This window comes from Physella acuta, unplaced genomic scaffold, assembly GCF_028476545.2.
Source record: "Physella acuta isolate Inbredline_101_S28 unplaced genomic scaffold, ASM2847654v3 ptg000799l, whole genome shotgun sequence".
Lineage (NCBI taxonomy): Eukaryota > Metazoa > Mollusca > Gastropoda > Physidae > Physella > Physella acuta.
This window is the reverse complement of record NW_026732317.1, coordinates 5,001-66,333: the sequence shown is the minus strand read 5'-3', so window position 1 is coordinate 66,333 and position 61,333 is coordinate 5,001. Positions and strand designations below refer to the sequence as shown.

The 61,333-nt window shown below is 37.9% G+C and overlaps 4 protein-coding genes across 4 annotated transcripts; all 4 read left to right on the top strand.

Moving 5' to 3' along the window:
* The first annotated feature begins 1,764 nt into the window (after positions 1-1,764).
* On the top strand, positions 1,765-32,548 carry LOC131951109 (putative ferric-chelate reductase 1). The gene is made up of 16 exons (XM_059313395.1): positions 1,765-1,915; positions 19,894-20,113; positions 20,745-20,878; positions 21,540-21,631; positions 22,046-22,167; positions 22,709-22,959; positions 23,534-23,641; positions 24,065-24,206; positions 24,703-24,825; positions 26,430-26,542; positions 26,798-26,884; positions 27,216-27,293; positions 27,508-27,607; positions 27,729-27,869; positions 28,497-28,567; positions 29,446-32,548. Exons 2-16 carry the CDS (start codon positions 19,894-19,896, stop codon positions 29,554-29,556), a joined length of 1,893 nt encoding a protein of 630 aa, XP_059169378.1. The 5' UTR covers positions 1,765-1,915; the 3' UTR covers positions 29,557-32,548.
* A 2,203-nt stretch (positions 32,549-34,751) lies between these two features.
* Positions 34,752-39,844, top strand: LOC131951111 (putative defense protein 3). Its single transcript, XM_059313397.1, has 6 exons — positions 34,752-34,866; positions 36,090-36,293; positions 37,373-37,515; positions 37,700-37,791; positions 38,648-38,775; positions 39,711-39,844. The coding sequence occupies exons 1-6, from the start codon at positions 34,833-34,835 to the stop codon at positions 39,842-39,844; spliced, it is 735 nt and encodes a 244-aa protein (XP_059169380.1). The 5' UTR covers positions 34,752-34,832.
* A 1,297-nt stretch (positions 39,845-41,141) lies between these two features.
* Positions 41,142-44,852, top strand: LOC131951113 (putative defense protein). The gene is made up of 5 exons (XM_059313399.1): positions 41,142-41,411; positions 41,994-42,121; positions 43,087-43,178; positions 43,488-43,582; positions 44,480-44,852. The coding sequence occupies exons 1-5, from the start codon at positions 41,219-41,221 to the stop codon at positions 44,650-44,652; spliced, it is 681 nt and encodes a 226-aa protein (XP_059169382.1). The 5' UTR covers positions 41,142-41,218; the 3' UTR covers positions 44,653-44,852.
* A 3,790-nt stretch (positions 44,853-48,642) lies between these two features.
* LOC131951110 (putative defense protein) lies at positions 48,643-52,849 on the top strand. Its single transcript, XM_059313396.1, has 5 exons — positions 48,643-48,950; positions 49,943-50,070; positions 51,140-51,231; positions 51,444-51,562; positions 52,163-52,849. The coding sequence occupies exons 1-5, from the start codon at positions 48,758-48,760 to the stop codon at positions 52,330-52,332; spliced, it is 702 nt and encodes a 233-aa protein (XP_059169379.1). The 5' UTR covers positions 48,643-48,757; the 3' UTR covers positions 52,333-52,849.
* The last annotated feature ends 8,484 nt before the right edge of the window (positions 52,850-61,333 follow it).

The following is a 61,333-nucleotide window of genomic DNA, read 5'->3' as shown; positions in this document are numbered from 1 at the left end:
CACCCACTATGCTTTTTTTTACACTATTACCATTAGTTTAGGGCGGCGTGGTCGGACAGAAGATCGCAGGACTGCTAACCAAAAAGACTCGAGTTCGGATCTTTTAATTCTACTCCTCAAGATGTCACTGAGTACCACCCAGCTTTAACGAGAAACTAAAGACACCTGATCATACAACTGATCACCTTTAAATACCCAGGTAACTGAAACAGATGAACGTGTTCATTCGTTTGGCCCAATGCCTCCATCAAAGCTTCCCACCCGCAAGCAAATCATAAGCAAATATCCAGCTGCATTAACGCTAGGTTTGGCTATCACGGGGCTTAAACCAACAGTGGATTGATTCGATCCCGCTTTATTGATTGACCTCATAAAAGTCACATTGATAGCGTGCAAGGTGGTGGCACAGTAGGTCAGATATTGACCTAGCTCAGGTCACAGATAGGTCTGATACTGACCTTGACCAGGTCACCTTGGTAGGTCAAATACTGACCTTGCCCAGGTCACAGTAGGTCAGTTACTGACCTCCCACATGTCACAGTTTGGTAGGTCAGATACTGACCTCACACAGGTCACAGGTCGGTAGGTCAGATACTGACCTCACACAGGTCACAGGTCGGTAGGTCAGATACTGACCTCACACAGGTCACAGGTCGGTAGGTCAGATACTGACCTCACACAGGTCACAGGTCGGTAGGTCAGATACTGACCTCACACAGGTCACAGGTCGGTAGGTCAGATACTGACCTCACACAGGTCACATCGGTAGGTCAGATACTGACCTCACACAGGTCACAGGTCGGTAGGTCAGATACTGACCTCACACAGGTCACATCGGTAGGTCAGATACTGACCTCACACAGATCACAGGTCGGTAGGTCAGATACTGACCTCACACAGGTCACATCGGGTAGGTCAGATAGGCCTCGCGCAGGTCACAGGACGGTAGTCAGATGCAAATTCTTACTCCAACTGGGGCAAGGTTTGGGGGGGGGGGGGGGGTGAGGGGGGCAATTATTCCTCATGTAAGTGTCAACTGTGAAATAAGTTAGTGTTAAGAAAACCGCGTTTAACGTCAAACGCTATGGAAAGTTAACTAAAAAATTAATGTCTTACAAGCAAGTCCTCTTGTTTCTACATAACAACATAGCCTCTTCTGCAAAAGAAAAAAAAGACAATCAATCCATTCCATAACCAGTGTTTCTTCCAGACTTTTTTCTTCGGGGGGGGGGGGGGGGGGGGGGCACTTGATATTTTGGGGGGGGGGGGGCGGACAACATTTTCCGGGGGGGGGGGGCGGACACTGTTAAAAGTATATGTTTTTCTATATAAATTCCATTTCGTTTGGTGGGGGGGGGGTCTCCCCCGAAGAGATGCCCGGAAGAAACTCTGTCCATAACCATTGTCTAACTCATAACCTTTTAAAAGATTCAATACTGAACTGTGACGATACTTTATATGGCGACTATGATAGTTCTAGCTTATTCAAAGTGCCAAACCTCTCGGCTAATTAGTGACATAAATATCAACGTAAACACCACACCAACCATAACTCTCATATTTCAAAATACGTCAATGATCATCTCCCTTGCTCCATTACGCAACAGCTCGCAGACGAACGCGCGCACCGGCTATCTCTTGGTGTTAGTGCGCATGTCAAAGCTTCACATAGAAACAATCGTAGCCTTTTGTTTTGTGCAGCAAGTGGGAGAAAAAAAATGACGACAAAATTCAGAGAGGCGCGACGGCGCAAGTGGGCGCGACCGAGAACTAGCCAGCCCTGTTTGGCTGGATTTTGTGATCATATAGGACAATCCCCCCACGTCGCGAGCAAAGGACAAACACGGAGCTTTTCAAATAAGACACCGGTGGCTTTAATTTTTTTTTTCATTTCCTGAAGTGAATAACCGAAAATGTAAGTAGATTTTTATTTAGCGAAATTTTTATTGTCCGTAATAGTTTTGTGTTTCGTTTCGTAGTTTTGTTTATTTATATTTTCCCCCTATTTGTACAGTAGAAGTTTAGGAGTTTAAAAAGGTCATGAATTACCCGATTGAGCTTAATTAAAGGTGTGTTTTTTTTTTCTGTCAGGAGTCGTCCATAAATGACATTAGTTATTTTTTTTCCTTTGGGGAGGGGGGGGGGCAGTCAAACTTCTGTGGTGTTTGCTATATCATTGTTATTATATTTTTAATAAGTAACGTATGTAGACGAGTAATTAAGAGATGTGGAGCTACAGATGTTTTTTTTGTTTTAATGGGGGAAAAAATGAAAGCATGTTAATTTTCGTTTGATTTAAGTGTTTTCAGTGTAAAGGTTGGACATGTCTGAAGTCATTTGGTGGGGTGGTGAATCTGGTGTTTTTGTAACCATATGGTTGTGTGGATAAAGTATTGAGGAGATGTAAAGTAACATTCATATTTCCGACGATAAAAAATAAGGATAAAAAAAGTCCTTGCAATAAGGAGGGGGAATTAGGCAATGTTATTTTAGGGGGTTATTTGCGACGATTGGGAGAAGGAGGGGATAAAAATGGGGTAATGATGTGTGACTTTCTCCTCTAGTTTTTCATATTCGACCATGTTTTTTATTCGCCATGCTTTGAAAAGACCAACATTCTTCGTGATCGGTGCAAAAAGTGTGATTAGCGGAGGTGGTGGTGGTGGTGGGGGGGGGGGGGGAGGAGGAGTGGTGTATGAAATCAACACCTATTTATAACACCTGAGTGAAATACATTAGCGTTGTGTGCCACACCAAAGATGTTGTAAGACGGTTTGTAAGAATAAAGTTTACGTTAAGGACACCCCACTCCACCCCACTCCTTCTATATCAAGCAAGTGAAAACGTGCACTTTTGATGACCATTCATCGAACTATTGATCGGGGGTTTCTGCTATTCGATCAGTCACGAAAAAACCCCACGATCGATGAGTGAGAACTGTAAGTTGAAGTTGTTGAAGTGGATTAGTGGAGTGAAAGTGGATTATTGGAGGGGTGACTTACAAGCTGGTCACATCATTAGTCTTCTTATTGGTGTGTGTGTACTTGTGTGTGTGGACTTGTGTGTGTGTGGGGGGGGTGGTGTGGACTTGTGTGTGTGGTCTTGTGTGTGTGGACTTGCGTGTGTGCGTGGGAGGGGAGGCTGGGGTAGGTTAGGTGGGTGGGGTGGATAATCAGTGACATTCGAATTAAAAAAAAAATTCTTAGCTACCGCAATTTATTTTTGAGCAGTTTGAGAGGAAATACGGTACACTTCTTTCTGTTATGAGGTTAAAAACAAAATTTTCCCCGTAGTGCTATTTATGAAACTAATATAACATTGCTGCGTGTTTAACAATAATTGGAATATATTTTATTTATGGTAGGCCTATACCGCTATGAGGGGTTTTAAAAGTACTTTTTGTGCAAAGATTATTAAAACTGTACGAATAAAAAAGTTTGCTTAACACTTGAACAAGCATTTAAATTATATAAAAAAAAAAACTAACAACAAAACAAATATGACGGAAGCTAAATGTAGAGTAATGAATCGCAGGCTTAAATGCAATTAATTAAAACGTCTGCTAATTTCGGCTTTGGTTATCCACGTGACAACCGCACCGTGACGGGAATTTGTGTACTAGTGCGCACATTTCGATGACGTCATAGACTGTATTTCTTTCTGTGCAACCCCGCGTGAAGTAAACAAATCTGAATAACGACACAGTGATCAGACACGACGGCGTCGGTTCTGCTTGTTGTCTAGTTGCAGGGCATGAGTAGTATTGGGCAGAAGTAAACAGGGCATAAATCTTCATTTGTTTTATGTCTGCGTGTGTGTGTGTGTGCGCCTGGTTAATGTCTGTGTCTGCTTCACCTATCTCTAAGATTAATTACGGAGAGTCGGGACATTTTTATGGAGCTGTTGAAAGCTTATTTACTAACCTACTTACAAGAAAAGTAACTTCAACGTGGTTTGATAGCTTCCCCCCCCCCACACAACCCCTCACAAAAAGTGTGGTGTTGTAGTTGATGACTCGCCGCTTGGTCAATATTGCGAAAAAAAAATAAAATTCTACGTACTTGTAACCCGTGACACGGCGGGAATTTTTTGGGGCGGGGCCGAACAGGACCGGTAACTCTTGTTTAAAGTATACGGTGTTTCGGATCAATATAATCACATTTTTTTTCTCTTTCAACACGGGCCAAGATAGTTGACATATGGAGATGTGTAGGTATTAAGTATGAATAAGGTGAAATAGGGTTATCTCATGCTAGTTTAACTAGACGTGCCGAGCGCTAATGAATAATTAATTAATGAGATGCGACTAATGATACACGCGATGTCTGCATAAATAAACAATGTTCTCTTGGCCTACGGGAGTTTCGTCTGTAATGTTGTCTTGTTCTAAACTAAATTTAGTCTGTAATGTTCTATTTGATACTTTGTCTGTAATGTTATCTAAATTGTATACGTAATGTTGTGTAGTAAATTGAGTCTGTAATGTTCTCTTGTACATTTTGTCTGTAATGTTCTCTTGCTTATTTTAGGTTCTTTTGTGTACCTTTTTGTTTACGTTTAAACATAATATTAGGTTTATTCAAAGGTATAGATGTATAGGTTTAATTGAACTAAAAGGATGTTTTAATTCGATATGGCTGACATATGAGGATGAATGGGATATGGGTGATATGTGAAGACCATTGGAATATGACTAATATATGATGATTCTGGACAATGGCTGATATGTGATGACCACTGGGATATGGGTTATGTGATGACCACTGGGATATGGCTGATATGTAGGGATATGGGATATGTGATGACCAATGGGATATGGGATATGTGATGACCAATGGGATATGGCTAATATGTGATGACCACTAGGATATGGGTGATATGTGATGACCACTGATGACCACTGGGATATGGGTGATATTGATGACCACTGGGATATGGGTGATATTGATGACCACTGGGATATGGCTGATATTTGGAGATATGGGATATGGCATACCCACAGAAACGACTATCTGCTGGGGGTCACTGATATACAAATATTTGAGGATCACTATATCAGCCACAAACAAACCAGTTCCTGTTCTTCACTGAAACTTAAACCGCACCACAATTCGGGCTACTTCAGAAACGTAAGACGCACCACAAATGACATATGAGTAACACAGGTTTTATGGGTCGCGGCATGTTATGTAACATATGACACCACACGTTAAGTATTTCACATTAAGGACATATTCGATACCAGGTACACTGCTGTCTTTCATAAAACATGCTATACTCAACAGAGCTGCCGTACTATAAATGGGGAGATTCGATACCCTTCGATACCACATAGTCGATTGCTCTCACGACTTGGCACAGCTGGTAATGTTCACCAAGCGAATAAACGCTACATCGTCTCAAAAGTCTGAATCACCTGCACCCCCCCCCTCGTCCTCTTCTAAGTTTGTGACGTCATTTATGGACGCCCCAGTCCCCGCACTCAATAAAAAACTAACTTAACACACAGAAATGTTATGTCAAAATAAACCGGTAGTGATCTCCCCTAAACTTTCTCGAATATTCTTATATAAAACAACAGGGGATGGTAACTGGGGATATAGTTATGATTTTTAATCCATTTTAAATACTTAAACTTTTAAAAATAGAATAGAATCTCATAAAAAAAACATTGCGCACCAAGCAAACGCCGAATAAAAACGCGTATAATAGTGCGCAATATTATTAGTACTTTAAAAATTTACATTAGTTTTTTGAGAAATCGGAAGTAGCGTAAATTACTACTTCCGGTCAACGGAAATTACTCAAAATTTAACAGAAGGTAGAGAATTAGATCTTTTACTTACATGTGAAATTTCATTTATCTATCTGAAATAGTACTCAAGTTATAGGCTTTTGAAAAATTCAAAGTAGGAAAAGTACCACTTCCGGTTATCGGAAATCGCTCAAAAGTTGATACGGATCTACGATTTTGATAAAATACTTATATATGAAATTTCATCAACCTAGCTGTAACGGTACTCAAGTTATCGTGTTTACACACGGACAGACAGACAGACAGACAGACACACACACACACAGACATACGGACAAGATTGCAAAACTATGTTTTTCCGTATCAGTGAGGTGTAAAACGTCGAGATTTGTAAAAATCTCGATTTTTTTTTTTGCACGATTACAATACTTTCTCTATACTACGTATATACGAGAAAGTAAAAAGACAAAAACCCCATCCCCCTCACACATTTGAAATTAATCGTTATTCGTGTTACATCAACCAGCCCGTCCCCCTCCCCCCATTGTTTAAAAGATTGAGGACACACACCTGTGTTTTTTCCGAGGTCACCGTCCTGTAATTCTCTCCTGGCTGAGACACCTCACCTAGTGTTCACTACCTCATGTCTCTGTCTCTCTCAGATAGTTAGGTCACTGGAGCAGCATTAGATGTTCTTACTTTTCAAATTTGTACACAAACATAATTGCATATATATATATATATATATATATATATATATATATATATATATATATATATATATATATATATATATATATATATATATATATATATATATATATATATACACGCTCACGTCTTAATATTAACTCAACAAATAAGACAGTTTTATCTATCCTTACCCCGTAGGTAAAGTGTTATATTATTTGTATAGACCTTATCCTCAGCTTATAGAATATTCCAACAACGAAATCTCCCCCACCTTGAAAAAATCGGTACTAAAATACAAGTAACAAACAGTTTTATTACATGATCGTCAGTGGTTTTTAGTGGAATATTGAGAGTTCAGTGAACGAGAGCTGAAAATGTATCACAACGTAAGCTCTGGGACAATTCTGGGAATAAAGGATACTACTATGTAGGACTATAATTTAAATTTTAAAATTCGTTCTACAATACAACTAATTGATTTGCATATTTAATTGCTTTCACGAAGACCCTCCATTGAAGGTATTGAATTACAAATTAAATTGATCAAGATAAGGCACCTGTTTAAAAAAAATGTGAATTAAGCTTCTGTGTTAAGTTGCTAGGCTTAAGACGAGAAAGAAAACATCACAATCGTTACGTTGCTTCACGTATATCTGTAAGCTCACCTATGTTTATCTACCATTGGCATGCTATATGTACATATAAAACGTGGTTTTGTGTTGGAAGAAAGAGACCACGAGACTAAAGAATCGTGAGTTTAAATATAAAATAATTGCGATCGTATAATATTAGAGATGTTCACTTATTATACCTTGATTAGAAACAATAGTAAAGCCTTGTTTTATGTTAAAAGTAAATAACGTCAGCGAGTGGTGTTACTTTATTTACCCAGTCAGTCTATAATAAATATGAATCATCCTTGCCCCTGCTTTATCTTATGTACAGGGCCCGTATAGAGTGTTATTGATCCTTTTAACTGTAAACACTCAGTCGTGTAAAACTAATAACACAAGGCCAGTCTATTTATAGCTACTGGAGCTTTTTTTAAAAAAAAAAACAACAACAAAAAACACCCAAACAAAAAATCGATAAGAAAGTTTATGAATAAATAAACGCATTACTTTTAAACATCTATGATTCATTCAACCATAGCCGAAGACGAACTCTAGGTAGGACACACAGCCTGTAGTTCAGCATTGGGTGGCAGCTAAACTCGTGCTAACAACCACATTTATAAAAGTGCTAAACTCGTGCTAAAAACCACATTTATAAAAGTGCTAAACTCGTGCTAACAACCACATTTATAAAAGTGCTAAACTCGTGCTAACACCACATTTATAAAAGTGCTAAACTCGTGCTAACAACCACATTTATAAAAGTGCTAAACTCGTGCTAACAACCACATTTATAAAAGTGCTAAACTCGTGCTAACAACCACATTTATAAAAGTGCTAAATTCGTGCTAACAACCACATTTATAAAAGTGCATCTCGGCACACCGTAAAGTTCACAAAGCTAACCAGTGGAGCGGTCGTTGAACCCTGGAAGATATCAATAGCCGCACTAGGCATTTCATCAGGTATGGACTTGTTGTGTCTAATAGGAGCAAGACATTTTAAAAGGTTCCCCCCCCCAAACCCCAGATGAATTAAAATATTCACTGTGCATTTTTTCTCATATCAAAGCCTGGATTTTACACCTCGATATGGAATGATGGATGTTGTAAAATGGTGAAAAGAAAATATTTTTTAAAAGTCTAAACGTTGTTATTAAAGCACCGTTCCTCGGGCCCTTCAAGATTTTTTTTCCTGGGAGCCCACCGGGATTTTCCACGATAGAACACCCCCCCCCCCCACCCCCCCCCCCCCCCCCCGAACGAAATGGAATTTATATAGAAAAAATACTTTTAACAGTGTCTGCCCCCCCCCCCCCCCCCCAAATATAAAAAAAAATTAGTCCGCCCCGCCCCCCCCCCCCACCGGAAATGGAAATTTTGGAAATTTTAGTCTGACCCACCACCTCCCGAAAATTTCAAATGCCCCCCCCCCTTTCCCCGGAGAAAAAAGTCTGGAAGAAACTGCCTGCACTTCATCGATAGATATCAGCAGATTGGCAAGAAACTATTGATGGATTACTCACCCTGACTTAGTGTAAATCTACGTAACTGGACATAATAAAGTAAAATAACCTTTCGTACCTTACAGTCTTCTATGGGGCAGGTGAAGTAGAATTTAAATCTTTTTCTGGGACCTCGGCATACAGAAGGGTACTGTAGTCAGCACTATGCCCAGCCGCCTTTTGAGCCAGGTACCCATCGGAGCTGGGGGGACGTCACACGACCACGCTGTCCCCCAAACGTATGTGTACAAGCGTAATCACATCCAAACCGACTGTCTTTAAAATTTGATCGGTCGATACCTTCGATACCTGTGAATTTTATGTGTGGTGGGATCTACATTATGCTGGTTGTTTTCTTAAGTTGTAGTTTTAAGCGTACCGTGTCTCTGGTTCAAACAAACAAGCGCATGATCTTTAAGAAAATCTAACAACTATTAGCATTTGGCTAGGTAAAAGTTTCAGGTTTCTTTAGAAATCTACCACTGTGGGCGTCCATAAATTATTGACTTCATGCATGTCAGAACTGCTAGAACTGCCTTGTCACACAACACAGTTTGGCGTACCCGTCAATCTGGTCCAAGACTCAGACTAGAAATTAATCTCGTAGTTTACCCACATCTGTTTTGTTGGTGGGTGAACATTATTTACAAATTACGCTATGTGTCTCACTGAATCTGAAGATAGTGTTACTGTTAGTGATAGTAACACATTTTGAATAATGTTTATTGTGGTTATCGCATACTCGATATTGATGTTCTCTCCAGGTATATGAAAATCATTTCCCCAACCCCCACTACTTGACTCACAACCCCCACTACTTGACTCACAACCCCCACTACTTGACTCACAACCCCCACTATTCCATTTACAATATTCACACCCCACACTAAAATATTCACATCCCACACTAAAATATTCACATCCCACACTAAAATATTCACATCCCACACTAAAATATTCACATCCCACACTAAAATATTAACCATCCCACACTAAAATATTCACATCCAACACTAAAATATTCACATCCCACACTAAAATATTAACCATCCCACACTAAAATATTCACATCCCACACTAAAATATTAACATCCAACACTAAAATATTCACATCCCACACTAAAATATTCACATCCCACACTAAAATATAAAATATTCACATCCCACACTAAAATATTCACATCCCACACTAAAATATAAAATATTCACATCCCACACTAAAATATTCACATCCCACACTAAAATATTCACATCCCACACTAAAATATTAACCATCCCACACTAAAATATTCACATCCCACACTAAAATATTAACCATCCCACACTAAAATATTAACCATCCCACACTAAAATATTCACATCCCACACTAAAATATTCACATCCCACACTAAAATATTCACATCCCACACTAAAATATTCACATCCCACACTAAAATATTCACATCCCACACTAAAATATTCACATCCCACACTAAAATATTCACATCCCACACTAAAATATTCACATCCCACACTAAAATATAAAATATTCACATCCCACACTAAAATATTAACCATCCCACACTAAAATATTCACATCCCACACTAAAATATTCACATCCCACACTAAAATATAAAATATTAACCATCCCACACTAAAATATTCACATCCCACACTAAAATATTCACATCCCACACTAAAATATTCACATCCCACACTAAAATATTCACATCCCACACTAAAATATTCACATCCCACACTAAAATATTCACATCCCACACTAAAATATTCACATCCCACACTAAAATATTCACATCCCACACTAAAATATTAACCATCCCACACTAAAATATTCACATCCCACACTAAAATATTAACCATCCCACACTAAAATATTCACATCCCACTCTAAAATATTCACATCCCACACTAAAATATAAAATATTCACATCCCACACTAAAATATTAACATCCCACACTAAAATATTCACATCCCACTCTAAAATATTAACATCCCACTCTAAAATATTAACATCCCACACTAAAATATTCACATCCCACACTATTTCACTTGCCTCACAACTCCCACTACTAGACTTACCTGTGTCACTACTAGACTTAACTGTGCCACTACTAGACTTACCTGTGTCACTACTAGACTTACCTGCGCCACTACTAGACTTACCTGTATCACTACTAGACTTACCTGCGCCACTACTAGACTTACCTGTGTCACTACTAGACTTACCTGTGCCACTACTAGACTTACCTGTGTCACTACTAGACTTACCTGCGCCACTACTAGACTTACCTGTGTCACTACTAGACTTACCTGCGCCACTACTAGACTTACCTGTGTCACTACTAGACTTACCTGCGCCACTACTAGACTTACCTGTGTCACTACTAGACTTACCTGCGCCACTACTAGACTTACCTGTGTCACTACTAGACTTACCTGTGTGTGAGGGTGGGGATTTTTAGGAAGGCCGGAACGAATGAATGCAATAACACACAGTTCAAGTTCCAAATACAAGGTTCTTTATTCACATGTATATAATCATGTTCTACCTAACTAGCTATACTCTCTACTATTTACTTCTGCTACTGACTGTTCACTATACCACTAACTACGCACTCCCATGACCAATCCTAACACTAACTGTTCTCTACATTCTACAAACTAACACCTTCTACCTTCGCTAGCTAATCATGATCTCCTAACTATTTACATTCTCGGCCGTCTCTGACCGCTACCTAACACCTTCCTGGCCTATCGCTCTACTGCCCCACGCCTCAGTGGTCAGCTGACCATACCACGTGACCGGTCAGTCTCTGAATTTCCATTGGTCTACCTCTGACTAACACGCTAAAGCCTATTTCTGCTATCTACCTGGCTTCGACGCAACATTGCGTCATCACATATCTCCCTCCCTTTCTGTAGCTGACAAATTATATTTTTCAGCGTCTGCTACTAATCTAATACATCAACAACTATCTGTCTTACTACTCTATTCTATCCCTAACATCAATCATATAAATCAAATACAAAATGGGACAGCACAGTTTACAAAAACATAAAATCTTGTGTCTGTGTTCCTGAAAAAAAAATGTCATTGTTCTAGTTTTTGTGTAAGTATCCTGACGTCTGTGGTGTCTCTGCTTGATAATGTATGTCTATGTTATGGTTTGATTGAATCTAATCATGTGTAACTCAGTTCTGGTTAGGTTGTCGTGTACTGGCCTTGAGCCAATCTTAGTGGTAATGTGTAACTGGTTGAACGGGCTCAGCGAGCAGTGTGTTTGTGTAAGTGTTATGTAATCGCTGGCGTTCCTCTGTGGTGGGTGGGTTGTGGCGTTGGTCGACGTAAATTCCCGTGAGGCGGGTGTACGCGTAACTTTCGTTGGTCAATGTGATGACGCAACAATCTCATCTCAACGCTGGTTGAGATGTCCACGTAGAGTGATTATACGATAAACTGGAGCTGTCCGATGCGGTGGCGAACAATGACGTAACATTCCGACGCTGGGAACTTGGACGATGGGTCGTCTACCCTTTGTATGTGCCGACGTAGGTGTACGTAGCTGGCGGTCTGTTATTCAACCACAGGTTGGGGCGAAGCGGTGGCGATGCGTCCGCTGTCTTGACCAGGGCAATTCTGTGTTAAGCAGGGCCGTTCGCTGTCCAGGTAATTCAACGTAATCAGGGCTTCATGTGGCGGCATTCTTTGAAGTGTCTGCTTCATCTCGTCTCATTCTGAATAAGCGTAGTGGGTCTGAAATTGTATTACGAGACCATGAGCAATGGCTTTACATGACCATTTATTGCCCGCGCAGACAAGTATTCAGACAGAGGTACCTTCCATTAAAAAAAACTCAATCCCAAATTTATACGTGCTGAACATTTGTCTGGCGGTACATACAGCATACAAATATAACATTACAAAATTAACCAAATAAAAAATCAGTACACTCTAATCTAACAACAATCTGTAAAGCCTAATAAACTCAATAGACGTAAACACTACTAGAGCTTAGAAATAGCTTCACAAAAAAGAATAGACATGTAAGTGTATATAAATAATCGTGCCGTTTCAAATAACATTTGAACACGTAATCATATAGTGGAGCAGCTCTCACTATCTGACTTCTGACAAAACTGGCTGGCTTGACTTAATGACTGACTTCACTTATGACTTCAGTAACCTGACTTATTTCACTTTAACTGACTTCAGTAATTTCACTTATTTCACTTTGACTTCAGTAACGTGACTGACTTCAATTTAACGACTGATTCCACTTTGACGACTTCAATTACTTCAACTTGACGACTAACTTCACTTTGAAGACTAACTTGACCTCGACGACTTCACTTCAATTCAACTTAAAAGACTTCACTGACCGACTTAAACTTCGACGACTTAAACGTCTTCACTTTGACTTCAAAGACTTTTCCTTGACTTCAACAACTTCAATATGACTTCAAAGACTTTTCCTTGACTTCAACAACTTCAATATGACTTCAAAGACTTCACTTTGACTTCAACAACTTCAATATGACTTCAAAGACTTCAATATGACTTCAAAGACTTCACTTTGACTTCAACAACTTCAATATGACTTCAAAGACTTCACTTTGACTTCAACAACTTCAATATGACTTCAAAGACTTCAACGACTGACTTGGATTAACCTTACTTCAACTTCAAAGACTTTAACTTTGACTTCAAAGATTTCAACGACATCACTTTGATTTCAAAGACTTCACTATAACTTCGACGATTTCACTTCTTCACTATGACCTCAACGACTTTATATGATTCAAAGACTTTTCTTTGACTGCAACATGACTTCAACTACGTCACTATGACCTCAACTACGACTTCAACAACTTATTGACTGATTTGACTGACTTCAAATAACTTCCTTTTGACTTCAGTTCTGACTCTATTTACTTCACTGACTTCAATAACACTATTGACTTCAGATTGACTTCACTGACTTCGACTTCAACTATATCGACTTCATGCCGATTTTTTCGACTACTTAGATCAACACAAAAACTCGACTTGACTTCACAATTATGTCCGTTGTTCAAAATCATTTTATGGTGGCGGTCCGGGTCACATTCTTGGTCATGGGGGTTGGTGTTCTTGGGCAGTTGCGTGTTATCTATTTGCTGTACTTTCAGTTTCACTAATTCTATAGCTAACTCTGCTTTTGTTCTTGACATGTCTTACTATCTTGACTATCTTGTTTTCTAACTTATTCTCTACAAATGTTTCAACTTCTTCTCCTGTTTTGTCTAATGGTATGCCCTGTTTATAGCATTGAAACTCTGCCTCCATGGTTGTGTATGTGTATGTGTGTGTGTTGAGGAAAGTCAAAATAACTAAGGCAACAGTGCGTAACAATAGAATGTGTAAGGCAGAAAAACCGCTGGCACAAACTGTCCAGCACGGGTATAAACCCAAACGTTTAAAAAAATTTTGGAAGGTACTTATCTTTTTGGACATGTTGACTGTTCCCTTGTATTGGTAATCCACTCGTTCCGGTTGAATAAACCCGCTGTTGTGTTGAGTTGAAGAAAGCTGTACACCAGTCATACTCCGTCATGAATAGCTGATATACGTTCTTTCCCTTACTCGACCCGCGCTCCACCAGATGTGAGGGTGGGGATTTTTAAGAAGGCCGGAACGAATGAATGCAATAACACACAGTTCAAGTTCCAAATACAAGGTTCTTTATTCACATGTATATAATCATGTTCTACCTAACTAGCTATACTCTCTACTATTTACTTCTGCTACTGACTGTTCACTATACCACTAACTACGCACTCCCATGACCAATCCTAACACTAACTGTTCTCTACATTCTACAAACTAACACCTTCTACCTTCGCTAGCTAATCATGATCTCCTAACTATTTACATTCTCGGCCGTCTCTGACCGCTACCTAACACCTTCCTGGCCTATCGCTCTACTGCCCCACGCCTCAGTGGTCAGCTGACCATACCACGTGACCGGTCAGTCTCTGAATTTCCATTGGTCTACCTCTGACTAACACGCTAAAGCCTATTTCTGCTATCTACCTGGCTTCGACGCAACATTGCGTCATCACACTGTGCCACTACTAGACTTACCTGTGTCACTACTAGACTTACCTGCGCCACTACTAGACTTACCTGTGTCACTACTAGACTTACCTGCGCCACTACTAGACTTACCTGTGTCACTACTAGACTTACCTGCGCCACTACTAGACTTACCTGTGTCACTACTAGACTTACCTGCGCCACTACTAGACTTACCTGTGTCACTACTAGACTTACCTGTGCCACTACTAGACTTACCTGCGCCACTACTAGACTTACCTGTGTCACTACTAGACTTACCTGCGCCACTACTAGACTTACCTGTGTCATTACTAGACTTACCTGTGCCACTACTAGACTTACCTGTGTCACTACTAGACTTACCTGTGCCACTACTAGACTTACCTGTGTCAGTACTAGACTTACCTGTGTCACTACTAGACTTACCTGCTCCACTACTAGACTTACCTGTGTCACTACTAGACTTACCTGCGCCACTACTAGACTTACCTGTGTCACTACTAGACTTACCTGCGCCACTACTAGACTTACTTGTGTCACTACTAGACTTACCTGCGCCACTTCTAGACTTACGTGCGTCACTACTAGACTTACCTGCGCCACTTCTAGACTTACCTGCGCCACTACTAGACTTACCTGTGTCACTACTAGACTACTGCGCCACTACTTCATTTCCCCCACTTTACCCACCCCACTACATTGCCGATTCCATGAACAACCCTCTGCACCTACCCTTTAAACCGTTTTTGCTAAACAGTTGAAATGCCATTTTCTCAACTTTCTAAAACAGTTGAAATGCCATTTTCTCAACTTTCTAAAACAGTTGAAATGCCATTTTCTCAACTTTCTAAAACAGTTGAAATGCCATTTTCTCAACTTTCTAAAACAGTTGAAATGCCATTTTCTCAACTTTCTAAAACAGTTGAAATGCCATTTTCTCAACTTTCTAAAACAGTTGAAATGCCATTTTCTCAACTTTCTAAAACAGTTGAAATGCCATTTTCTCAACTTTCTAAAACAGTTGAAATGCCATTTTCTCAACTTTCTAAAACAGTTGAAATGCCATTTTCTCAACTTTCTAAAACAGTTGAAATGTCATTTTCTCAACTTTCTAAAACAGTTAAAATGTCATTTTCTCAACTTTCTAAAACAGTTGAAATGTCATTTTCTCAACTTTCTAAAACAGTTGAAATGCCATTTTCTCAACTTTCTAAAACAGTTGAAATGCCACTGTTCTTAACTTTTTACCTAGGGAACTGAGACTATTAGACAGTTACTGGAAACCTATTAACAACCTATTTACAACTGTACAATTGTGCGAATCTCTAGTAACTAAACTTTTAGCAAAAGTTTCGGTTACTCTTGGTTTCTCATGCTAAAAATAGCGTAGAGTGTACATCTAACTGGGTTAACATAGGCAGAATTTATTTTTTTTCTTGAAATTTAATGAATTAAAACTACAAAATTTAAAAATAAAGTAAACTTGCTATGAGGGGGGGGGGGGGGGGGAAGGAGGAGGGGGACAAGGGAGGGTCGTTCATAAATGCCGTCACGCTTTAGAAAAAACGTTGTTTTACCTTTGCATCACTGTCACATATCGTCACACCAATCAGACCACCGTTTAAGTGACATGGCAATTTAATTATCCTTCTAATTAATTAACCACACCGCCCTAAAATAATATTCATAGAGCTGATAATTTTATTTGGGGAAAGGGAAGTAACCAATAAATAACTGTTTGGGAGTTCGATTAATTTTGTCGAAAACAAACGATTACTAGATCTATTTATTAAATAGCTCATCCGTGTTTGAATTAAGTCGATTCGTGGATTTTTACATTAAAAATTATATAGTGTGTTTTAATGTCAATATCCTCGCGAACTAGGCGTTACGATGCACCAGGGGAGGGAAGGAAGATCTCGTTCAAACTTTTTAGGTCCGAACTACCCCTACGGTCAAGCCGGATACTGGACGGCGGGGTACGAGTTACCCTGCATTCAGTGGAGTGGAGGATGAGCCTGGTGATCAACAAAGGACAGAAGTGACCGATACACGGTAATCAAACATATCCAAGCCAGTCAGTCGAAGTTGGCCGTGTTGAGGCCTGCCTGGCTATGGGAGACACCTCTTGGTGGTGTACGTGAAGAAAGAAATGAAACTCATATTCACGTAGCTATAAGCAGGGCCGGCGCTACCTATAAGGCGAACTAGGCGGTCGTCTAGGGCTCCATCCCTAAAGGGGGCGCTATAGGTTTAATCGCTATTATCAAAAAGTACCTAATAATGAATAACTTTAATAAAGGAGTAGCGATCTATTTCGGCACCCAGGACGAACTATCAATTTTGCACCCCCACCCCAAAAATAGGTCTATATAGGCCTATATTTATTCGCTATGGTGAAAATGCAACCCCCACCTCCCTAAGTAGGAAAAGTAGGGGCGCTTTTTACCAGTCACTTTGCCTTTTTAATTTGGTGTCACATAACTGATGTAAAAAACGATTAAATATGTTCGTAATTTAAATTTCGAACATTTTAATAGGGCTTGTAAGTCTCGTTTTCTCTGATTTTGAATTAGAAATCTGTCTTGGTAAATGGGGTTTTGTAATGACGGGGGGGGGGGGGGTGTTCAAAGTATTGTCACTTCTTTGGTAAGTATTGATGACTCTTTTAGATTTTGGAGTAACGGCGGAAGGCTGTTGCTGATAGTGATATGGTTTCGTAGGTATAAAGGGTCATCCATAAATGACGTCACACTCGTAGGGGGGAGGGGGGGGTCCGTAATTTTGTGACGATGTGTGATGAGGGGTGGGGGGTCAGATGTTGCGACGTCACATTTTTGCATTATAAAAAAGCAATGTTAGAAAACGAATTTTAGACGTTATTTCGCGTTTTAGATAACTGTTTTAATAAATTGTAATAGTTTAGACACGATTTTGGAAAAATATCAATGTTTAAAAAAAATTGAACTGCAATTTTGAGGGGGGTTGTAGGTTGAGGTGTGACGTCATTTTAGGGGGGGGGGGGTCTGGCTTTTTGTGACGAAGTGTGACGGAGGGGAAGAGGGGGGAGGTAAAAATCGTCAAAAAAAGCGTGACGTCATTTATGGATGACCCCTAAAGTGGTCGTAGAGAAATGAGAATGCAGGTGATGATGTATTGTAGTTCTGGAGTTCGTGAGTATTGATTCTTGTGGTATCGAATTATATTGACTGTTAAAGTGTAGTAGTAGCTCCAGTGAAATCGTTGTTGATTGGGAGTACCATTTGTAGAGTTTGGTGAAGTAAACGAGTTGGTGTCGTAGTTCTGGAGCTTCGAGTCTAGTTATGTTTAGGTATCGAAGTTTGATATGTGTTGTGAATGTAGTAGAGTATATCGAGTAGTCGAGTTTGTCGTAAGTTAAATTATTTAAATTCAGGACGGAACACACTACAAATCAGTAGCGTAGCCAGGAATTGGTCATGGGAGGGGTTCAAATATTTTCCATATGTATAAAATCATATATATATATATATATATATATATCTATATATATATATATATATATATATATATATATATATATATATATATATATATATATATATATATATATATGGGTGAGTTCATGGGAGGGGTTATAACCCCCCCCCCTAACCCCCTTTGCCTACGCCACTGCTACAAATAAAGGTAGGCGTTCTCTAGTTGAAAAATCTTGTTTTTAGGAATATATATTGCCACTCTAAAAGTATTAATATTTATTAAATAGGATGGAATTTATAACAAACTGTAAACTTTGTTTTTTTTTCTAATAATAATTTTTTTTTATAAAAAATAAATAATTCTAGCAATGTCTAAAACAGTAACCCGTGTTTGATTTTTGAAAGACGTCCCTTTATTTAAGGGATCCAAAATTGTTTATAAACAGTACAAAACAAAGATACAGTCATATGTATGCTATCAATATTGAATGGAAGTATGTTGTAATAAAGCTATCGTTTTTGGACTTTCAAACAAAACCTACAGATAAGTATTCAATACGTAAAATATATTGTTGTCACAATGCTACATAGCTAATATGGAAGATTTGTTAGAAATATTACTTAATGAAATTTAAAACGTTTTATTGTCTTTTTCAAACATGTCTTAGTTATACTTGGTTAATTTAGCTATTCTTGTGAAAGTTATTTCCCTTGAATAAAATTTTTTTTATTTGGATTTTCAAATCGGAGATAATTTGTTGATTAATTTTACATTCAATTAAAATTCCTGAACTTAAGTCTAACCGCTTACATATGGATACAACTTTAAGTTATTATTTGCTACTGTAAAAATTATATAGAGCTTAAGTTCTTAACAAAATAGTTTGTTAGGTTTTTTTTGTATTATCAAGTTGAAAAACAAATACATCAGTAGCCGTTGTAGATTGCAATACTTAATGTTAGTAGACTTACAGTCTTAGTCGTAAATTAAACTTATAACGTGTATGCAATCGATAATAAATTAATATGTCACATTTAATGAATTGTTTTCTTATACAAATGTTTTAGTAATTAATTTTTGTGAAAGGGGGCGTTTAATAAGTTTTGTCTAGGGCGCCAAATAACCTGGCGCCGGCACTGGCTATAGGCTATAGCAGAGGTGTAGTGACCCAATCCGGCGAACTATTAATTTTGCGCCCCCTTCCCCCCCCCTTCCCCCTACCCCCAACAAATATGCAATTTTTTACCACTTATCGTTCTTAAGTTTTATTTTACTGTCAAGAAATTTCTTACACAAATGTTAAATCAGTATTTAAAGTCATGTAACAATCTATTTTCTTAACTTTGACTGCGTATAATTCAGCAATGAAGCCCAGAAAGATCTTTTAATTGTTTTTCTACCCCTGGCGCCCCCTATTGTCGGCGCTCGGGACAGCCGCCCCACCCGCCCTACCCTTACTACTCCTCTGGGCTACTGCAACCACACAGTTTCAGCAGAGGCGTAGCGACCCTTCCCGGCGCCCGGGGACAGACTTTCAATTTGGCGCGCCCCTCGGGAGCAAATTTTCGATTTGCACCCCCTCCCCCCTCAAACTTTCGATTTTCACCCCCCCCCCCCCCCTCAAATTGCAAAAATGCAGCTAAAATGACATTTTAATTTGTTTTTACAACCCATTTTGGCGCCCCCTAAGGTTGGCGCCCGGGGACATATGTACCCCCTGCCCCCCATCGCTACACCTCTGAGTTTCAGTGTATTTTCTGTTTTACAGATGACGATGACAGCCAGACCCTGGACACGGTACACCTACACAGCTGTCCTGCTTCTTGGACTCTGGGCTGTTCCATCAAGCGGACACAGCAACGGTCAAAACATTGATGGCGCCTGCAGCAGCCTGGCACCCCAGCACTACCCTCCCCCGCAGATCACAGCTCCCCCCTATCAGATTACTTTCACCCCCGCCCAATACAACTCCAGTACGCCTATCACAGGTAGGTTAAATTAAACAACTCTCTAACACACAAACACGGACAACCTACTCTAAACCTTAATAATCAAGGCCATTACATCTTACATCTCCCGTGCCTGTCATTACATCTCCCGTGCCTGTCATTACATCTTACATCTCACGTGCCTGTCATTACATCTCACGTACCCGTCATTACAACTTACATCTCACGTGTCTGTCATTACATCTTACATCTCACGTGCCTGTCATTACATCTTACATCACATGTGCCTGTCATTACATCTTACATCTTCCGTGCCTGTCATTACATCTTACATCTCACGTGCCTGTCATTACATCTTACATCACACGTGCGTGTCATTACATCTTACATCTCACGTGCCTGTCATTACATCTTACATCACACGTGCGTGTCATTACATCTTACATCACACGTGCCTGTCATTACATCTCACGTGCCTGTCATTACGTCTTACATCTCACGTGCCTGTCATTACATCTTACATCTCAAGTGCCTGTCATTACATCTCACGTGCCTGCCATTACATCTTACATCTCACGTGCCTGTCATTACATCTCACATGCCTGTCATTACATCTTACATCTCACGTGCCTGTCATTACATCTTACATCTCACGTGCCTGCCATTACAGTCAACATCAGCAGCTGTAGCCCTACAGATGGCTTCAAGGGTTTCATGATACAGGCCAGGCGAGCAGGGTCCAACTCGACGGACATGATCGGCAACTTCAGCGTTGTTGCGGGCACAAACCCAGCCTGCAGTGGTGTAAGTAGTGTGTGTGTGTATGTGTGTGTATATGTGTGTGTATGTGTGTGTATATGTGTGTGTAAGTAGTGTGTTTGTGTGTGTGTGTAAGTAGTGTGTGTGTATGTGTTTGTGTGTAAGTAGTGTGTGTGTATGTGTGTGTGTCTGTGTGTAACTAGTGTCACCTCAGTTTTTAAACATAAATTAGGGGAATCATATTGTTTTAGATAAGAATCACCGGTTACATCATTATTAGAAATGACTGCAAATTTTTTTTTAAATTTAAATAAATGTTTAACCGGTTGTATTAAATTGTTTATCGAAATATATAAAACGTCAGAAATTAAAAAAAACAACAACACTTAAAGCCTATCAAAGGCAGTGATGAACACTGTATGTCATTACTCTGTTCCGCATCACCACTCCATATTACATAATAATAAACCGCGCCTGACCCTTCATTTTACAAATGCTTGCTTACTTTTTTAATGTGCATAACTTGTATTGTGATTTTCACTGTTTGTACATTGGTAAAGGGTAATGATAGTATATATACATGTTGCAAGATATATATATATATATATATATATATATATATATATATATATATATATATATATATATATATGCTTTATAGCTTATAATATACAAATAAATTACCCCCCCCCCCCCAATTTTTCAGTCAGCACTTGTACATAACAACGACATTGTAAAACAGTCGATGCTATTGCAGTGGAATCCACCCCCTACCCCAGTGGGGGATTTAGTCTTCAGGTTGGTGCATTTGGCAGATTTAAATAAAAAACAGTTTGATTAATAAACTTAATTGTGTGCGATGATTAGGGCATGACACGAATATGGCTGGTAAGTAGGTCACCAACCAGTTCTATGGCTCATGCAGGTTTATTGAGCTGTAGAACTGGTTGGTGACCTACTTACTAGCCCTATTGTATCCCACATTTAAAAATAATTTGTTAGAGAGAAAATACTAGTTATTTTCAAACATTTGCATTCTTTTAACTTGGATGTTTTTTTTTACTCGACTGGTTTGTTACTCTACTGTTTTTTACTCTACTGTTTTTTTAATTCTACCTTTTTTAGCCTACTGTTTTTTTTTACTCTGCTGTTTTTTTTTACTCTATTGTTTTTTTTTTTACTCTACTGCTGTTTTTGTGTAATTTCTAACAGGGTGACGTTTGTGAAAGATTACAATACATTCTGGGTTAATCTCCAATCTGAAGTTCTACAAGATGCCAACCTTACAACCCATATTCAGTTGAACGAATCTGATATTACCCCAGCTTGCAGTCGTATGTGACATTTCATTTTCAATTTAGGATTATTTTAAACTAGTTATTAACATTTTTTTTTAAAATTTAAATTAATTTAGTTTGCTATTGTTTCAAGAATTATAATTAACACATTCGTAATTGACAATCCAATACCAATTGTAGCCTGTTTTACTTTTGTGTTTATACTTTTTGTAAACAATCTATAACATGGGATATAATGTCAATGTTATAAATTTATCAACGCCTTGAAAAAAAAAGTGGTTTTTGGAATTATACTTCAATCTGTTAGAATTCAATTAAATAATATACCAACTTGTTTAAATAACGTATTTTGTAATACTCTTAAATCACACTTAAAATATTCAGAAATAAAAAATGTAAATTAAATACTGAGTGTTTCTATTTAAAATGTAAATTGCTCACATATCTCTATCTTTTAGAATCCAGAGGAAAATAATAAAATAAAAATGTGCATTTTAAGCATATAGAAACCATCCAACAAAATAATACAAAATTGTCAATCAAATTTTTAGAACATAATTTAATTTCACACTTTCAGAATCCAACGTGACACAACCCCCAGTGACAACAACCCTAACTCCAGTTCCTTCTGGAACTTTCCCAAAACCCATTGGGTGTGGCCAGAGCATGGGCTGCTTCTCCTCATGTTCTGACACCCAGTGTAACTACATCATAGCCTGGGAGCAGGGGGGATTCAACAACAGTGACGCCATCATCAACATTACCGCAGCCGTGGCGTTTGCCAGTGGCTCATACCTGGCACTAGGGTTCTCGTATGATTCAGAGATGGTGAGCTCATGTGTTTTATATGTGTTCTTTTATGTGTGTTAGTGTTTTCATTATTTTGTGTGTACTCTTGTTTCCATGTTATGTGTGAATTCATGTATTTATTTGTTTTTAAATGTATTTTGTGCATACATTTTTTTCCTTGTTATGTGTGAATTCATGAATGTATTTTATTTTGAATGTTTGCAAGATAGCTGTGTATTAAATGCAGTATTATACTGCTGTGTGTAGTATTAGTTTTTAACTTTTTAATATGTGGATTAGTATATCAATTGTATTAATTAATACAGGAGAATTAGTGTGTATTTATTATGTAAACTGTCATACCTATTACTGGTGCGTATTAATAGTTTTAATGCTATCTCTTTTCATATTGTTTGATGAAATAAAACTCATGACCTTTTCTCTTAGATACATTGGACTTCTTCACCACTAAAATAATCAATTTTTTTCTATTCAATATTTCTGTATGTTCGTTACACCAAGTATATGTAGCTTGTATATTTAGCATAAAATGTCAGTGTTTCAATCCATTTAATCCTTAATCTAGCACATTGTTTTATCCAATGTCTTACAGGGGGATGACAGTGTAATGGGTTGTGCCTTTGGTTCCAACTCCAGCACCATTGTCAAGTTTACTGGATACACTACAGGAACAGTTGCTCCATCAATGTTTAATGATAGTGTAAGTTGGGGGAAAAAAATAAAAATAATTTCTGAACCTGATGGTCCATGGGGCAAGTGAAGTAGAGTTCACCTGTTTCTTTGATCTCAGTATATGAAAGGATGGTGTTGTCAGAATTATGCCCAGCCATCTTAACTTTCCCTAATGTGAGTTAGGTGCCCATCAGAGCTTGTTACATAGGAATGTTTTACTGACCCAAATTCAAACTCGAGACTTTCAGGTTAACAGTCAAGTGAGTTGTAGCCTTCACCTAATATTTTCCCACTCAACGAGTCTTTATTTATAGTCAGTTCAAAAAGTAGGCCTACAAAAAATGTCTGATTTAAAATCCAATTTGAAAAGTTGTTGTATAAAGTTTTAGACAAAAAAGTAAATTTTTACATCACTTCTTAAATGACTATTACAATTTTTTATATCACACAGGAAGTGAAGCTGACAAGCAGCATGTATGTTGATGGTATTCTAAGCTGTTATTTCCAGAGGCCCATAGCTGGAAAAGACAAGCGTTACGATCTCACAAAATCGTGGACTTTACTGTTTGTAAGAGGCCGCGCTAGTGTTGACAGTAAGTTTTTGAATTCAGGGGTTAACAAATAGAGTTTAACAGTAAATTCTTCCTTCTATTGTAATGGCAAAAGCAACTCATAATGTTACTGAAAAGAGTTTGTTAGAGGTCTTTGCTAGTTTTTATATTTAGTTCTTTACTGCTATAGCTGCACATTAAATGTTAAAAGATGTTTCACTTTTCTTAACTGTGGTAGTGTGTAAATAAATTCTCTTATCTTAAGTCTTTAAGCTGAAGTAGAAATAATTATAATTATAATGAAAATGAAATTATATTATTGTATTACAATTTCTAACAAATAAATAATTTTATAATTTAAATAATTCTGATGTTAATAAATCTATACCATATTGGAAAACTGAAATCCTATCACTAAAATGTAACAAATTAATGATTTAAACAAATTTGTTATAATAATTCAATGCATCAATGAATAAAATGGATAATTTATTTAAGAAAATGTAACTGTTTATTTTACCTCTATTGTTACCGACAGAGAACGTTGCGTACATCCAAGATCACAATCAAGACAGACACATCTCTGAGCAGCAGGTCAGCATTGACTCATGGGTAGACCTGGGCAAGGTGGAGGAGGAGAGTGCTTTGATTAAAGCTCATGGTGAGTCTCTCTAATGTTTATCTTATGAATTCCTTTGATTAAAGCTCTTGGTGAGTCTCTGTAATGTTTATCTTATGAATTCCTTTGATTAAAGCTCTTGGTGAGTCTCTCTAATGTTTATCTTATGAATTCCTTTGATTAAAGCTCTTGGTGAGTCTCTCTAATGTTTATCTTATGAATTCCTTTGATTAAAGCTCATGGTGAGTCTCTCTAATGTTTATCTTATGAATTCCTTTGATTAAAGCTCATGGTGAGTCACTCTAATGTTTATCTTATGAATTCCTTTGATTAAAGCTCATGGTGAGTCACTCTAATGTTTATCTTATGAATTCCTTTGATTAAAGCTCATGGTGAGTCTCTCTAATGTTTATCTTATGAATTCCTTTGATTAAAGCTCATGGTGAGTCACTCTAATGTTTATCTTATGAATTCCTTTGATTAAAGCTCATGGTGAGTCTCTCTAATGTTTATCTTATGAATTACTTTGATGAAAGCTCATGGTGAGTCACTCTAATGTTTATCTTATGAATTCCTTTGATTAAATCTCATGGTGAGTCTCTCTAATGTTTATGAATTCCTTTGATTAAAGCACATGGTGAGTCTCTCTAATGTTTATCTTATGAATTCCTTTGATTAAAGCTCATTGTGAGTCACTGTAATGTTTATCTTATGAATTCCTTTGATTAAAGCTCATGGTGAGTCTCTCTAATGTTTATCTTATGAATTCCTTTGATTAAAGCTCATGGTGAGTCACTGTAATGTTTATCTTATGAATTCCTTTGATTAAAGCTCATGGTGAGTCTCTCTAATGTTTATCTTATGAATTCCTTTGATTAAAGCTCATGGTGAGTCTCTCTTATGTTTATCTTATGAATTCCTTTGATTAAAGCTCATGGTGAGTCACTCTAATGTTTATCTTATGAATTCCTTTGATGAAAGCTCATGGTGAGTCACTCTAATGTTTATCTTATGAATTCCTTTGATTAAAGCTCATGGTGAGTCTCTCTAATGTTTATCTTATGAATTCCTTTGATTAAAGCTCATGGTGAGTCTCTCTAATGTTTATCTTATGAATTACTTTGATTAAAGCTCATGGTGAGTCACTCTAATGTTTATCTTATGAATTCCTTTGATTAAATCTCATGGTGAGTCTCTCTAATGTTTATGAATTCCTTTGATTAAAGCACATGGTGAGTCTCTCTAATGTTTATCTTATGAATTCCTTTGATTAAAGCTCATGGTGAGTCACTCTTATGTTTATCTTATGAATTCTCTTCAACTGTTGAGTGCGGAGTTCATCGATTTTGTGTAGTCAAAGTAGGAGCCAGAATTCATCTTTGTTAAGATACTTAGGGTTTCATAGAAACAGTAGCAATATCAGATAGTATCAATCTAGGCTCATGGTTAGGGAGAGGGCTAATACTGGCACCAGGGCTAGAGTAGAAATACAACTGATATGTCCTTCCAAAGTAAAATGTATATTTTTATCTATTCAGTGCTGTAATTCACAGTAGTATTTGTTTTCCTTAACTAATCAGGTAAATATCTAAAAATAAGCTTATTTAATTTGCCTTAAATTAATGTTTTTGTTTATACATTTCCAGGTAGTTTAATGGTGGGGGCCTGGGTTTTCTTTGCAAGTGTTGGTATTGTGGCGGCCAGGTACTACAAACCTGTGTGGAAGTACAGCTTGTGTTCCCAGAAAGCCTGGTTCCTTGTAGGTTTATACATTATATATGTGTTATTAATAGAAGTATTACTTTAATTTAGCTTTAAAATAAAAACATAACTGTCAAGATAATGAAATCAGCATTTAAAATAAAAAATGAAATAAAAGACGATTTGTTCTTACCAAACAATAATTTTACTTTGAATTATCCTATATAAGGGAAGCAACCCCTTATAAAATAGTAGTTTTGAACACTTTAAGAAAACTGATTAAACTTATTAAAATCTTTAATATTAATTTTAGATCCACAGATTTAGCATGGTGATTGTATTTTGTGCAACTGCAGCTGCTTTTGTCATTATATTTGTCAAGGAAAAAGAATGGAGTTATGTAAGTATTTTTTAAAGTTTTACTTTCAGCTAGATTTTTATAATTAAGTTTAATATAATTAAAATTAAAGATTTAATTTACATTATTTAAATAATTATTTAAATAATTTAAATGAAGATGATTATTTTAAACAGAAAAGAAAATCTGAAATCTTACTTGTGGTGTCATGATAGGTCTAGCTTGCAGTGTAGCCTATTCTTGAGGCTACTAAGTAGTGGACAAAAAAAGATTTGCTTCAAAAATTATTCGAATACGCTTTGTTAATAAAATTGTATGATGATAACTGAAAAAAAACCCTCAGGAATTCTTCAATTAGGCTTTAACTTTTCAGATTGATGTTGAAGGAAAAAAGTTTTTAGAGGGACACCCCATAATGGGGGTCATAGTAATGGCACTGACGTTAATCAATGTAAGTGTAATCACTCCAGATAATTTTAAAGCAAATGTAAATGTTTTATGTGATAAAAATGTTAGTAACATAAATAAAGTTGTTTAATTATTTTTTGAGGATGTACACATATTCATTAAAATATTGAAGTGTTTCATAATGAAAATAAAAAGTCTAAGAATTTCGATTTAAACTATATTTACTTACTGGAAAAACTATTCTTACCTCCCCTTAGCCTATTATGGCATTTTTCCGACCACATCCTGGAACAGCCAAGAGACCAATCTTTAACTGGGCGCATTGGTTTGTTGGAACAGCTGCTCATATTTTAGGAAGTAGGTCATGTGTAAATTAAATCTTGTATGACTTTAAAATATCAGTTAAAATTATATATCTAAAAATTTGTTCCTTTCAATAAATGTATGAGACTGTAACCTTTAACCTCTTTTCATTTAGTCATCACCATATTTTTTGGGGTTCAGCTACCCGACGCTGATTGTCCGTACTACGTGGTCTACATACTGGCAGCATACGTAGCATGGCAGATTTTTGTGGAGCTTCTGCTGGAGTTTATTTCTTGTATTGGAAGGAAAAAAGGTGAGATATACTTAAAGAAAGGTGAGATATACTTTAAGAAAGGTAAGATATACCTTAAGAAAGGTGAGATACCTCAAGAAAGGTGAGGTATACTTTAAAAAAGGTGAGATATACTTTAAGAAAGGTGAGATACCTTAAGAAAGGTGAGATACCTTAAGAAAGGTGAGATATACTTTAAGAAAGGTGAGATATACTTTAAGAAAGGTGAGATATACTTTAAAAAGGTGAGATATGCTTTAAAAAGGTGAGATTAAAGTTTAAAAAAGATGAGATGAAAGTTTAAGAAAAGTTAGTTGAAATGTCAAGACAGGGCATGTAAAACTTAAAAGATGTAAGGGTACTTGAAAAAAATAAATTTCAACGAATTATATGATTAAACAAGTTTTTAAAATGAAGGGAAAGTCAAATTAGATAATCACGTTTATAATAGAAAAAGTATGCATAAGAAAATTAGGGTTTAATTATATGATAATTTTGAACAGGGCTACCAAAATATCTCAAAATACATTTTGAAGTTGTATTTGATATTTTCATGACTAGTATTCTATTAGGGAACATCATTTAATGTGGAAAAAGATACATAACCTGTGATGACTTACATTTAAATTACCCTTTATATTTTAATAGACCGAAGTGATGTTTACGAACTAAACAGTGGCAGCGAGCCTAAGATGGAGCCTACAGTAGAAAGCCGATGGGTAAGTTTTTTTTCCCAATAGACATGCTAACATACATCTCTAAGTAAATAATACAAGAAAACTGTTCATGGACTATATAGTGAAATTAAGAAAAAATTGTCGAATTATGACTTAGTCCAAGTCTATGTTGATAGTCAAAATATTATATTCAAATAATAATGCTAACATACATCTCTAAGTAAATATTACAAGAAAACTGTTCATGGACTATATAGTGAAATTAAGAAAAAATTGTCGAATTATGACTTAGTCCAAGTCTATGTTGATAGTCAAAATATTATATTCAAATAATAATGCTAACATACATCTCTAAGTAAATATTTCAAGAAAACTGTTCATGGACTATATAGTGAAATTAAGAAAAAATTGTCGAATTATGACTTAGTCCAAGTCTATGTTGATAGTCAAAATATTATATTCAAATAATAATGCTAACATACATCTCTAAGTAAATATTAAAAGAAAACTGTTCATGGACTATATAGTGAAATTAAGAAAAAATTGTCGAATTATGACTTAGTCCAAGTCTATGTTGATAGTCAAAATATTATATTCAAATAATAACATATCTTAGTTTAGATTATATGGTTTAGAATAAATTGTGGAGTTATGACCAAGCCTATTTTGATAGTTCAACACATTTTATTCTATATACTAAAAGAAAAAAACATTTCTAGATAAAATATTTCAGAATAAATTGTGGTATCATGACTTCTACTTAGTTCAAGCTTATGTAAATAGTAAAACATTTATTTTAAAATACTAAAAAACATTTCTTGGGTTAGGTAATATAGTTCAGAATAAATTGTGGGATCATTTCTTCTATTTAGTTCAAACCTAGACCAACCCATTTTAAATTTAAAATTTTTTTTCCCAAGGTAATCATCACCAAGCGCGTCATCTTTGTCCTTCATGTCCTCATTGTTGCTGCCCTGACAGCCGCTGTCATTGCCATCATCTCCCTGGGCAAGAAAAATCTGGAAGATTAAACAAGGAAATGTTTTACTTCATATAAGTTTACAAAGTCATAGGAACCAGCTCAAATATTCATCTTTGATGTTTAAAAAAAATAGATTCCTGCGAACACTGTTAGTCAACTGTGTATATTATATTTGTAAAGTGGATTTGGTTTACTGTGATTGAATTTCTGTAAATTAACTTGTTAGTCAAAATTGAATATTAAACACTATAGTTATAAACCATATCTAAATAACTTCAATCAAAAATTAGTGACAGATTGTTGACTTGCTTATTAATAGTAGAAACTTTTATTGTAAACCAAGTACTTGGACACACAGATCCCAGTATCATTGAAAGTATTTAACCAAGATAAGTATACAAAATAAAATAAAAAAATAATAGTAGGTAAAAGTTAAATAATTGGTAAGTTCAAATTCTCACATTAAACAAAAGTAGACTTTAATTATCATATTTTTATGGTTTTTTTAATTGAAAGTTTTATTATTAATTAGTATCTTTAACCATGTTTATTAATTCATTATAATATTTTAATGTTTAATTAACTTGGTAAGATGACGTTGACTTGGTTTTGTCCCCTATTTAACATTCACAAATCTAAGGGATATAACTGAAGCTTACTCAAAACTGATCCATTTAGGTTTATGTGACAATTTTTTAACAATTGTATTGGTTTAACATACAGTTAATGAAATTAATTGTGTAATTCTTTTTCATAATTGTAATTTTGTATTTATATTTAGCAAGTGTTTGTAGCATGCCAAATATTAGTGTTCTGTTACTGTTTTTGATTTTTAAAATTACGATTGAAGCAATTCAAAATTTAAAAAAAAATTATACCACTTCATGAACAACAGGTCCCTTCGCCATAGAGACCATAACATTCTCTGCTCATTGGGAAAAATGCCAATGATAATCATGGTTATCATTTACAGAGGGTAATGAAGGCTTTGCTATTGTATATAGGTGTTTGATTTAGAAAGGCAAGTCAGACAGCTTAATACAATCTCTAGCAGCTGGAGTTTATCTGGCCACTCTCTGGTTTCTAGTTAAAGCTTGAACTCTCATTCCTTATCGTCCTGAGACGTATTTGTTAACCGTGGTAGTTTCCCTTTGATTCAAGCATACAACTACATTGTTTTGATAACGTCCCTTTAATTGAAAAATAAAACGACTACAATGTTGTTACCATACACTATTGAATCGATCAATAGAACAATTTAAGCTGTTCACCTATTTTCTTTATTTAAAAATTAAGTTTTTTTTAAAATTCCTACTTTTCTGTATGAAAGTTGTTTATTGTTTGGATTTCATTGTTAGATTAACAGGGGCACTAAACCTAGCCATAACCTCTACCCTAACACTAGACTTGACTTGGTCCTTTTTACACCTAGTGGGTCTCAAGGGTTACCCTACAAACTAAACAACACCTCATTGTTTACCCTTATGAAAATACGGCGGGAGAAATCCTTGAAACAATTCTGTTTTATCATGCCAGAGTATAGAGAACAAGCTTTTTTTTTGTGACAAACATTTATTTCAAGGCACAGACAGCCCCAGACCGATGACATTCATCATCAATTATCGCCATCATCTTCTTCATCATCTTCTTCATCGTCTTCATCATCATCTTTACCCGTTCGTGCCCAAAATACAAGTGCAGATGAAGCAGAGGTCATCTGTTTAACGATCTCTGCATACACGGGGAGAGTGTGGTCAATACTATGCCCTGCCGCCTTGGTTTCTCTAATGTGAACCAGGTACCCATCAGAGCTGGGTGGACTCAGGGACTCTAAACTTTCGGGTTAGCGGTCGTGAGCTCTACCATTCGACCACGCCGTCTCTTGTGACTTTAAGCTAACCCTAATTTTAATCCTAACACCCCAGACCTAGCTAGTCTTGTACAAACTAATACAAAAATTCTAACACGAAAATAAGACATAGTTTACCCACACCCTACCCTAAGTTAGATCGATAGATAACAACGTTTTATATAACACCCCATTTCTAGCATCACCCTAAGTTGTGTCAGTCTATTGAATAATATTATTATTAAGAAGAGATTTAAAAAATAATTCAATGGAAGTGTTGTACAGCTTTGATTTATACTACCGCCCCACCCCATATAACATAACACAACACACATAACCTCTCCTATCACTTTGGTGTGTTATAATAATAAAACGCGTGAACTATCCCCACCTCACAAGAGAGCAATAAATTCTTGTATTTTAAGACAGAAGAGTCATGATATTAAATCAGTCAACAGGATTGCCAAATCTGTGATTAGTCATACTTATTACATTATTTTATGTACTTTTATGTATACCCTTCTAATGATATTGATATTACACGATTCTTTAACTCTATAGTAAATGAACGTCTAATGATGAGTTGAAGTATTTTTTTTTTGTAACAACCATCATTGAGAGTGACTATATAACATCAAATATCAACTGCTGTAATCATATTGATCGAGTTACATACCAATATATTATATACTGACAAGTGTACTTTTTATTTATTAATTTAGATATTAATTAAGGGGATATAATCGTGATCTTGGGTTGTCGAACACGGAGCTCAAAACTCCACCCTTCCCCCCACCCAAAGTGTTTGTTGTTTATTTTTTTTCAACATGTAGTTAAAATGCTACTCAATATAAAAGACTTACTTACATTTATTTTAGAAATTGTCTTAAATTTGTATGACTGTGTTGTTGAATTTCAAATGTTTAAGTAAAAGAAAAAATTAGGCCTCCTTAAAAAGAAGCACAAAAAGATATTCTTAAACATGCTAACAAACTCGCCCCCCCTCCCCCCAGCCCTTTCATTTTTAAATAAAGTCATTTTATCCTGCCTTTTATTATTTATTTTATCTTAAAGTTTATTTCAACCAGCTATGACTTATTATACAAAATGCATTGTGTGAAGAAATTTGTCATTTACTATGCAATCTAGTTTTAAAATCTTTACTGTATTTGAATAAAACATTTACATTTTCTAAAAACTGAGAGTTTTTTTCGTCTTTTATCTCCACGCATTAAGGCGTAGGGGTGATGTGGGGTTTAAATTTAACATTCACACATTAATCCTTTAAAATATTAAGCTGCTTTATTTCAACGTATTTGTGAATTTTGCATCAACAAAAATTCTTTAAGGGAATCAAATTCTAGCTCAGTACTTTCGGGTTAGCAGTCTATGCTCTACCATTCGACCACGCCGATACCAATAACGTATTTTTAAATACAAAAAAGGTCAAAAGATCAACAATTCACCAAAAAAAAAAAACAAACAAAAAAACTCTAACATGCCATATGAGTTTTATTGTGAATCAGTTTAGCTTCAGCCATTTTCTCCCTAGGGGCCACAAAGGAATAAGAAGACTGAGCCACATTAAACAGTGGGCCACCTCATTACACAAGCTAGCCTCACTACACACAAGTGGGCCACCCCATTACACACAAGTGAGTCACCTCACTACACAAGTGGGCCACCTCACTACACAAGTGGGCCACCTCACTACACAAGTGGGCCACCTCACTACACAAGTGGGCCACCTCACTACACAAGTGGGCCACCTCACTACACAAGTGGGCCACCTCACTACACAAGTGGGCCACCTCACTACACAAGTGGGCCACCTCATTACACAAGTGGGCCACCTCACTACACAAGTGGGCCACCTCATTACACCAGCTAGCCCCACTACTCACTAGTGGGTAGAAACATAACCATCTGATGCCACAGGTGTCACACCTTAAGTCACGCGTGACAGGCCTTGACCTCCGAAAGTATTCCGAGGATCGTGGGTTCCGAGATGCGCTATTTATAGCAACACTCCGCGACGGCTTATGTTTACAATTTCTCGATCGCTGGTTGGCCAGTTGACTGAACTCAAGTGATCTCCGCCTAGCGACGACCTGACGGTGGTTGTAAAAACTGCAAGTCATGAGCTAAAAGGTTTACGAACACTAAACTTTATAAGCAGCTACAAGCTAAAATTATTGAATTAATAAACACGCGTTTTAAAATAGTAACGCTTCGTTATCAAGGGCATGATTATAACAGTGTTATTCACATGCATTAAATGCTTCAGCTGTAGTCTTGTTTAGTTACCAAAAATATTTTAAAAAGCCAAAAAATAAAAAATAAAAATTATGTTACATAAAACGTTAATTAACATGTCATTACTAGACCTAGTGATTTTAAAAAGTGTAATTTTATTTTTAAAATTATAAGCAAACTTTTGAGAACAAATTACTAAAACGTGTGGTTTTCACGTGTAAATTAAACTCTAGTTCAATATGACATGTCTACACGCATTTTCATGTTATATTTATGTGTGTACACAGTATCCATGTGCTATATCTATGTGTACACCGCCTTCATGTGATATATCTATATGTACACCGTCTACATTATACTTCATGTGATATATCTATGTGTACACCGTTTTCATTATACTTCATGTGGTATATCTATGTGTACACCGCCTTCATGTGATATATCTATGTGTACACCGTTTTCATTATACTTCATGTGATATATCTACGTGTACACCGCCTTCATGTGATATATTTATGTGTACACCGCCTTCATGTGATATATCTATGTGTACACCGTCTTCATTATACTTCATGTGATATATCTACGTGTACACCGCCTTCTTGTGATATATCTATGTGTACACCGCCTTCATGTGATATATCTATGTGTACACCGTCTTCATTATACTTCATGTGATATATCTATGTGTACACCGCCTTCATGTGATATATCTATGTGTACATCGCCTTCATGTGATATATCTATGTGTACACTGTCTCCGTGTGGTTTAAATGTACACAATCTCAAACGCCTAATCCCGTTAGCTGCTAGGACATGTACTTAATAATCTCAGGATCACCTGCAGGAACTTTCCAAGGTGATTCCAGGTATTCTTTCTGGGATAATCCCAGGATAACTTACCGGGATAAAACCAGAATCTACCCCCCCCCCCAATTCGAACACAGACGGTATGTCCATATAAACATTGTTCGATCTCACAGACAGCAGTCAAGCGGAACTAAACAAACTTGGTCCAGTTCTTTCCCTTACTTCTTATCTCCCCTCACATATTATAACATTTGAATACAAACAGAACCCCCACCCCACTGTGGCTCCACATATTGCATCAGGAAAACACAGGCACTTTAGTCCTGTCAGTGTCATTGATCGGTGTTACAGGCTGATAGCTGTCTGATAAGGATAAAATCTAACGTGAGGTTAATTATCTCAGATGGTTGATGGTGTGTGACATCCAACTAATGATGGCGGCAGGTAGGATGGTTTTTTTTATTGTTGAGAAAAAGGATTATATAATAACAATAATGATGGGGATGTTGTGGATGTGGTTGTGGTTGTCGTTGTAGAAGGGGTGGTGGTCATGGTGATGGTGGCTGTGGTAGTGATGGTGATGATGATGGTGGTAATGGTGATGGTTTTGATGGTGGTGGTGATGGTGGTGGTGATGGTGATGATGATAGTGGTGGTGATGGTGATGAAGATGTAAAGGATAATGATGATGATGGTGTGATAGTGATGACGATTCACGATTAATGATTAATAATATTGGAATAATAATTAATGATTACAATAACAATAGTAGTATAGGTAAAGCCATAAAAAAGAATTTAAGCATATATGCTTTAATTTTTAACAAGGTAATAAAAACTAAATAATTAAATAAAACATTATATTTGTGAAACGCACTTAAAACAGTATTTTATTAACAACATTTTTTAAATTACCTGGATGAACTGTTACTAGCATGTTTAGCCTTTAAACCCGCTATACAATTCTGATAAGTAAACAAATATGACGGCATTAAACGAATCGACCCCCCCCACACACACACACCACTGCCTCCCCCACCTACCTTCCCAGTACACACTCATCTAACATTATAAGCGAAAAATTTGCTTTGCAAAAAAAGTGAAATAAAATGTGTCGAGAGAAAAGAAACTTGAACGAGCTTGTTTGCTTAAACGTTTGTCGTGAGACGTCGTATGTAGGTACAGGTTCAATTTTTGACTCTCAAGATACACTGTAAGAATATACAGGTTCAACTTTTGACTGTCAAGATACGCTGTAAGAATATACAGGTTCAACTTTTGATTGTCAAGACACGCTGTAAGAATATACAGGTTCAACTTTTAGTAAGTAGCGCCTATAAGGTTTGATACAGTCCCTAGAATCAATGCCACTCCGTAGCTTATGTTATCCAGTCTCATACAGTCGATAAGGCAAATGAAGTAGATTCCATGTATTACACGGACCTCGACATCTTGCAAGAATTATCAGCCCTCTTCCCAGCCACCACTACATTTATCAACTCACATTAACGTTTGCCGGACCCAGTAACGCCCGTATGGGAATCGAATTCAAACCTTTCCGGGTCGGTAGCTACGACACAACCCCCGCCGTTCCATAGTAATGTAATATATTATGTAAATCACCAATGAATTAGTTACCATTTTTTGTGTGACTTGGTGTTTGTTTAGATCATCCCCACACCCAGACGTTTCTCGCCGTTTTTGTGCTGACCATTACATCACGGACCGTCCTGAGCTCACATAATGGACAGAATGTGGACGATGCGTGTCAAGACTTGACGCCCCGACACGGGGAGGCGCCCCAACCCTCGCCACCCCTGTACAAGCTTACCTTCTCTCCGAATTCTTACAAGCCTGGCCAGCAAGTTTATGGTTAGTTGTTTCACATTTTTATCTTGCAATTTCACGAATATCTGGCTAGTAATTTTATAGTTAGTTAATTCACATTTTTATCTGGCAAGTTAACATAAACCTGGTCAGCAAGTTTATGGTTAGCTGTTTCACATTTTTATCTGGCCAGTTCACATAAACCCGGCCAGCAAGTTTATGTTTGTTTTAAATATTTTTCTGGCCATCTGATTGAGTTCAATACGAATCGGATTTAATTGAACGGTCTAACAAAGTTTAAAACAGATAACTGTAGTGTTAAAAAAAATGATTTGTCAATTGAAAAATACGTACAAGTATTGAAAACCCGTAATTTTTTTAAAACGGTGTTTTAAGCTCTGAAAAAGCTGTTGTCTGAGTGAGTTTATATGTAAAACGTGAGTTTGTGATCATGTATCAAGTACTAGAATCTAACACAGTGAATGTTTAACACATGCAGTGATTCATGTATGAAGTTCTAGAATCTAACAAAGTGAATTTTTAACACATGCATGATTTATGTATCAAGTACTAGAATCTAACAAAGTGAATGTTTAACACATTCAGTGATTTATGTATCAAGTACTAGAATCTAACAAAGTGAATGTTTAACACATGCAGTGATTAACAAAGTGAATGTTTAACACATGCAGTGATTTATGTATCAAGTACTAGACTCTAACAAAGTGATTGTTTAACACATGCAGTGATTCATGTATCAAGTACTAGAATCTAACACAGTAAATGTTTAACACATGCCATGATTTATGTATCAAGTACTAGAATCTAACACAGTGAATGTTTAACACACGCAGTGATTTATGTATCAAGTACTAGAATCTAACACAGTAAATGTTTAACACATGCCATGATTTATGTATCAAGTACTAGAATCTAACAAAGTGAATGTTTAACACATGCCATGATTTATGTATCAAGTACTAGAATCTAACAAAGTGAATGTTTAACACATGCAGTGGTTTATGTATCAAGTACTAGAATCTAACAAAGTAAATGTTTAACACATGCAGTGGTTTATGTATCAAGTACTAGAATCTAACACAGTGAATGTTTAACACATGCAGTGACTGTAAGCACGTGCAACCCCGAGTCTACGGGGTTCAAAGGGTTCATGGTTCAGGCGAGGCGAGCAGACGTAAGGCAGGACCAGACAGAACTGTTGGGGGGATTCACGCCTGTAGACAACACGAGGCTGGCGTGTGATGACGTAAGTCGTGATTGGAGTTGCGGGACTTTGATTGGTTAATTAATTGATTGCTAAGGAGATTAGCCAAATAAGGGAAGTAATCAAACTGCTTTTAAGCGAGATACTGTTTTTTTCTTCCACGAGTCTGTTTTAAATTGCTCAAAGTTGTGTCACTTACATAGGTCCTACGTGTTTGTTTCTGTAGAGAGCCTTGGTCCATTCGGACAAAACCCTCAAGAAGATCAAATCTTTTAACTGGACGTCGCCATCACAGAGCGTGGGTCACGTGGTGTTTAGGTAAACTAAATATTTCCTGATTTGTATTCCACCCCTATATATGGGTTTATTTAGCTACGGCGAAACACACTTGCACACACACATACACACATACAATACACACACACACTCTCACTCACATACACAGACACACAGACACAAACACACCTACACACAAACACACTCACACACGCGCACTCTCTCACACACAAACACACACATATTTTCTAAATTAATACAAAAAAGCAGAGATTTGCTGGTGATCTCGTCAAGGTTGTGACATGTTAGTGCTGTTGTGACATGTTGGTGATGTTGTGACATGTTAGTGATGTTGTGACATGTTGGTGATGTTGTGACATGTTAGTGATGTTGTGACATGTTGGGGATGTTGTGACATGTTAGTGATGTTGTGACATGTTGGTGATGTTGTGACATGTTGGTGATGTTGTGACATGTTGGTGATGTTGTGACATGTTAGTGCTGTTGTGACATGTTGGTGATGTTGTGACATGTTGGTGATGTTGTGACATGTTGGTGATGTTGTGACATGTTGGTGATGTTGTGACATGTTGGTGATGTTGTAACATGTTGGTGATGTTGTGACATGTTGGTGATGTTGTGACATGTTGGTGATGTTGTGACATGTTGGTGACGTTGTGACATGTTGGTGATGTTGTGACATGTTGGTGATGTTGTGACATGTTGATGATGTTGTGACATGTTGGTGATGTTGTGACATGTTGGTGATGTTGTGAAATGTTGATGATGTTGTGACATGTTGGTGATGTTGTGACATGTTGGTGATGTTGTGACATGTTGGTGATGTTGTGAAATGTTGGTGATGTTGTGACATGTTGCTAATCTCATCCATATACAGGGTGACATTTGTGTACAGCTTTACCGTCTTCTGGTCCAACATCGTGTCTGACGTCTTGCTGGACGCTGGTCTGACAGATCAAGTGAACCTGGTGACCAAAACACAATTAGACAGCACATGTTACACTGGTATGGTCAGCAGCGGGGGGATGTATGTCCATGTATGTCAACACACGTGAATGTATGTCAGCACACGTGAATGTATGTCAACACACGTGAATGTATGTTAGCACACTTGCATGTATGTCAACACACTTGAATGTATGTCAGCACACGTAAATGTATGTCACCACACGCGAATGTATGTCAGCACACGTGAATGTATGTCAACACATGCGAATGTATGTCAGCACACGTGAATGTATGTCAACACATGCGAATGTATGTCAGCACACGTGAATGTATGTCAGCACACGTGAATGTATGTCAGCACACGTGAATGTATGTCAACACAGGTGAATGTATGGCAACACAAGTGAATGTATGTCAACGCACGTGAATGTATGTCAACGCACGTGAATGTATGTCAGCACACGTGAATGTATGTCAGCACAACACACATGAATGTATGTCAACACACGTGAATGTATGTCAACACACGTGAATGTATGTCAACACAAGTGAATGTATGTCAACACACGTGAATGTATGTCAATACGTGAATGTATGTTAGCACACTTGAATGTATGTCAACACACTTGAATCTATGCCAACACACGTGAATGTATGTCAATACGTGAATGTATGTTAGCACACTTGAATGTATGTCAACACACGTGAATGTATGTCAACACACGTGAAGGTATTTCAACATACATGAATGTATTTCAGCAATAGAATTTTTTTTAGGGTTTATATGAGCAGTTATGTGTTTTGGTTAGATATGTCTGGATGTGTGTTTTATGATTTGTGATGGGGTGGGGGTGGATCAGAAGATATAAGAATGTGATAGGAAAAGTGTAGACGAACAGATGGGGTACACATCACCCCCTCACCGCAGCTAATGTTTGTACATGTATGAATAGTATCACAATTAGCAGCAGCACCTTTGTGTTACCCCACAGAAACGTGTGAGAAGAAATCGTGTAGCAGTGGTCAGGCACTGATGACCCACCCGTGTGTCGTCATGTCGTGTCTACTGTTCACGCTGGCACCGTCATGGACTCGCTGGCTGGAAGTTCCAAGAGTGGCTATTTGAATACATGACATTAATATATGCTCATTTTTTAGAATCTATATTACTATAATAAATTTCTATTCGGACAATCTTGATTTATGTTATAGTACATGATTTCTCAAATGTAATGTCAAATTCTGATTTTAAAAATATGTGTTGCGAGTGTTTTGTAATGTATTTTTTGTATGTCAGGTAGATATCCACACTAGAACAGAAAGGAATCAATGTTGATATAGACTGAGAGTTTGTCATCTTATACAACACTGCTATAGGCTGTTAACCAACTACCGTGGAGGTTTCTGATGTTGTAGATAGTATCTTAAAGTTAAAAACTATGACTTTTGCCAGTATAATTAACACGAAGTCAGGGACCCATCTGATGGGCTGGTATCTTCAGGGCAGAGAAAGCCCATCTTCTCTAAAAGAACTCCACTCACAGATAAAGCGCAACATCTAGACCTAGCTTTTAGTACACACATTTCAAAGATAGATCACTAGGTACCATTGTTTCAACTCGGTTTTAAATTAGATTTAATGGAAACACATACTTCAGGGAGAAATCCACGGAAACACGGTAACCACGGTAACCCCCCCCCCCCCCCCCCCCTTTCCCCGAATTGTAAGGTAAAATGTGTTGACTAAACTGTATAGACTTTATTCCTCCAAATTTTTTCTCGATCTTTCAACAATCTATTTATATACAAACGGAATCAATTTAAATTGAATGACTAAAAAAGTTCAAGAAATGTTGACTATATTAAAGGACAACTCTATTGAATTAGGGACAACTGTGTTGAATTAGGGACAACTGTGTTGAATCAGGGACAACTCCGGGTGCACAGATCTTCAGTATGGGGGTTAAGATTTCACATGGCGTACAGAAGAGACGCTCTAGCTTTTGATGGTAAACACGCCCCTTCCATTGCGTCATATTGACATTACTTTTATGCCGAGGGACTGGGTCTTCTCCCTTTGGACTGGTTAGTAGTTAAGGTACTTCACAGTCACTTGAATACAGGGGTTCTCAAAATTTTACAAACGTTTCTCATGAGTATTTTTTTTATAATAATAATAAAATATATATTGAAGTACATTACTCAGACAAGATATTTTTTTTGAGTGTGAGATGGTACGGTAATCTGGATTTGAAAAAGAAAACAAACTTCTTTTAGATTGTATGTTATGCTGTGTACATTATGTAAAAACCATGCTGTACTTCTGCTACATTTGAGAACCTCTAATAAAATTATGTGACGAGTCGGCAAATACTCGTCTACCTGCATACCACAAAGAACAGATTCAGTGTGTGGAAGGCGCCTTGTCCTGTGAGCTTCATCACCAGCAGACAACTCAGCCATCTTGACACTAGGGCGCTACTGAGGTAACTCCTGCATCATGTTTCTCTGGGTGATCTCCCTGTTTGTGGCCATCGCCGTGAGAACTGGCAGCTGTTTCCCAAACGGCGTGGGTGTGGATCCGGCCTGCACCAACATGATTCCCCTGCACGGAGCAGCATCCCAAACCACGACACCGCCCTACAACATCATCGTCTCGCCTGCGTCGTACACTCCTGGCCAGCCGGTGACGGGTGAGTTTTGTTGACATTTAGATTTTACTTGCTAGAGAGGTAAGGTTTTGTAATAGTTGTAATAGTTGTTCACACGAATACAAATGCACGAGCTAAAAGCATTGACGTGCTATCTGTGGTCTAGGTGGGCTAGTCCTTCAGAAGTCTCAAGTGATACAAAACTAAGGCGTAGCTAGGGTAGGGCGGGTGGGGCGGCCGCCCCTGGCGCCGACACAATGGGGGCGCCAAACTGGGTAGAAAATAAAATAAAAGAGCACAATCAAAGTTAAAAATATAAACTACTACTTGGCTTTCTAGACCGATTGAACTGTTTTCTCTATCAATTGAGTTTAAAATGGGGGAGGGGAGCGCCAAAAATTGATCTTTCACCTCTGGCTCAGGCCTGGGTCGCTGTGCCTCTGATAAAAAAATATTACATTTTAAATTAGTGCATGCCACCAAAACATTTAAATCGTCAAATTTTGAGCGCTAATAATAATTTTTTTAAAATGTTTTGTTTACTAAAGTTCTGGTTAATCAAAGTTTTGAAAAAAAAAATCACGCTAAAAACGGAACAAATAAACTGCAACTTTTTCTCTGCAGTCACACTGAGCGGCAACCCCAGCAGTTTCAAAGGTTTCATGATCCAAGCCCGTCGGGCTAATGTCACGTACGCTGAGCTGTTGGGTACCTTCACGGGAGACTCTGGTACCAGACAGGCGTGTTACGGGGTGAGTACACATGGTGATGGCACACAGGTGATGGGACACAGGTGATGGGTGATGGGACACAGGTGATGGGTGATGGGACACAGGTGATGGGACACAGGTGATGGGACACAGGTGGTGGGACACAGGTGGTGGGACACAGGTGATGGGACACAGGTGATGGGTGATGAGACACAGGTGATGGCACACAGGTGATGGGACACAGGTGATGGGACACAGGTGATGGGACACAGGTGATGGGACACAGGTGATGGGACACAGGTGATGGGACACAGGTGGTGGGACACAGGTGATGGGACACAGGTGATGGGTGATGGGACACAGGTGATGGGTGATGGGACACAGGTGATGGCACACAGGTGATGGGACACAGGTGGTGGGACACAGGTGATGGGACACAGGTGATGGGACACAGGTGATGGGACACAGGTGATGGGACACAGGTGATGGGACATGGGTGATGGGACACAGGTGATGGGACACAGGTGATGGCACACAGGTGATAGGACACAGGTGATGGGACACAGGTGATGGGACACAGGTGATGGAACATGGGTATTGGGACACAGCGAGTTCACTTACGTCAGAGTTCTTTATTACCGGATTGTCTGAGAAATATTTTGTCTCATAAATATTTTATTTTATAAATATTTTATTTGAAAAACTTTTTGTATAAAAATATTTTTATCTGGGAAATATTTTGTCTCAGACATTTATGTCTCAGAAAAATTGTCTTAAAAATTTTGTCTCTCCGAAATATTTTTTTCTCAGAAATATTTTATCTTAAGAAGTTTTCCCATGCCATCGTACACACTTATTATTATATGTTTAACTTCTAACTAGTTTACTGAATCCGATTCAAGGTCCAAGCAATTACATTTTAATTAGATCGGTAAACGGTAGAATAATTGGATGCTGTATACAGCTACAGCAGTAAACTATTACCAACAACTTCCTTTTATTTCCAGCAAGCTTTAGTGCACGCTGACGACAGCAACAAGTTGATTAAAACCTTCACATGGAATCCTCCTGCCTTTTTTGCTGGTAACGTCGTGTTCAGGTAATTAGACGTACCGGTCTCTTAGTTGTATGTTTTATATCTCAACATGGGGTGGGGGATGATAAAGGATAATTTGAAATATTTTGCTTTGTTTAATATTGGAAAAGTATTAAAAAGTATTTCTAATGGACACAATGCTTTTAAAAATGCCAATAAATACTGCCTTTCATCAAGATAAGAATCTTAAAATAAATCACACCTAAGCCGATGGTTGAGTAGTTTTACTCACCACTACAAACACTACTCCCATTCCAACTTTAAATAAAAACTAAAATAAATATTTTTTTTAAATAATATAACTTTTAACAGAGTGACGTTTGTGCAGAGCGTGAGTAAGTTTTGGGCCTACGTTCCCTCCAGTCTTCTGGTGCCTTACAGCATGAACACGGTGCCTACTTTACCCAGTAAGTTGTTTGAACGGAGGAAATCAAATTGGAATATTTTGATTCCATGTCGGTTTTCTTTTAAAACGATTGCATGTTGACTAGTAATATTTACAAAGCCTACTTGGGCCGAAGTTTGTAAAAAAAAAAGATCATGTAAAATTGAAACAAAGTTTGTACGAAAAGGTCATGTAATAGTTGAGCCAAAGTTTGTACATACATAACAGTGGCCACTACATACAAACAGGGCGTGCGTAACTGTCGTCATACTCTTTTAGGAAGGGAGTGGGTTGGTGGGTTGGTGGGTTGGGGGGGGGGGGTGAAAATGTCATTGCACTTGCATATAATTTTTGTTTTAGATTGAATTTTAGCAGATTTTTTTCGTTCTTAATAAAATAATTATTTATAGAGTAGAAAATTATCAATATTATCGACCAACAATATTTTCAGTATTAATTAGCGATCAGCAATGCTTCAGTAACTCGTTCATTTGGTTATATCCCTTTTAAAGGGAAACAACTTAAGTAATAATTAAAATTATGTATTTAAAATAGAAAATACTATGAATGCTGGGATGTTGGGGCAAAATGGCGAAATCGTTACGTTGTATGAGATGAGAGGTGGTGGGGAGTAGACTAGCGTAAGTCTACAAAAAAAGCATAAAATATTTTATGGATCACCTTAAGTCCGGATAAATACAGTGGGCAACAAACATTTGCCTCCCATTTATAAATGTCACATTCAGAGTCAACATTTAATATTTTCGAAGTTTCTCAGTAAATGCACAGGAACCAATTACGCATGATTAATCCTAAATTGTTGTCGTCCAGGGGCGCATACAGCCTTGATTAGCACACAGTGTTTAATTGTTTTAATTTTAAAAAATTAATATTAATTTTTTTTTTGTTATTTCGCCAGCCACAAGACAGCCCTCTAGCACCACTAGAAAGGTCACCCACCCCTATGTTTGTGTGGGTGGGGACTGTGACTGCGAGACCCTCGCTTGCGACGCGGGCATGTCCTGGCACAAAACCGGATGTTTGCTAGCCGCCATCTTGGCCATCCTGAGTGTTGTTTACATCTGGCAGTGACCAATCAGATTGAAGTTGTTCTAGTTTGTTTTAAATTTTAAATCTGTCTATACACAAAGTCATCAATACTATCTTGGTCTAAAGTGTATATTAATAAATTATGAATAATATTTTGATGCCTAGTGATGCACTGACAATCTTCTGCTTGTAGAATAAATACGGAACTAACTTATAATGCCACGTGTTGAATGTGTACAATATAGAACTTCCACAGCTGTTTTTTTTAATTGAATATTTTTACACAATGTAAAGAAAAATAATTCTAAAATCTCAAGTTTTTGTACATTAACACTCTTTTGCAAATACATGAGAAAAAAGTCAAAATAATGTTTGTATTATTAGATATTTTTCTTCGTGTTGAAACTGAGTTCGCTCAGCTCAAATGGAGACCTGGTTCTTTAGTTTGGATATATAAATCTAGCGGGGCTTTGTTCTAATCAAATAACCAATATATGTCGAGGTATAAAAACATTTCATTCAAATCCACTTCACCTGGTATACAGATCGCTTGGTCTTAATTTTTAGTCGATTGTGAAGCAAGCAAATAAAATCTGCAGTGCACTATTAGATATGGGCTATTGGTGTGCCTGAATATCTCTATGTAAGCAGCATTCTTTATTTCATTGAAAACCAAGAACTTGTCAGTCAGTGAGAAGTTGTAAGACAACAGACATTTAAAAAAAAATTACCTCACACGAACATCGTGCAGAGGTTTGACATGATCACACTCAGTCAGTCGACTTAATGTTGATGATACGCGCACATTTTCATTGGGGGGGGGGGGGGGCATATTTTTTCAGCCACACGACTTGTCTTGAGAGCTGATAACGACGACAAATATTGCTTTGTTTAATCTCGACTTAACACTTGACAGCTTGAGATCTCTTTTTTAAAAATCTATTTATAGTCTGCAGCGTGTTCTGGTAAAAATCTAGTCAAGTGTTACATCATACTGCTTGAGTCAATCCTATGTTAGGTATTGTGAAACTTAGATAGGGGAGGGGTGTCGTACATAAACGATCACATGTCGAAGTTGGGAAAGTTTTTTTTTTAAGACGTAAAGATGTGCTGGTGGAGGGGGGGGGGGGGGGGGGGGAGACAAAATACTTAACTAAAAAGTGATCAAAAATATGTACATTTTCTGTTCTTGTTTTTTGAGGGGCAAGGGGGGGGGGGTAGGCTTGAATGATTATTACTGTTGTGGACAAAAGTTAAAATCAGCTGGCTGGTTGATTCCATTAAACGATGTGACGAATAGTGAACTCTAGACCACACCACAGTGTAAGTAGACATCCTGAAGGAAAATAAACGCGGCTATCCTGAAAGGTATGAGTTCAAATCTACAGTGAAGCCAGCACTAGCTAGAGATGGCAGTAAACGCTAGAAGCAGAACCTTCCGCAAGCGGCATTAATGAAGCGTCAGTGTACATCTGTAGACTGTATGTACACTGTTTAGCAGGACAGAAAATCGAACTCTACATCTAATCGATTATCGCCAACTTACCCTCTTACTGTGTGATACGGTTTCTGTCATACAGTTACTGTCATACAAAGACTGTCGTACAGTTACAGGCATACAAAGACTGTCGTACAGTTACAGGCATACAAAGACTGTCGTACAATTACTGTCATGCAAAGACTGTCGTACAGTTACTGTCATACAAAGACTGTCATACACAAACTGTCATACAGTTACTGTCATACAAAGACAGTCATACAGTTACTGTCATACAAAGACAGTCATACAGTTACTGTCATACAAAGGCAGTCATACAGTTACTGTCATACAAAGACGGTGCCCACCGTTCAGAGACAGTAGTATAGAGACACATTTTTTTTAATGATAATGAAATAAGTCGAGAACTATTGACATATCACGATAAAAACAGGAACGAAGAAATATCTACACTTAAAACTGTGAAAAAACATTATGACGATTCTTTAAAAATATTTTCCTTCTGATAAATAGGGTTTATTAAAAGTAAGACAAATATTTTTATCGTAAAAATCATATAAGAAAATATCGTACGCATGTTCGTTTTAATGCAACGATTCGCCCAGTAGATTGTGGTTGTAATTAACAATTAAAATAATCATTTGATGATTTAGAAATAAACATTTTTACAAAACAGGTGTATATAATTCTGGCCAATGAGTGTTTTAAGTTTTAACTAAGGTCTTGTTTGTCTCGAGACAAGACAACAGAGAGATGACCTCCCCCAACTTTACCACCAGGAGAATATTCTAATTCCTCGTCTTTCCTTCGTCTACATTAGTGAAGGCTGTAGCATTTGGTCTGAGTGAGAAATATTAAGGTTTTAATGTAAGTCCTGCATAGACAACAATGTGATAGATGTGATGGAAACCTGTTATCTTTTATTCGTTTCTTGAAAAACAACCCACTACAGCAGCGGCGTAGTGAGGTCGGGTGTAACCCGGTGCGGCACTTAATGGTGTCACCCCCCCAGAGGCGTAGCAACCCTTCCCGGGGACAAACTTTCAAATTTTCGATTTGCGCCCCCCCCCCCCCCCCCCCCCCCCCCTCAAGTTTTCGATTTGCACCCCCCTCAAGTTTTTCTCTATATATTTTGCTATTTTTTGCCTTGGTGTCACCCCCCTAACTGGTGTCACCCGGTGCGGTCCTCACCCCCCCCCCTTGCTACGCATCTGCACTACTATTTAGATGATTTGGTATATCGATATTTCTCAATATTATTCCATCGCCTAATCGATATGGTAGAATCAAATAATACACTTGATGAACACAGTAGACTGGCAGAGATGGCGTAAAAGTCCCACCAGACATTAGGTTATATTTCTAGTTAAAGGACACACAATGTGTAATTTATTTTCTTTACTAAAATCTGGTCACATATAAGCGTGTGGAGAAGGACCAAAGCTCATACTGTAGTGTCCACTAAAATCTATCAAGCACAGTACAGTTATTGTTGACAAAAGTGATAATATTTTGCGGGTGGGATAATTGTTTTAGTATCCTAAAGTTGTTGGGCTGTCGACACTTAACTCGATAATTTTTAAGACAATTATTAAGACAGTTATTAAGACAGTTATTAAGACAGTTATTAAGACAGTTATTAAGACAGTTATTAAGCAATTATTAAGACAATTATTATGGCAATTATTATGGCAATTAATAAACAAAAAGTTATTAAAACAATTATTAAGACAACCATTAATACAATTAGTACGACAATTATTAAGATAATTATTAAGACAATTATTAACACAATTATTAAGACAATTATTAACACAATTATTAAGACAATTATTAACACAATTATTAAGACAATTATTAACACAATTATTATGACAGTTATTAAAACAATTCCCACATTGCTAGAAAACCTGTCCTAACTCTCACGCATGAGTGAAACATTTTTGAGAAAACCTAACGATGTGTAACACACCCATTTCATGCTGCGTCATATTGACATGACATTTTATACCAACTTCTTCGGCCCTCATTGAGATGCTTCTATCAATATTTGAGTAGATGGGGGTAAGTCGCGGTTCCCAAAACTTGAGGATTAAAGAACGAAATGAAATTTAAAAAAAATCATTTTCGTTTGTAAGGATTAAACATTTGTAGATGTTGAACTTAAAAATAAATCTATTTGATTTGTGTGTAGTTAACAAGCTGTACAGAGATCAGTGTAGTACTGTAAGCTCTATAGTACTTGTATGAAAAGTATAAACTTTACCGAATATCATAGTACAACTATTTAAAAATAAATGGAGAAAATTTCAGGTTAGCTGAGTTTGATATATGTATGTATGTAGATACGTGGTTTGAATTATTAAAAATATTAAACAGTAGCGAAAAGCAAATATGATTCCAGGTGTCAAATTAATCGTTTCAAATGTGGTCCAGTTATGCTAAAAGGTACGTTAGATTTAGGACCGTATTTTTGAGAACCTTTACCGATAAAGTGCCAATGTTTGATACACAGAACATACCAAACTAGAACACGCTGTACTTGAGAGTTTGAGCGAGGCTGATGTGTCTCCAATCTTGAATTCTCAAACCCTGGTTCAAATCTCGCAACACTTCAGCTTGTGAGTTAGGTGATCCACCACCTCGACCATGCGCTGTAGAGTGATCTTGTTGGCTCTGGCTGTGTGGGTGGGGCCGGGCAGCTGCTACCCTAACGGGCAGGGGGTCGACTCGTCCTGCGCGACCCTGGTGCCCGGGCATGGAGTGACGCCCCAAGCCTCGACGCCCCCCTACTACCTGACCATCACGCCTACCTCGTACACGCCCGACCAGCCGGTGACAGGTAAGTTTTTGCCTGATAAAATTTTATTACTCAACTTTCAATAACACAAAACGAAATTAATTTGAAATACCCACTTAAATGTGTTAACGTGGAAGATCGTGGTAATGTAGAAAAGCTCGAGATTAATATTCGTTTCTGAGTCCACCCAGCTCTAATGAGTACCTGACTAGGTTGGATAAGTTAAGGCTAGGATGATTGCTGATCCCTTCTTACATTTTGGTTAAATAAAAAGACAAACCTAATGCATGCACATTCGAAGCTTAAGTCTATTTGTAACATGTATTTATAATCACGAAGTTCGAATTTAGTAAAAACTATATTGTAAAAAGTAATTTGGGACGCCGTGGCCAAAGTGAAAGAGCGCTAGGATGCTAACCCGACGGTCCCGAGTTGGAAACCGGCTCCAAGTCAGTAGAACATCCTTGTGTCCACCCAGCTCTGATGGGTACCTAACTCATGTTAGGGAAAGTAAAGGCGGCTGGGAAAAATGCTGACCAAACCTTCCCTTTATATGCCGAGGTCAAGAAACATATGAACTCTACTTCATCTGCACAATGGACCGCTTGGTCTAATGAGGAATTTTTAATACTAAACATTTAAAAAGAATATGTTTTCAATCAATAATTTTGCTAATATTTTGAAATCAATCTTGTTTTTAAAATGTCTTTTTAATAAGTTTAACAATTTAGAGAAACCTTTAAGAAACATCGTCATGGTAGTTTATGTTATCTGTAGGATTTGATTTGATTGTATTGCAGTTGGTAATTTGAAGGTATTTCAGTTGGTAATTTGAATGTATTTCAGTTGGTAATTAGAATGTATTTCCGTTGGTAGTTTGACTGTATTTCAGTTGGTAATTTGAATGTATTTCCGTTGGTAATTTGAATGTATTTCAGTTTCATGTAAAATATTTTTTTACAGTTACGAATTGCTTAAAAACTGAGTCAACTAAAACATTAATTAATTAATCAAATTACTTCTCCTACATTAAGTAACCCTGGGCGGCAACCCCAACACGTTCAAAGGTTTTATGATCCAAGCACGGAGGGCTGACGGGTTGTCTAGTGAACTTCTGGGGTACTTTAGTACAGATATGGGCACAAGGCAAGCCTGTAATGGGGTGAGTCTATGGTGGGTGGGTGGGTGGGTGGGTGGTGGGTGGGTGGGTGGATGGGTGGGTGGATGGATGGGTGGGTGGGTGGGTGGGTGGGTGGATGGATGGGTGGGTGGGTGGGTGGGTGGATGGATGTGTGTCGTCTAGTGAACTTCTGGGGTACTTTAGTACAGATATGGACACTAGGCAAGCCTGTTATGGGGTGAGTCTATGGTGGGTGGGTGGGTGGGTGGGTGGGTGGGTGGGTGGGTGGATGGATGGGTGGGTGGGTGGATGGATGTGTGTCGTCTAGTGAACTTCTGGGGTACTTTAGTACAGATATGGACACTAGGCAAGCCTGCTATGGGGTGAGTCTATGGTGGGTGGGTGGGTGGGTGGGTGGTGGGTGGGTGGGTGGATGGGTGGGTGGATGGATGGGTGGGTGGGTGGGTGGGTGGGTGGATGGATGGGTGGGTGGGTGGATGTGTGTCGTCTAGTGAACTTCTGGGGTACTTTAGTACAGATATGGACACTAGGCAAGCCTGTTATGGGGTGAGTCTATGGTGGGTGGGTGGGTGGTTGGGTGGGTGGGTGGGTGGGTGGATGGATGGGTGGGTGGGTGCATGTGTGTCGTCTAGTGAACTTCTGGGGTACTTTAGTACAGATATGGACACTAGGCAAGCCTGTTATGGGGTGAGTCTATGGTGGGTGGGTGGGTGGGTGGGTGGATGGGTGGGTGGGTGTTGGGTGGGTGGATGGGTGGGTGGATGGGTGGGTGGATGGGTGTGTGGGTGGGTGAGTGGGTGGTTGAGTGAGTGGGTAAGTGGGTGGGTGAATGGGTGGATGGACGGATGGATGGATGGGTGGGAGGGTGGGTGGGTGGATAGGTAGGTGGATGGGTGGGTGGGTGGGTGGGTAGATATGAGTGGGTGGATTGATAGGTACATCGACGGCTGGATACATGAATAGGTCGATAGACGGACGGATGGACATATGTATGGACGTATGTACAGAAATACGGAACGACAGACAGACGTTCGGACTGACAAACTCTGCTATTTCGACAACTTAAATGTCAATATCCTCTCATCGCCAGCGAGCTCTGGTCCACAGTGACAACAGCAGCAAGGCAAACAAAACATTCAACTGGATCCCACCCAAATATTCTGTTGGCAACGTCGTGTTCCGGTAATTAGACTACACTCATAACTGAAACTAACACTATACCGATTCATCGACGGTATATATTGTAAATAAGAAAAACATTGAAGTCGAATCAAAAGTTTAACTGCAGATAAAAATAAAGCTACGGTAAAAATATTGATAAAAAGTGATTTACAATGTTTTGTGTCATTCATAAGTTAAGTGACGTCATTCAGTTTGTCTTGGTTTGTTTCCAGCGTGACCATTGTCCAGAATGTCAGAACTTTTTGGGCCGATTCCTCCTCCGTGGTTCTAGTGCCTGCTGGTCAGCCCACCTACCCGGTGACTCAAAGACTGACCTCTAACCCCACCACTGGTACGTAAACAGAATTCGAATAAATAATATCTAACTGCAGCTTCTTTTTAACGAAATCACAATTTATTAACGTAGTCTATATTTTTCTTTAACCTTGCCAACATCATTGTTTACGGTTAAATATAACTTAACAATAGCGGAAGTAACTTATAGGCCTATATATATACGTTTTTTTACCGAGTTAATAAAAAATATTCACATTTGGTTTAAAAATACTAGCTGGCAAGTACGAGTACGAGACATTAGTGACCTACTTACAATTCATATTACTATTACAAATTCGATTTTTTTTCCCACAGTATTTTATAAATTATTTTTTTATTAATATTGATCAATTTTTATTAAATTTTACAAAAAAAAATTATAAAAAACAAAGTCCTTTAAATGACTCACATTTATTAAACCCATCTTCTTCCTCCACTTTCACACAAGACTCCCCCGACCCTCTCCCCATCCACAAGAGTGACGTCATTTATAGACGGCCTGGGCATTGATTTATTTAAGTCATTTAGATAAGCCTAATAGCCTAATAGACAATCCATTTAAATCTGGCCACATACTGATTCCATTTGATTACGTTTTATCCCCGTCTCCCCCCAGCTACATGGCGGCCACCCACCACGCCCAGAAAGGTCACCCACCCCTATGTTTGCGTGGGTGGGGACTGTGACTGCGAGACCCTCGCGTGTGACGTCGGTGTGTCCTGGCACAAGACCGGATGTTTGCTAGCCGCCATCTTGGCCATCCTGAGTGTTGTTTACGTCTGGTGATGACCTCAGATATGCTGCTCGGGGGGGGGGGGGAGGTTTTTTTTTTTACCATTGTCCGATAATAGAATCTTCTAAAAAAACGGGTGTTAGGTTACTTGCAGTTAACTAAAATACACACATGGCTTGCTAATTTAAATGCTAACCCTATCCCTAATCCCTAACCCTATTCTTACCATACGCCTAACCCTTATTTCTAACAATAAAACTATTCAAGATTACAAAACTACTAACAACCTAACACGCCTATTTTAGGAAGTCTATTATCGGACATCGGTATTGTTAAACATCCGCTTCTCGCGTATGTAACTTTATTTACTAAGTGGGTTTTTGTTTTTGGGATAATTAAAATAAAATATTTAAGTCATCTCGCTGTTTTTCCATAGTTAACGACTCTAGGTTAACAGGGTAAAATTTAAACACACTAGCGAGGCTACTGGATTGTTAACATTTTAAACTAAAGAAAAAACATTGTATTTGATTTTAACGCTTTTAAATCTGTACATGTCCAGTTTTGTAGATCGTCTTGAAATAAACAAATTAACAATTCAATTTTGTCTATCTTTTCTTTTGTCAATACTAAATTAAAACAAACTTAATGTTTCGTTATTTCTAATTACGCGTGTAGCAAACATCAGATTCATTGATTTAAGGTTAGGTTAAAACAAATTTCCAGATTTAAAAATAAATTGAATTTATGTTTTGCAGATTTATTAATTAATTCTAATAGTCCAAATGGCTTAGCGGAAAACCAATCGCCCGACAGGCAATGTATTGATCTGTTTTTAGCAATTATCACAGGTCTACGCAATTTTCATCACCGTTGTCATCACCGTTGTCATCACCGTTGTCATCACGGTTGTTATCACGGCTGTTATCAGGGTTGTCATCAAGGTTGTCATCAGGGTTGTCATTATGGTTGTCATCACGGCCAGAGTTTCTTCCAGGCATCCCTTCCGAAAAAATTCTACCCACCTCCCCGAACGAAATGAAATTTATATAGAAAATATATACTTTTAACAGTGTCCGCCCCCCCCCCCCCCGAAGAAAGTCTAACGCCCCCCCCCCCCCCCCGAAAATTTCAAGTGCCCCCCCCCCCCCCCGGAAAAAAACGTCTGGAAGAAACACTGATCACGACTGTCATCACGGCTGTCATCACGGCTGTCATCACGACTGTCATCACGGCTGTCATCACGGCTGTCATCACGGCTGTCATCACGGCTGTCGTCACGGCTGTCATCACGGCTGTCATCACGGTTCACGTGCAGCTCATTCACTAATGAGACGTCGGTTGCCATGGCGACAGATATACTTGACGAGCCACGTTCATCGCTCCCTGTTGTTTATATCACAGCTAACCTGGACGGGGGTAGCATCAGTCACGTGATTCCTCGTGATAGTGTGATACAAAACACTTTATATGAGGGTTTTTTTCTCTTTAACGGGACGGAGTGGTCGGATGATAGAGCGTACCACCGCCAACACGATAGTCTCGAGTTCAAATCCCGAGCTTAAATCAATAGTACTTCCCCGAGTTTACTCATGTATGTTGAGTACCTGCCATTTCTTAGGGAGAGTCAAGGCAGCTGCGTATAGTGCTGGTTACATTATTCTTTTAAATGCACAAAATTAAGTGAAATCTACTTCATCTGCCCAATTAATCGTAACATTTGAAATGGTAGCATTTTTACTTTCTTGAAAATCCTATTGAATTATACATTTTTTCAATGTTTAAAAAATGATAGAACATAAAACCAATGACACGGATGTTTAAACATAGCCACGGACCCAGGTATATTTTGTTCTGGAATGTTCTGCGTGTTGTTACCACCTGTGGTTCTGATAGTTGTGGTTAGAGGTATTATCTGTTGAGACTTGTCTATACATATTGTGTATATGTTAAATGGCTTGGTTCTATAAACACCATACCAACGTATCCAGACTAACCACCGTGATAACTTATCCACACCATCACAACTTATCCATGCCATCACAACTTATCCACACCATCACAACTTATCCACACCATCACAACTTATCCATGCCATCACAACTTATCCACACCATCACAACTTATCCACACCATCACAACTTATCCACACCATCACAACTTATCCGCACCATCACAACTTATCCACAACATCACAACTTATCCACACCATCACAACTTATCCACACCATCACAACTTATCCACACCATCACAACTTATCCACACCATCACAACTTATCCACACAAACCCTCTTTAGAACTAAACCATCTTTGTCCAGCCATCTGTTTTATAATGTCCTCAAAAAACTTATGCATATGCTCACATATACACATACACACTCACATATACACGCACACCTTCACATACACACACACTCACATATACACACACACACTCACATATACACGCACACGATCACATATACAGCACATGTCAATCTTCCCACTAGCATACAGTCTCATACATATGCCTATACACCCCCACCCCCATACAAACATACACACTTAAATCATACGATTACAACAATGTAGCCAAAAAATGCACCAAACAGCTATTCAACACAATCCCACTGCCTAATACACACGAGGTGAAGACCAATGCATTGGATGCTGAAGATTCAGACAAGTTTCGACACATATTTCACTCTCTGTCTGCTCGGATCAGCGATTTTTATACGTTGTACAATCATATCCGGTTATAGCTTTTGTCTGCATCTTCCTGGTCTATGGTCTCCTGGTGTTCTCCAAGTTTGTCAGACCAGACATTAAAACTAGAGGCGTGTATTCATATTCAGACCATACATAGAACTAGAGCCTTAGCTAGAAGTTTGTGTTCATATTGAGACCAGACATTAGAACTAGAGACTTAGCTAGAGGTTTGTGTTCATATTGAGACCAGACATTAGAACTAGAGACTTAGCTAGAGGTTTGTGTTCATATTGAGACCAGACATTAGAACTAGAGACTTAGCTAGAGGTTTGTGTTCATATTGAGACCAGCCATAGAACTAGAGGCTTAGCTAGTAGTTTGTGTTCATATTGAGACCAGCCATAGAACTAGAGGCTTAGCTAGTAGTTTGTGTTCATATTGAGACCAGCCATAGAACTAGAGGCTTAGCTAGTAGTTTGTGTTCATATTGAGACCAGCCATAGAACTGAAGGTTTAGAATGTGGTGTCAGAAACTCGCCCTGTTGTTGGCCGTCTGGTTGAGGGCTATCCTGTGCTACCCTAACGGAAAAGGCGTGGACCCAGCCTGTTCAGACCTTACACCGTTACATGGGGTATCACCACAAACCACTACACCGCCCTACAAGATCTCCTTCACACCTACGGCATACACCTCTGGCAAGACGGTGTCAGGTGAGTTTTGTTTTCCTTATTAAATAACATGGCTAAAGTTTCTAGAAAACTAATGCATGTCATTCGCTTTATAAAATCGGTGCTTGTATTACACTATTATGCCTAAATTATGACCAAATGTGCGCCTTAGTCGGACATAAAATAAGTGTGCTGTTTGTGCACGCTGATCTGTTAAAACTAAAGTTACATAGTAATGTTGCATTACAACGATAAGAAAAAAATATCACACTTTTTGCGTGTATATAAAATCAGTGTTTCTTTTAGACTTTTTTCTCAGGGATGAGGAGACTTGATATTTTCGGGAGGGCGGAATACATTTTCCTGGAGAGGGGGGGGGGGATGAGGCAGACATTGGAAAAAGTATATATTCATATATAAATTCCATTTCGTCCCCCGGGGGGGGGGGGGGGAGGAGGCGATAGCCTTTCTTCCCCCCCCCCCCCCCGCGACGAGATGCCTGGAAGAAACTCTGTATAAAATGATTTTTTAAACCCCTACTCCTCATTTAAACTAAACTAGTAGCTTTGATCTGGAGTTGAAATTATTGTGTTATTCGATGGGTACCTTGTATGTCAGTATAGTCAAATGACACTGACCAAACAATTCCTTGTTAATTTCTTTTTATGAGGTCAAAGTGAATCAGACAAACTCTACTTCATTTGATCTATTGGCAATTTGATTGAGTTCTATACTTTTTAGTGTTTTGGTCAACTTTTCCAAACATCCTTACTCTAAACACATTCAACGCAATAAGCTTGATTTGTGATGTTTTTACTCCATCAGCTCAGAGGCGTAGCGAGGGGGGGGGTACATGTGTCCCCGGGCGCCAACCCTAGGCGGCGCCAAAATGGGTTGGGAAAAAAATTAAAAGCTAAATTTAGCTGCAGTTTTGCATTATAAATATAAACAAGTTAATAAAAAGTCTAGTGACAATTTAAGCGCAATTTCCTTATGTTATCCATAACAATTTTAAATCGAGATAAATCATATATTCAGCAAATAAATAATGCAACACAAGTAGTTTCAATAATTCAAAACAAAATAGAAAAAATCCTTTCGAACCTCCGCTCATTCGCTATGGTAAAATCCTTTTCGAACCTCAGCGCTTTGCGCTAAATCATCCTAGACCTACACGATGCTCAGTTTAAAAATTCTTAATTAATTTTTTGTGGCCGAACAAAAGGATATTTTTGAAAACTTTCTTCGGCAATATTGTTCTAAATTATGACAGGAATCGATTGGTAAATGGTTCAAGTCGCTAAGTGGTCTGGTTGCCGAGATATGGGCCAAAAACTGCATTTTTTCGAGGTTTTTTGGCTTTTCCGGGAAATCCAGGAAGGAATTCCGGGCATTGTTTTGGCCCCCAATCATCCTCGGAACTTGCTTAACATATTTGCTTTGGAACTAGTCCTCGATATTGCTTCGTTGAGGAGTAGATACGACTTAAAGACGACTTAAAGCTGCGGACACACATCCATCCATTCCCAGAAATAACGAGTTAATAATCGCAATTCTCCAGAATGGAAATTGCGCTAAAAATATGTGGTGGGGGGGGGGGGGGGGGCGCCAGATTGAAAGTCTGTCCCTGGGCGCCGGAAAGGGTCGCTACGCCTCTGCATCAGCTAGTTGGCTATCATTCAACTCTCTATGCTGGTTAGAGTCACGAAATAAACTCCCAGAGCTTAACCAAAGTTACACAGCTCACAGTGCTGGTTAGTCATGACACAGCTTGATATTTTGTTGACATTTGAAACTTTCTACCAGTAACAATCAGCGGTAACCCTGACACGTTTAAAGGCTTCATGATCCAGGCGCGTCTGGCCAATGGGTCGTCCTCAGATCTCCAGGGGTTTTTCACAGCTGTGGGAAATACAAGGCAAGCCTGTAATAACGATGTGCGTATAAGCCTATATATATATATATACATATATATATATATATATATATATTTATATATATATATATATATATATATATATATATATATATATATATATATATATATATATATATATATATATATATTCCTCATTAAATTTACCCACAATATGCTAAGTGTACAGCTATCAACATTTTATTTTAAAATTAGTTACAGTTTAGTTTTATAGGACATCCCAGTAGCTAATCATATTTTTAGGCCAGAATTTTACCAATACTTGTTAAAGAATCTTCTGTCTTAACGTACAAACTGTGTAAAACCCCATCAAGCTTTTAGCCCTCCTCCATACAAATAAAAACCTAGTACCCCAAACGTTGTTGTAGCCTGGACTGTCACTAAGGGGTCATCCATTTATGACGTCAACATTTTTTTTTATTTTGGACCCCCCCCCCCCAATACGCGTCCGCAAAAGTCAACTTTTTCGGACCCCCCCCCCCACTGTGTGGACGTCATAAATGGATGACCCCCTAATGTGTTGATATCTGTAATACCACAGAAAGCTTTGGTCCACACAGATAACAGCAGCAAGTCTTCATTAACATTCGACTGGCTGCCACCAGCTGTTTCTGTTGGTGATGTTGTGTTCAGGTAAGTGGTCTCTTTTTTTTCTCTCGTTACGTAGACACGAACGGGAAAAGACGATGATATAATGATATACTGCATAAATTTAGCTACTTTTTTGTACTGATATTCTCGTTAAAGTTCTTTTAAAAAAACACTTTTCAGAGTTACTTTCGTGCAAACTGAGGTAATGTTTTGGTCGAACGTCACATCAAGTGTGTTGGTGTCTACTGACCCGAAAACCCGACCAGGTAAGTAGCGTGATGCGTGGCTTCCGCGGTAGCCTATGTTGCCATGGTAATGATGGCGGTAACCTTTCTGCTAAATTTCTGGGTTGTGATTGGCCTCAGGTATATAAGGCCCTATAAGTTCAGGCTCTAATACATCATGTTGCCATGGTAATGATGGCGGTAACCTTTCACCTTACATTTCTGGGTTCTGGTTGACCTCAGGTTTTAAGGCCTTAAGTTTAGGCTCTAATACATCATGTTGCCATGGTAATGATGGCGGTAACCTTTCACCTACATTTCTGGGTTCTGGTTGACCTCATGTGTTTAAGGCCTTAAGTTTAGGCTTTAATACATCACATCTTGTCTACGTTTGGAGTCGGACGGGTACTCATCTTACCGATAAAAGTTGTAAAAACTAAACCGCGATTTTTCTTTTTTAAAATTTCGTTTGTATGCTTACCAGGAATATTGCGCTCAAATACAAGGTAAGAGTATATATAATTAATTAATTACTTTAAAATTTAAGTCAGTTAAAAATAAATAATTTTGTAAATCTTAAGATCAGATAAAAATCAACAAACAATTCAAAGGTGTGACTTACCTTTTCGCTGAAGAGCTTTTATTTTCCAGCCAAATAACTTCTTAATTATTAAATAATTATTAAAACTTATTGGAATTCAATTTAAAATTTTTATTCAATTTATTCAATACAACAGTAGGCACAGAGGCATTTTTTCACTTAGGCCGTTTTTTTAAAAAAACGAAACAAAAACAAAATAACAGCATTTTAATAAAAAGTATGTAGTAGTGTTCTTCAGCGTTGGTAATAAATTATTGTTAAATTATTTAACTAACCCTGCTAAATATACTTAATTCTTTTGCTTGATGAGGTCTAAACTTTGTTGTTTTTTCATTTTACACGTCTCCATTTCAGTGTTCTATATTAATTTTGCGAAAGCGAAACTTGATTTATATTTCAGGTGAGTGGTTGGAAATAATAAGATGTGAGTACAAAGAGCGATAGGTTCATAAACAATAATGACTTACGTTTAGAGTGGTGATCTGAAAAATATATTGATCATAGAACTGCGTAATGGGTTTTAGGTGGGGGAGACTTAAAAGTAAATCATACAAATCAAAGGGACTTAGAAAAATCAACGCAATAGAGAAAAGAAATCACGAACATTATTTATTTTCGAAATTGGAAAATGGATACATTTCATGCAAAATATCATTTAAAATATTTACATGTCTTACGTAGAGTTTTTATTCGCGAGCTTTTATGTGTGTGAACAAGTAGATATGAAACTAATCCCCTAACACGTGAAATGTTAATTCTCCGTAACTACACCCATGCATTAAATCCTTATAACAAAACTAACCACCCGACTCGATCCAGTTGGTTTATAAAAGAGGGTGATTTCCCCTGACTTGTTTGATTGTGATGCCTTCTTACACCTACACCCCAACCGACACCCAAACCGACACCCCCACCCCATTACAAGGATATCCTCCTTTCTTACAACCACAATAACCAGTCCTATCTTCAGGCTATTGTTGTCATGGTAACGTTAAAAAAATAAATCCATGTTAAAATAATTAACTAATATGTTATTTAAAATCCAATATTTAAAATTAGACCTTTACATTATTTATTAATATTATTATTTAAAAAAAAACCCATTTTACAATTATGCTAAAGTTAAAAAAAAATTTGTAATAACTGTGCAAGATAAGCACTGATACAGGTCAAAGCAATTTTTATCACGGTTCATATGCAACTCCAAGACCAATGTGATTTTTGTTGTCATGGCAACGAATGCACCAGAAGGCCAAGTTTATCTTTTAATACGATGGTGAGCCTGGACACCTTCGGTCACGTGATTTCTCGTCGCAGCCAGACTCGAGGATCTAAGAAAAGTGTTCGGGGTCATGTGTGATAAATAGGAGGGGGAGGGGGTCAGATACTAAGTCTAGGGGTCATGTGTGATAAATAGGAGGGGGAGGGGGTCAGATACTAAGTCTAGGGGTCATGTGTGATAAATAGGAGGGGGAGGGGGTCAGATACTAAGTCTAGGCGTCATGTGTGATAAATAGGAGGGGGAGGGGGTCAGATACAAAGTCTAGGCGTCATGTGTGATAAATAGGGGGTGGGGGTCAGATACAAAGTCTAGGGGTCATGTGTGATAAATAGGGGGTGGGGGTCAGATACAAAGTCTAGGGGTCATGTGTGATAAATAGGGGGTGGGGGTCAGATACAAAGTCTAGGGGTCATGTGTGATAAATAGGGGGTGGGGGTGTCAGATACAAAGTCTAGGGGTCATGTGTGATAAATAGGAGGGGGGTGGGGGTCAGATACAAAGTCTAGGGGTCATGTGTGATAAATAGGTGGGTGGGGGTCAGATACAAAGTCCAGGGGACATGTGTGATAGCTACAAAGTTCAATAGTACAAAACCTATTTAATTTTAATTATGAATTTTTAAAACTTTTAAAAACTTCCATCGGGAATACACTAATGGAACGGATGTTTATATATAACTACTGACCAAGATTAATTTCGTTGAGCATTGTAATTCATGTTGCTAGATGTAGCTACAACCATCTGTGGTTATGATAGAGGTTGTAGACTGGTCTTCACATTATGTGTTAGTCAAATGTAATGAGTCCATGAAACTCACTACCATATCTAATTATAAACGCAAACAGGTTAGGTACGTAACCAGACGAGTTCACAGAACTGTATTAAAAAACAAAAACATAAACATACTTTCCCATACATACATGCAGATACACACACAGAAAAGTACACATACTCATATACTTCACGCACACAGCTATACATACACTAACACATCCAAACTTACACGCATGTACCAATAATTTCACGAACATTCCTTACACACATTTATTATTAATACACTCC

Coding starts and splice junctions, on each gene's coding strand:
- LOC131951109 (XM_059313395.1), top strand. CDS start 19,894: ATGACGATGACAGCCAGACCCTGGACACGGTACACCTACACAGCTGTC. Junction 20,879..21,539: donor CAAACCCAGCCTGCAGTGGT/GTAAGTAGTGTG, acceptor CCAATTTTTCAG/TCAGCACTTGTACATAACAA. Junction 21,632..22,045: donor GTGGGGGATTTAGTCTTCAG/GTTGGTGCATTT, acceptor AATTTCTAACAG/GGTGACGTTTGTGAAAGATT.
- LOC131951111 (XM_059313397.1), top strand. CDS start 34,833: ATGGTGTGTGACATCCAACTAATGATGGCGGCAG. Junction 36,294..37,372: donor GCCTGGCCAGCAAGTTTATG/GTTAGTTGTTTC, acceptor TAACACATGCAG/TGACTGTAAGCACGTGCAAC. Junction 38,776..39,710: donor AGACAGCACATGTTACACTG/GTATGGTCAGCA, acceptor GTTACCCCACAG/AAACGTGTGAGAAGAAATCG.
- LOC131951113 (XM_059313399.1), top strand. CDS start 41,219: ATGTTTCTCTGGGTGATCTCCCTGTTTGTGGCCATCGCCGTGAGAACT. Junction 42,122..43,086: donor CCAGACAGGCGTGTTACGGG/GTGAGTACACAT, acceptor TTTTATTTCCAG/CAAGCTTTAGTGCACGCTGA. Junction 43,179..43,487: donor GCTGGTAACGTCGTGTTCAG/GTAATTAGACGT, acceptor AACTTTTAACAG/AGTGACGTTTGTGCAGAGCG.
- LOC131951110 (XM_059313396.1), top strand. CDS start 48,758: ATGCGCTGTAGAGTGATCTTGTTGGCTCTGGCTGTGTGGGTGGGGCCG. Junction 50,071..51,139: donor CAAGGCAAGCCTGTAATGGG/GTGAGTCTATGG, acceptor TCTCATCGCCAG/CGAGCTCTGGTCCACAGTGA. Junction 51,232..51,443: donor GTTGGCAACGTCGTGTTCCG/GTAATTAGACTA, acceptor GTTTGTTTCCAG/CGTGACCATTGTCCAGAATG.